Source organism: Eucalyptus grandis, chromosome 4, assembly GCF_016545825.1.
Source record: "Eucalyptus grandis isolate ANBG69807.140 chromosome 4, ASM1654582v1, whole genome shotgun sequence".
Taxonomy (NCBI): domain Eukaryota; kingdom Viridiplantae; phylum Streptophyta; class Magnoliopsida; order Myrtales; family Myrtaceae; genus Eucalyptus; species Eucalyptus grandis.
The window spans coordinates 28661348-28724079 of record NC_052615.1 but is presented as its reverse complement, the minus strand read 5'-3'; the positions used below and the strand labels follow the sequence as shown (position 1 = coordinate 28724079).

At 40.7% G+C, this 62732-nt stretch overlaps 7 protein-coding genes and 1 non-coding gene across 18 annotated transcripts; 3 read left to right on the top strand and 5 right to left on the bottom strand.

The window, feature by feature from the left end:
- Nucleotides 1-2734: 2734 nt before the first annotated feature.
- LOC104441666 (calcineurin B-like protein 4) lies at nt 2735-8310 on the top strand. Of its 7 annotated transcripts, none has more exons than XR_724988.3 (11): nt 2735-2948; nt 4466-4576; nt 4993-5075; nt 5208-5267; nt 5614-5722; nt 5876-5928; nt 6465-6545; nt 6636-6752; nt 6910-6971; nt 7446-7981; nt 8058-8310. XR_724988.3 is itself a non-coding variant. In XM_010054843.3 (10 exons), the coding sequence occupies exons 2-9, from the start codon at nt 4486-4488 to the stop codon at nt 6962-6964; spliced, it is 645 nt and encodes a 214-aa protein (XP_010053145.1). In that variant the 5' UTR covers nt 2737-2948; nt 4466-4485; the 3' UTR covers nt 6965-6971; nt 7446-8310. The 7 variants fall into 7 exon arrangements, 4 of the variants coding, with proteins under 4 accessions (XP_010053146.1, XP_010053145.1, XP_010053144.1 ...); XR_724987.3 differs by having other exon boundaries at nt 2737-2948; nt 6636-6748; XM_010054843.3 differs by having other exon boundaries at nt 2737-2948; nt 6636-6748; nt 7446-8310.
- A 291-nt stretch (nt 8311-8601) lies between these two features.
- On the bottom strand, nt 8602-10504 carry LOC104443103 (GDSL esterase/lipase 7). Its single transcript, XM_018872685.2, has 5 exons — nt 10156-10504; nt 9796-9923; nt 9450-9689; nt 8935-9190; nt 8602-8843 (listed from the first exon to the last, which is right to left on the bottom strand). Exons 1-5 carry the CDS (start codon nt 10502-10504, stop codon nt 8602-8604), a joined length of 1215 nt encoding a protein of 404 aa, XP_018728230.1.
- A 5758-nt stretch (nt 10505-16262) lies between these two features.
- Nucleotides 16263-20272, top strand: LOC104441665 (phosphatidylinositol 4-kinase gamma 4). The gene is made up of 2 exons (XM_010054840.3): nt 16263-18382; nt 19597-20272. Exons 1-2 carry the CDS (start codon nt 17006-17008, stop codon nt 19972-19974), a joined length of 1755 nt encoding a protein of 584 aa, XP_010053142.2. The 5' UTR covers nt 16263-17005; the 3' UTR covers nt 19975-20272.
- A 248-nt stretch (nt 20273-20520) lies between these two features.
- LOC104441664 lies at nt 20521-21727 on the top strand. The gene is made up of 2 exons (XM_039311148.1): nt 20521-21068; nt 21172-21727. Exons 1-2 carry the CDS (start codon nt 20635-20637, stop codon nt 21326-21328), a joined length of 591 nt encoding a protein of 196 aa, XP_039167082.1. The 5' UTR covers nt 20521-20634; the 3' UTR covers nt 21329-21727.
- Nucleotides 21728-24773: 3046 nt separating this feature from the next.
- LOC104441663 (UDP-glucose 4-epimerase GEPI48) lies at nt 24774-30038 on the bottom strand. The gene is made up of 9 exons (XM_010054838.3): nt 29555-30038; nt 28843-28892; nt 28141-28276; nt 27169-27270; nt 26742-26969; nt 26479-26557; nt 25868-25950; nt 25318-25409; nt 24774-25134 (listed from the first exon to the last, which is right to left on the bottom strand). Exons 1-9 carry the CDS (start codon nt 29741-29743, stop codon nt 25041-25043), a joined length of 1053 nt encoding a protein of 350 aa, XP_010053140.2. The 5' UTR covers nt 29744-30038; the 3' UTR covers nt 24774-25040.
- Nucleotides 30039-31872: 1834 nt separating this feature from the next.
- LOC104441662 lies at nt 31873-38942 on the bottom strand. 4 transcript variants are annotated; one of them, XR_005550218.1, is made up of 13 exons: nt 38286-38915; nt 37901-38064; nt 37670-37750; nt 36941-37020; nt 36604-36688; nt 35725-36144; nt 34997-35104; nt 34229-34296; nt 34002-34089; nt 33823-33894; nt 33689-33742; nt 32780-33091; nt 31873-32120 (listed from the first exon to the last, which is right to left on the bottom strand). XR_005550218.1 is itself a non-coding variant. In XM_039310588.1 (12 exons), the coding sequence occupies exons 1-12, from the start codon at nt 38770-38772 to the stop codon at nt 33011-33013; spliced, it is 1788 nt and encodes a 595-aa protein (XP_039166522.1). In that variant the 5' UTR covers nt 38773-38915; the 3' UTR covers nt 32353-33010. The 4 variants fall into 4 exon arrangements, 2 of the variants coding, with proteins under 2 accessions (XP_039166522.1, XP_010053139.2); XM_039310588.1 differs by lacking the exon at nt 31873-32120 and having other exon boundaries at nt 32353-33091; XM_010054837.3 differs by lacking the exon at nt 31873-32120 and having other exon boundaries at nt 32353-33091; nt 37670-37747; nt 38286-38913.
- A 5-nt stretch (nt 38943-38947) lies between these two features.
- Nucleotides 38948-39020, bottom strand: TRNAA-CGC. The gene has a single exon. It is a non-coding gene; the product is annotated as a tRNA-Ala (tRNA).
- Nucleotides 39021-40674: 1654 nt separating this feature from the next.
- On the bottom strand, nt 40675-44887 carry LOC104441661. 2 transcript variants are annotated; one of them, XM_010054836.3, is made up of 7 exons: nt 44699-44887; nt 44032-44100; nt 43887-43942; nt 43664-43753; nt 43394-43533; nt 41744-41798; nt 40675-41201 (listed from the first exon to the last, which is right to left on the bottom strand). In XM_010054836.3, the coding sequence occupies exons 2-7, from the start codon at nt 44096-44098 to the stop codon at nt 41004-41006; spliced, it is 606 nt and encodes a 201-aa protein (XP_010053138.2). In that variant the 5' UTR covers nt 44099-44100; nt 44699-44887; the 3' UTR covers nt 40675-41003. The 2 variants fall into 2 exon arrangements, with proteins under 2 accessions (XP_010053138.2, XP_010053136.2); XM_010054834.3 differs by having other exon boundaries at nt 40675-41204; nt 44699-44886.
- Nucleotides 44888-62732: the final 17845 nt, after the last annotated feature.

Below are 62732 nucleotides of genomic sequence, written 5' to 3'. Positions count from 1 at the left end.
GTACGAAATTTCTATTATTGTGTAATCTTAAATTTGCTAAATATGTATTTTTATTTATAGTTTAGTTGCACAATGCCGCATCGTCGATGGATGTGTAATTTGAATTTGTAGGTTTGCTTTTTTTATGAAGTATAAAAAATAAGACGAAAAAAAATTATCGATCGGTCCTAGATTGACCCTGGAACCGGACCGAACCCATTGGGTCGGTCCGGTCCTCGGTCCTAGGCTCAATAGGGTCGGTCCTTGATCCTAAAAATTGAGGACCGACATTGTACGGGTTGGTCCTAGAGTTAGGGGGTTGCCCGGACCAACCCGGACCATGCTCATCCCTAATAGAGACATGCAAGAAACACTTTCTAATTTAGGACTGTTCGAAAATTAATCTCTTCAGGAGCGGAAATGAATTTTAAAATAATTGTAAGAAAAACAATACATAATTGGGATGCGGCTGTTTAAATGAGAGGATTTTTCCCAAATTACTTCAATGGCTTTCACGCGTTCGGTTTACTGAAAAATGATCGGCCAAGGGGAAAATCATTCAATGAAAATATGCATGTTTAATGAATAAGGAAATAAATTTCCTAACTTAAAAATGGGAAAACATTTTTCTGAAAAATAATTTCTCAAGAACTATCTCCGTATATCACGAAATTTTCCCTCTAACGCGCCCACCCTTATATGGCGGAATTATTTGGCAACTGAAGTTAAAAAAAAAAAAAGTAATTAACGGATCCCTTCTGGCAGATTCCTGAAGGGGTGAAAACCAAAGTGGCATGATGAGGCCACTGTCACAGGATGGGGAGACCAATAAGATTGATTCAAGAGCTACTTCAAAAATCCTTAATCCTAAGTATAATAATATATGCTTTTGCCAGTAACGTGAGCATGCATTTCACCTAGACAATAATGGAGGTCGGATCATCAAAGTTAGGTCAACGGGACGAGAGACGGGACAATGTGGATTTGACCTCGATCCCCGTGGATGTAGACAATCTTACCAACCATATTCAACCATGTCAGTAGTCGATTTTATTTTTGTAATTTTTGACTTGGAACTTTGAATTGACAATATGTGACTATGAACTTTTCAAAAGTAGTAAAAAAAAAAATCGCGATGAACATAACTATGAGGAAATTAGATGATTCGAAGACTCCGGAAACCCACGAGAACCAAACATTCAACCCAAAAATAGCCGAACCAACTTAGCTATTCTATGTTTGGTTGTACGAGAAAAAGGAGCTAAAATGAGGAAGTTTTTGGCGGTAAACTAAGGTCTGAAATCTAGAGAATATACTAAGGAATCGGGGACTTTAGGAGAGTGCGATGCCATCATGTGCTGTTAAAGAATGGATGGCTCTTTCGGTGCTTTGCCAACTTAAAAAAGTTCATCCACTTACTCCGATAATTTGGCGTCCGTGCCTTATATAAAATGTTACAAAGCATTTCATATTAAAGTCTTTAACAAGTCTCGCTTGGATTCCAAACTTGCAAAGAGGTCGATCGTTCTCATTGCAAGACCAAGAGAAAAGGATTTGGGGGACCGATTTGCAGTCGTCCCCCCCCTTCCCCACAAATCCCCATTCTCTCTCGTCTTTATATATATATATTTTTATTTATTTTCCTTTCCTTTTCGATTGATTTGAAAAATGCCATTTTAGAGAATTAAATTGCACAAATAAGAGAAGTTGATGGACCAAAAGTTGTACTTGACCCTAAATTATGCACATACAAACACACAACTATATTGAGTCAAACATGGATAAAAAAAAGTTCACGCCCTAGTACTCAATATATAGAGCTTAGGTCGACTTACATTCTCATCACAACATTATTATTTTGTCTATTAAGATAGGGGTGATCGGATTCAAAATGGGTAAGTTTTATATTTGGAATCTAGAACTTATCCATGAGTATCGGTTTCTAATTTTTGGAAACAATAACCTATGTTGGTGACCTTGGAACTGAACTGGCTAGTTCTAAGCTAGTTCCAAGGTTTACTTAGAATCGAACAAGAGTTTCTTTTTTCCTTTTTTTTGTTTCATTGATACACATGTCAAACATAAATACAATTATTTTTGCTTGAGGATAATATGTCAGACATATTTAATTTCAATAATTTTTTTTTGTTTTAAATGAAAGAAAGTAAGAAAACTTTATAGAGTTAGGAGTATGTCGGTTAATTTTCAAGTTCTACCTTAGAACTGAATAGATTCGAAGTTTCCAGGTAGAATTGGCTAACTCTGGATATAATAGCAGGAACCGAATTGGGTGATATGAATTTTCAGTTATTTGGGAATCGTATCAATTCCCGAGTTGAACCGAATAGGTTGCTCACCTTGAGAAAAATGAGGGCGGTTCTCGTTAGGTTGGATATTTTGTCTTGTTTTCCTTCACTTGGTGGGGGATTCGACTGTGTAGGAAATGTCCATCGTTGTACTGTAATTTTCAATGCAATGTCGTCATTTCTACGGCGTGCGATGACTGTCTAAGAAACAGATGCGCTTAATAGTAATAATAAAAATGGGAAATTTTCTTCTTTTTTTCCCCCTTGACCACGTCAGAATCGGGTGGGCCCATGCATCGGCGACGACAGCGACTGACTCGACGACCATTTGCAGAGATCGAACCGAGCACGAGCAGATCGAACGTGTGATTGGACCTTCATCGTCCCCACGATGCATGTGACCTCGTCGTGTCCAGATCGAAGGAGCATGGCAACTTTTTAAAGAAATCACGCGACGGACTGGAAACGTTGAATTTCCGCGGCCTGCGTCGTTTATAAAGCCAAAATAAAAATAAAAATGCAGGACCCGGAAAGAGGTGCAGGCTAGCAGTACAACTGCCATTCAACTCCAGCAGCTCAGCTCAGCGCACGGCAGAGACGGAGAAGAAGAAGGAGAAGAAGGAGAAAGAGAGAGAGACGGAGCCGGGAGAGCATCGTGCGCAGGTGATCCCTACTGCTAACCCATGCTCGATTTTCTCATGCTACTGTCACGAAAACAGAGTCTTGGCGGTGTTTGTTTGATCTGCTCCAATCTGTTGCTTCTTCCCACTCTTTTTTCTTCTTTTTTTCCATCCTTGTTTTGGTTTTCTTTTTGGGTTTTCAGAGCGTGCCCTTTTTGGGTTATGCATGGAGAGAATCGAACAGTGAAAAGGCGTTGCCTATTCGTCTCGAATGGGATGGGGGTCCTACAGCGTTTTTGAGTTTGGTGAAAAGCCCATAATCTCTGTTTCCTCTGTTAGTGTGCAGTTTCTGCTTCGAATTTGACTTCTTTTCTTTGGTTTGTAATTTGATGGTTCCCTCTACTTCGGGCCCTTTTGCTACTGGAAGTGCTTTCGCAATTTGTAGGCTCAATCGACGGCACTATTGTACAGTGTCACACAAGAGCAAATAGAGGCACTGAGAGCCGGGAAGGCACCGTATGCGGAGACGGGGAGGGACTTATAGCCACCTAGGTTTGGCAGTTCAGCCAAAGTAGTAGTCAAGACTTAAAAATTGCCAGAGTTGATAAGGCTTTTGAAACTTTGCAGATTTGATTACTATAAGGTGCTTTTATGAATTTTTACCAGACGAGGGATTCAGAGAAACTGTTGCCTTTTCTTTTTGGGAAATTGCAGCATCATGTTAATGCATCCCTTATAGTGATTTCGTCTATATGATATTAACATCTCACCACGGTTTAGAAGTCCGAGTAACTTTTTAACATTAAATCACTAACGGTGACTTTTCAAGCACATCAAGTAACGATGATCTATAGAAAAACCTGTCTCTACCAGTCTTCTGTAGTTCACAGGCACATAGAGTTCTAGAATTATCAATAACTGAGAGAGAGAGAGAGAGTTATCTGATTCGTACTTACTCAATAGCAGCTAAATATGATCAAAAAAAGAAAAAATAGCAGCTAAATATGTTTCCAATTATCTCGTTCTGTCAAGCATGTCAATTTTTAGTACAACGAAGATCGTTAATTGTTTTGCTCACTTTTTTTGAACCATTAATGACCCATAATTACAACATCTTTGACTTCCCCAGCTACAACAGCTTAGGCAAGAGGTCCTATATACTGTTTCTAATTATATAATTTGAATCACTGGTTGCCAAGATCATGGTTTCACCCAAATTTCTCTGACCTTCCCTTGCGTATTTATGCACTTGCAATGCCAAAAGAATTCTCCTTCAAGTTATTCTGTCCTTTATCCTGACTTCGCACAAGCCCTACCCCTATAGTAAGCCTTGCTCATTTGAACTTTCTGAAACTTAATTTCTGAAAACCATTCTGTCAGGAATCATATGAACTTTGTCCCCTCGAACCGAGATTAGTTTAAGAGAGACGAACTGGGCACAAGCGTGAAACCTAGGAAGTACTGTCCGCGGGAGATGCTTGACCTCAAGACATGCATGTCTAAGCTCCGAGTCTATAAACCACCAAAGTTTTAAGTCCTCCTTTCTGCTGTTGTCAACAGGCACAACTCTACCTGAAGTTATGCAGTCACTCTTCGGCTGCTTTTGTGTGAGGAAGGGTCAACGAAAAGCTGGTTATGAGGATCCAATCATTCTTGCTTCGGAAACACCTTGTAAGTACGAATTCAAATAGGTAACAGTTTTAGTCACTCGTTCCCCCTTTTAGGTGACACGTAATATAAACAGGTTAGCAAGTCTAGACACCTTGCACTTTTGATGTAACATGGATGTCTTAAGTCTGATGGAATTAGTACACTGGTCTTATGGATGGATATTCAATTTGCAACTTTAATAGCTGCCTAATGCATCTGTATCATGTTCATCTTGTTAGCAATTCTATTTATGCCCTCATCACACAACTGCAGTTTAGATGTTTTATGTACTGTCACCGGCAGTGACATGATACTGTTGCTTCATTTAGCTCATATAACTTGATGGACTGATCAACATTTTCAACAGCTTTTCTCTGGAGATATTTTTTTCCTGTGAAAGACGTGTCATAATCTCCACATTATGATCAATTTGGCAGTTACTGTGAATGAAGTGGAGGCTTTGTATGACCTTTTCAAGAAACTAAGCAGTTCCATAATTGACGATGGTCTTATTCACAAGGTATCCTCTTGCTAATCTAGACTATATCAAGAATTCATGCTTTGCTCTATAAGATAGAAGCACTCCCCTTTAACTTGGTTCCTAGTTCCTATACATCACAAAGACTTACTACCCGTCGATTTGCTTGAACAGGAAGAGTTTCAGTTTGCACTATTCAGGAACAGTAACAAGCAGAATCTTTTTGCAGATAGGGTGAGTGCATATGCTTGTCTTCTTCGTAATCTTTTCCTTTAGGAACCTACTTTCCATCTGTAAGTTCACTCTTCAGTGGATATATTTGTTTCGCTTCTTCTAGGCACATGACATCTGAAATCAAAGTGGAATTCCTTTTGGAATTTGTCAATCAATTGAAATTTCAGACTTATCATGCATAGATCTGCAGATAAGAATCCTGCGGCCTCTGTCATAATTAGCAGTATTTGGGCTTGTCACTATTAATAGCCACTGTACTTATTTTTTCTAGTCGCACACTTGTCTAAAATTTCAGCAAGCATGCCCGTTTATTCTTTAATAACCTTGGCCCGAAACTGACCTGCAGATTTTTGATCTATTCGATGTGAAGCGTAACGGGGTGATAGAATTTGGAGAATTTGTCCGGTCATTAAGTGTCTTCCACCCAAATGCTCCTGAAGCAGACAAAATAGACTGTACGATCCGATTAAGAATCTCCCCTTCTTACTGATTTTTTTTTTTTTTTTAAATCTGAAGCAAACTAGAGCATACAAGAATGCAATTTCTGTGACTCTTGTACTTCAAGATTGATAAGGATTTTCTCTGACTTGGATGACCTTTTCTTGCAGTTGCTTTTAGAATATACGATTTAAGGCAGACTGGTTACATTGAGCGAGAGGAGGTAAATACATGAGCAGTAATCTAATGCCTCTGCCTCTACAGTATCGAGTAGTTATGACAAGCTTCTTACTGTAAAACATGTAAAAGAATTATTTCTTTCGCTTTACAAGGTCTGTGTAATTTGGCTGTTTGGATGCCTTTTCTCAGAAAAATCGGATTTTGCAATGTAGGAGTGGAAATCTTGTTTAAAAGGATATTACACTGTCTCGAAAAATAAAGGTAAAGAAAAAAGGAGAATTTGCTGTTATGACCTGGAATATGATCTTACTTTTTGTTTTTCAACTGGTGTAATCTTCGAATCATAGGTACGAGCAAGTAATAGTAGTTGTTTGACCCAACATGCCAGTCATCCAACCATCTTTCGGCCACCCAAGTTAATTCTGCAGTAGCTTCTCTTACATGTATTGCATGATTGCATCTTTGGTCAAGATCAACTGCAAACTGCTTCAGCTGGCCTGCTTTTCCTCTGACTGTCAAGTTCTGACATCTTGTTATTTAATTTTCCCAACACGCATTGGCTATATCCTAATGCAAAAGTTAAAGGAGATGGTACTGGCTCTTCTTGGTGAATCAGATCTGACACTTTCCGATGACGTTATAGACACGATTGTTTGTAAGGTATGGGACAGACCTGCTCGATTCTGTCCTCAAATTAAATGAAGCGGTCATGTTCTGTTGTTCATGCTCCTGTTTGCCTTGTCTTGACAGGCAATCACAGAGGCAGATACAAAAGATGACGGGAAGATCGATCGAGAAGAGTGGAGAGAGTTTGTGGCAAAGAATCCTTCCCTCATAAAAAACATGACTCTTCCATATCTGAAGTGGGTACTTACTTCATGTATAACTACAGATATTGCGTGCCGTGATCTCACTAAGTCCTTATTTGGTTATTATCTCCATGAACGATGTTGACTTGCATTGTTGAATAACGTGATCCGCAATCCCAAAGCTGCCATTTCTGATTACAGTTTCTACTTTTCAGGGAGGTAACCTTAGCATTTCCAAGTTTTGTGATGAGCAGTGAAGTTCAGGATTAAGCAGAAGGTATTGGTGCAAGACTCCATTTCTGATTAAGTCCAGTAAAACCAACAAAAAGTGATCTTGTGCCACGAGCCATTAAACTCCCTTGGTGCACTAGGTGCAGTACAGAGAAGATGGTTGAAAAAATGTACAGAACTCTGGCTCTGCCGAGCACTGAGTGTCGGACAAAATCATCGTGCAGCTAGAAATCTCACAGCTAATTTCTCCATCAGAATTTTTTATATATGACCAACTCAGATTGAATTAGATTGACATCCAAGTGAACTCAGTTGCTGAGAGAGAACCCAATTTGTTAATCTCTTTGTTGAGCTGGAAGACAAGTGCTGAGTGATTGATACCTTTACAATCATTATTTGTGTGCATCATATCAAAAAGAGATTGGTTGCACAATGCTCACTGAACTTGACGACATTTCTACATCAGTAATAACTTCCTTTTTCTTGATTGTTTGGATTGTTTGGAATGTTGGCGTGTCAGGCTTCGACTGGCAACTGGCTCATCCCACCCCAAGGGTGGCGCCCACCCTCATCCTAAACATGCCCTGTAATCGTTCCATGGCTTTTGGGAGTGGCTTCAAGGGATTGGCAACCCGGAGGTTCTGGTTCAGACACCTTACCAGTTACCACTGTGTCAATTCACTTGAAGTTCGGTAATTAGTTTCTTTCACTGACTCAATACATATTTCTATGATGTCTCTCTTCCACAATGACAATAAATGCCATGAAAAAACCATTTGCACCACTTGATGTTCAACAGACGAAACTATCATATGGACATAACAATAGCCTATTGAAAAGACACGCAGATGAATTTAAGGCAGTTATGTTTGCCTGGGAACATCTTCTACTGTAATTCTATTATAAGTACTCATCAAAAGGGGTGTGCTAATTGATGGAGATATCGATATCGACAAAGTCATGGCAATAAAAGCAGGAGGAGTTTCGAAATTTTAGCTCTTGAAGGAGTCGGACCTGATCCTCCCATGGGACACGGTCGATGCCATCATCAATAAGGTATGTGCAAAATGCTAGACAGCTGCGAATTTATCTGTCATGTAATGGTGAAGCGATGGTTTTACTTTGAGCTCAGACATTCCAAGAAGCAGATAGGAAGAGAGACGAAAAAATCCATCTCGAAGATTGGAGGGAATTTGCAGCTCAGAACCCATCTATACTCAAGAATATGAAAATTCCATATACATCTCTCTCTCTCTCTCTCTCTCGACATGGCATACATCTAAACTAATCAAGACTGTACTCAGGCATTAGACATACATCTGTAAAGAGAGCAGCGGGAGCACTTGTTAGTTGCTCATGGCATTTTATCTGAATTGCTATCGTAATCCTAGTGTCTTCCACTTGGAATTTTTCAATTCGCTTTTGCAGGGACATTACTACCACATTCCCTAGTTTAGAGGTAAGATCATATATCGAAGATGACATGCACCTTACCTAAGAAGAGTTGAATGAGCAAAACTGGAAGCCATCTTTGAGTTTTGTCAGGTAGTCCGATGCTGATCATGAAATACTTCACTCATTATTCGCTACAGACATCCCGATCATAGCAAATGAACAGTAAAAGAAAAAATAGGCAAGTTTGTAAATGAATCCGGCAGGTCCGGCCTATCAAACCTCTATACTAACCATTTGGCCCTATGAACCACCATCTCTTCCAAATTCATTGGATAGCACATCCTCGAGTGCAGGCCGTTCCACACGTTGTCCGCTAAAATTGCATTCACCGCTGCCGTTGGATGGAACTGGTCCCACCAAATATGCCTAGAAGCATTTTCACACGCCATCTCGGATGACAAACACATGATCCAGCCTCTGTACTTGCCTAGCCCGCAGCATGCATCAGTAGTAAAATTGAAACCTGAACCAGAGTTTTAAAACTTTAATTTAAACTTCAAACAGCAGGATAGTTCGTTCAAGTAGAGACAACAGCAACTGGACAATAACCACACCATAATGCTCGTGATTCTTCAGTATGTCCATGGAACCTTGAAACACATCGCAGAAGGTGATGCTCGCGCCTGGGAGTTCCAGACCTAGCCCTTCGACCACGAATCTCATGGCGAAATTGAACTCCATGATTGTGTCATTGATCACGTCCACACACTCCCCGTTTTTGCTCTTGTACTGCCACAGATAGTGAGGAGCGCAACCGATAGGCGGCAATCCCATCACCACAACCTTCCTAGCATACATGTTGTACAAGTTCTGCATCGAGGATCATATACATATTGGCAGTCTCAACAAAACAATCAGTACTAAAACACCCTGAAAATTCAATAAAACACCCTGCTCCTCATCACCTACCAATAGAAATTATAATTAAGCATTACCTTTTGTTGACAAAATTGGGTAGCTTGTGAAATTCAGCCTAAGTACTTAAACACACTGTAATTCTCCCCTCATAGATAAATGCCAGAAAAATTCAAAGGTTATGCATCTGAATGAATTGGGCCACAATATCAACCTTAATTTCCTGCCTTAGCGATGATGCCAAAAAATGGTTGAAACTCCACGGTAAGTACAGGCTCTGCACACCGGACACATTAGGCAAGTAGTAATGTATGTAGTCGTTGATTCCGATCGAGATATAAATCACTGAGCTTGAGATGAGATCAGCCGCAGCGTCCTCTCCCATATTCAAAATGAACTGCTGGCATGTGTCTGCGAATTGCTGGACTTGCTGAGTGAAGGAGACATGTTGACCCTTCATAGGATTGTCAGTCAAAGTCAGTACGCTAGTGATGAGTAAAAATTAGCAAAATTTCATAACATCCATTTTCGTTTCGTGAGAGATGTGATGAAAGTTGTACCATCTCCGATCCGCTCGAGAAGATTAATCCGGCACCAGCAGATGCATAGTTCACTCCATGAATCATATCTTCCACCCGTCCTTGCTGTCCAAGATAACTCGGAACAAATGGAAGACCGAGATACAGAGCTGATTAAAAGAAATCAAGAAGCAGACGAGTAATGAGAAATAAACCTCCACAGATATTTCGAAAGGACATATGATCATCGAAAATTGTTGGGGAAAATGAGATCTCCACAGAATGACTTAAAAAGCGGGACTCTCCATGTCTTTGAGTGCTTGATGAAATTTGAAATTTCTTCACGTCCAAGAAGGGTCATTCAAGAAATCAAAGAAAACCAAGAAAGCGAGGTGAATTTACCGAGGTAGTCGACCGGGATTCGTCCATTGCAGAACCTGCCAGTGGGCTGGTGGGTGTCGAAGTCTCTGCCGTAAGGAAGGCGGTCCGCCCTCGCCAGCGTCCCAAGGAAATTGTTGGTGCCGCAGTCGACGGAGGAGTCGCCAAGAACAAACAGGCCAGGGGCGAGGGGACGTGGGCTCGGGCTAGACGAGGCGTGGACGCCGGAGTTTTCCAGCTGTCCTTGACCAGAAGCTGAAGGAGAAGGCGATGGAGCAGGGCTCGATTGTGGCGAGGGGAAGGACGTGCACGGCGAGAAAGCGGTGGAGACGAGGGCGAGGGAGAAGAGAGAGAGTCGGAGATCCATCGACATTGTTCGTCACGTTCTACGCAGAGAGAGAGAGAGAGAGAGAGAGAGAGGAAGGCAGGTTAAATTGGCGGGAAGAAGCGGCAGTTAAAGTAGTTAAAGGGAAGAACGGCCGAAAGAAACGATATTTGGCTCGACTCATTTCAGTTTTATGCAATCTTGGATGATTTCATTATTACCAAATCAACCTTTGAGAGCTCGCTCATGTTTTTTTCTTTTTTTTTCAAAATAGTTCTCTTTTCATTTCAAGTAGTAACAGTAGAGGGACAACCCAAATGGGCTTCAAAACAAAGAACGTCCAAAAGGGATTGAGGGGGCCGGGATATCCAATTCCTAGGTAGAGATTGACATTCCTAGGTAGAGATTGACAGAGCTGAGTTTTTGCAACCCAATCCGCGGTTTTATTTAACTCTCTCAACTCATGGATAAGATTTAAACCTGGATCGGAGTTTATCACGGCCCGGCCCATCTGAACAATGTAGCTGATTTCCTAAGGGGGGGAATCTATTTCCAAGATCATCCGAACTGATGTGGAACAGTCACATGCTATAACTACCCCACGTGACCCTTCTTTCTTCCTCCACTTTGCTGCTAGATCCAGACCCTCACATACCGCTAGGGATTTTGCGTGCAAGGGAGATTGCGCTTTGACTGAGTGAGAGCTCGCTCATGTTACACGTGGGGAAGTCGAAGTACTATTATTTCAGGATATTGTCAACTTTAAATCAACAATCGCACTGGTCTAAGGATGCATATCCTTCTAATTTTCTCATATATTAGATCTTCTTTTCTTGAATTTTCTGTGAATTCTATTTCTTGCTAAGATCTGCAAATTCGAGTTGCGGGAGAAAGAAAGTTGCAACCCACGCAAGACGTCTTGCAACAAAAGTGAATTTTCACAATGCTCGGAATGCCATTCAAATTGAGTCCTCGAATTGTGATTGAGCGCTTAAACATCCAATTCTGACATGAAAAATCCCATATTCGAATTTCTATGTCACACTCATAGTAACGTTATAGGCACGTCCTTCATGGGTTATTTCCGCCTCTCACCCGATCGTCATATTGCACAATATGTTTTTAATAAAATCAGCGTTGAGAGTTATTTTTCAGCCCGACATCAAAACGACTTTCGAATAAAATATACAACCGCGCACTTTGCCGGTGAGAAAAGACTTAAAAAAAAATAAAACAAAAACAAAAAAACTTAAATTTGATGCTGCAGAATGAAGTGCCATGAGCTAGAGGTGATCAGCGAGCGACGCTGGGCCGGGCCAAGCCCTTATGTCGGGCCTAAAATGTTGTCCAAGTCCGCCCATAATAAAAAATTTATGCGTAAAACCATCAGAACAGGCCGTGCTGCCACGTGCCCAATTGGGCCGGCCTTTTGTAATTAAAATCCTTATCCTGCCCTTCGGTGCCCTTTTAGCTAACGTGGCCTAAGCTGATCCGTGGACTGTCATGTAACTCATTTAGACTACTTGGAATTTAATAACTCGTTTTTGATCTGGGCTCCATATTCCCACTTCAGGACGGCATCAACTGAAGGCGCTGCTGAACCGGACCAGAAAAAACCTTAAAAATAACGAGAAAGCGCCAAACGAGGGACAGCTTTCGTCTCTCGCCCAGTCACCGTCCGACACGTCTGCATCTCCGCCGACCGCATCGCCAGATTCCCCCGACGGCCGTTGGAGGAGCGTCGTCTGGAACTTTTTGTTTGGCGGTGCCTTCTTTTTTCTCTCATATTTACTTTTTGTCCGTTGAGTGGCGACAAATGGTATTTTCAGTTTTTGCCGTTGAACAGTCGGCTGATTTGGCCAAATGGGAAAATTGATAATTTTGAAGAGAGTTTGAGAAGTGAGAGCCAAACACAGCATTTCAAAACCATATATTAAGCCCAAAAAAAAAAAAAAACTATATAAAGCAGTAAAATGAAACTCTTCGTGAGCCAAAGCATTAATATTCTTTTATTACTAGAAAAGCAAACAACTCGTTCTTCATTGACCTAAAACCGCGTCAACTTTGCAATTGAAATAAATATATAGCAAAAGCTTCAGGAGTACACTTCTCAATTCTCTTTGTTGCGTGCGCGTCTCGTCTAGGTTAGGCCTTAATCACTCTTCGAGGTAAGGACTAAGAAGGCAAATTTTGGGGATGCATTAATCTCATCATTAAGCTTTAATTTCGATTTGAAGTTTGGTACAACAAACTTGGTAGGATCCTAGGACTAGGGACATGAAATCGGGATTGTCAAGCTACCAAAACCATGGTAATTAGATAAGGGATTCATCCATTTACTCATTAGTTATCCTCAAAATGCCACTTATGGAACTTTGTAATGGTTGAGCAATTGGCTTATCATCAAAATGGTAGGAGTCAGATTGACCCTCTTCCTTACTCTGCTTCAATTCGTATTCGATGTGCATGGATAGGACACGCCTCTTATTATTATTATTAATATTATTATTAGTATTATTATTATATATGCCAGGTAATCTTGGACTCAAAAGAGCTCGAGTTTCCACCCAAAAAAAAAACATTATATACCTACATCCATCGCAACTACGCAATCTATCACAATCACTAGATTTTGGTTTTGGCTACTACCGGGTAAACAGGTATAGTAGCCTCCCGTACCTGAAGTGAGTGAGGATGGGTTAAATGCCCACAGCTGAGTTGACGCGTCTTATGGCACTATCCTCAACAACAGGTTGATCTAATTCCCCTGGTTGAGAATAGTACCGTAAGAATAGGGTTTGAATCTTCCTTTCAGTATTTGGTCAAAACTCGAGACATACTCAATAATGTCTGTGTCCCCGCGTGTACGACCCGTTCAAAAATCCGTTCCCCTACTTCTAGGAAATTGACTTTGCTCTTCATTGTCCTAGAGTCTCATGATGTCACCACTTGACGGTAGTAAAAAGACCGTTAGGCAAGGACTGATTAAAGAAGACAATGATAGATAGGGCCCCATACGCCACATGAAGGGCCATGATAGTGCTCAACGTCCATGTTCAAAGCAGTCCCCACTTGTTGCTTCTGCCATCGCAGGTCTTGCGCCTCTTTTCTTTCCCCTTACTTTAAAATTGAATTTGAAGCTTAGACCATCTAAGTTCAATTTAACTTCCCCAAAAACAATCATGCCGAAAGGGCCTTGTGCGCACGCATCTCTAACTCCTTTTCATTGAATGACTGATGACTGGGGCAAATGAACTTGCGATGCAATTCTCAATGTTTTCATCCATCCCTAAACTCACCTTTTTTTCCTCCCTTTTTGGCCCACCAAAGCGGATTCGTTCATTATTACGAAAACCCATTTTGTCCATTGCGATTGCTTTTGCGCCTGTCAATTCTTTCGAGGAAACCTCTTGGAGGAGGTTTGGGCAAAACATCAGCTTTGCATCGATGGCATATCATTCATCAGTCGGGCTTAGTTAATCCCACCCTGGAAAGTGTTGATGATCATGCCATCCTCTTTTATTCTTTTAAAGATGAAGAAGCTTGATAAGAGGTGAGTGAATTTTACGACCGGATCGAAATTATTGTGAAAGATCCAAACATGAAATTATTTGCAATTAGTGATGAGGAGAGCTGCGCCCGTGCTGCATGTCTAATAACCACACATAATCCATTTCTTAATCACCAAATCAATCTTATAGATTTTTAAATAAACGAGTCTCTATGCTCGAGCTCTGGATTATTAAGGGAAAAAAAATCAATCTCATGAGATCAGTGTGCATACCATGCTTAAATCTGTTGAACCAATATCCAAAGTTGTGAAGAAAGCAGAGGAGATGGTTGTTATCAATTAAAGTATCAACAATTCATGCGCAAAAGTATGATGCTCTTCCTCTTAAACATAATCCTATATTTGTAATCTCGGTACATAAAAAGAAAAAGTAAACAGGTTAATTTGCAAGCTCTTTACAGAAGATAGAATTCTATAATTTCCGCGCACTTCATTTGTTGACTTAGCCGATGCTCCATAAGGATTAAAAGAATAAGTTCTTGATCACATCAAAATAGAGATATCAAAGAGAGTCTTAAAGCAACTTTGTCAGAAAAACATTAAAGTTGATTTTAAAAATGTAAATGTGTTATTTAATGTGGACATGCGTGTTATAGGTCCGTGCGGACCGGTTGCTAACAAGATCCGATATAAATGCAAGTAATAATCCTAAAGCATCTGCTTCCTATCTATATTAAACTCAACTTATCTAATGCACTTTTAATAAAAGTTTTTGGAATGATTTTATAGTAATTGCTAGATGCTTTGTGCCGCTCGTGGTAGAGAGCACTATGCATAGGGGATTTTCAGATCAAGAATTGAAGATCACATATTCAAATCTCATTAATTGCGTAGAGATTGCTTTTTAGAGGCTAAAACGGAACCTATAGAGCGTTTCATGAGCCTCCACACAAGAAGACCTCCTAACTCGTGCCCTTACAAAATAAAAGGGTAACTATCCATGCATCCAACCAGCAATGAGGGCCAGTATGCGATGGGTACACTTGTCAAAATTCACATTCACAACACTCGTTGAAAATTTGCAAAACACTTATATTTTCCATCCTAATTACGAAATCTGCTTAGCAGTTAAGGAACATATTTGTTCATAAAATTAGGCACATGGTACAAGTTCAATAACCCGAAGCACCGAGAAGCATTTTTTTTTTTTTTGTCGGGAACATATGTTCGAGTCTCGATTCACATCTCTAACTCGAGCCTTGCCTACGGAAGATGGGTAACAAAAAGAAAGAAAAATTTCATCCTCGATGCATAGCTAATTAGCAAGTCCTAATAGATAAGCACTTGGTGTAATTATTATAATTATTACATTAGAATGCCGGAGGAAGTGGATTCTAGCTGTTGCCCAAGAGAAGCCATTTCGAAGAGAACATCAATGCACGAGGCGATTCTTGCAAGACAGAAAGGACAGATGTATACATAAGGATGCGCATGATTAGGGGGACAAAAGCGGTATCTACTTTTAAAGATTTGTAATGTGGACGTTGGACCCTTTCCTGTAGCTAAGGCACAAAACGAGGTCCAATGAACCTAAACCTTGCGGAATCATTTTTTTTTTTATAATCTCCTTGAATGATTCTAATGGTACTTTTATTATAATTGATTCCGAGAGATATAAAAGAAAAGAATATGGTTCTCACGTTCGAGCCATTTGGCCCAAGATAGCGATAGGAATTTTTAATAATGATATACACGCGTTGTTTTCTCCCGATACCCAAAAGACTTAATAACACACGTACCAATCTAATTCTTTTGTCGGCATGGCCCTTTTATCTGGTAGAAATTATCGAGTCTTCCTACTGGAAATGAATAATAATCTGAGCCAAAAAAAAAAAGGAAGACGTCCTTCCTTTTTTTCCGGAAGATAATGCAACTGCCCGTAAATAGCTAATTCCGTGGGCTTTGCGTGTTAATTAAAAATAGCATCACCTCCCAAGCAAGAAAATCTTTTAAAAAAAAAAAAAAAAAGTAAGAAAGAAGGGAAAAAAGAAAGCGATAATTCCACGGGGGCATTTCGGTAACTTTCAACCCAACAAACTCCCACCCTCCCCCTTCCTTCCTCCTTCCGTGAAGCTGCAGTTGCAGCCTCTTCGATGAAAACGTCCGTTAACACACGGTTAAAAAAGAAATAAAAACACAGTAAAAAAAAAAAAAAACAAACAGAGCACTCCAAACGCGCTGTCGTTTAAAATGGGGACACGATTCCGTCAGAGTCGTCGGGTCAAAGCTTCCGTGTCCGTGAAGGGGGCCAACGGCTACATTACCGCTCTCTCTTTTCTCTCTCATCTTTCTCTCTCTCTCTCTCTCTCTCTCTTGCGCATCGGCGACATTCCTATCGGAACAGGAAATCTCGGCGAAATGATCGCGCCGTTGGGATCGACGACCCTCTAATCTTGGCAACCGCTGTATCTCACCAGCGATCGATCGCGATCGGGCCCATTTCCGAATCATCGCCTTTCCCCCTCTCTCTCTCGATATAAGACCCTCGCCATCCGCCCTCTTCTCCTTCGGTTCTTTCCCTCATGGTTAGAATCCCGCTCTCGCTCTGAACGCAAGAAGATCAAAGGAAAGGGCTTTTTGCTTCCTCTTGGTCCCGGAATCGCTCGGTTCACCGTTGGTGAATTGAGGGAAAAGGGGTTTGGTTTGTGGGTTTCCTTTTTTTTTTTTTTTTTTTTAATTTCTGGGGATTTGTAGTGGAAGCATTGGAGGAAGGGGGTTTGGTTTTGGATTTCTTTGGGGGCGATTAGCTGTTCTTTTTTCTTTTTTCTTTTTTCTTTTTCGTTTCTTTCGTGTAGAGAGCGCTTCTGGGTTACTGGTCTTTCAATCGATTCGATTGAAGGGCCCTCATGGAGGTGAGAGGGTGAAAGGGTGCTTGTATAGTTGTACATCAAATGTGTAGAGGCGTTTAGGTGGAGAAGAAAGAGGGGATTTTGCGGGTTTCTTGAGGCGGCGGCACCCGAAAGAATTTGCATCGAAAGATGTCTGCAGCCGACGTCGCCTTGAGCCCGGCTCGGGATGGGTCGATCGGGTTCCCCGGGTATTGTCGCACGAGCCGGAATTGCCGCAACTCTTGCGACTCGATCCTGGTGTACCTCACTGCCGTGGGTTCTGTCACTTCTGTGATCATAATGCGCATCCTGGAGTTGGACTCGATCGCTTCGGTGAAGCTGAGGATCCAGACGTGCAAAGGGTTTGTGGTGAAGAAGCAGAAGCTCGTGTACGGAGGCAGAGAACTGGCGCGGCAGGATTCTCTTGTTAAGGACTATGGCGTCACCAGTGGGAATGTTCTGCATTTGGTTGTCAAGCCTTCGGATATTTTAGTCATCAGCGTTAGGACCGTTAGTGGGAAGGAGTTTGAGTTCCATGTGCGTCGTCATCGGAACGTGGCTTATCTCAAGCATCGGATAGCCAAGAAAGGGAAAGGCTTTGTTGATCTCGAGAGCCAAGAACTCTTCTGCAATGGCGAGAAGCTTGAGGACGAGAAACTTATCAATGACATCAGTAATAATAAGGATGCTGTGATCCACTTGCTGGTCCAGGAATCAGCAAAGGTCAAACCTAAGCCCATTGAGAAAGATTTTGAACTTTCTGTCGAGGCAGCAAAACCAAACGTGACTACCACAGATGGAGACAAATCCTCAGTGGAGGTTGCGGTTGTTGCTGGGGAGCCACCGCGATTGGGTAGAAATTTTTCACTTGATCCAATCATCGGCAATCCTAGGGTCACACTGTCCTTGGTCATAGGGAATATGATCGAGGCAACTTCTGATGGCTTGAAGAGTGGCAATTCACCTATTAGGTCAAGCGAGGGCACAGGAGGAGCTTACTTTATGCCGGACTCGTCTGGCGACAAACTTGTTTCTGTTTTCAAGCCTATTGATGAAGAGCCAAATGCTGTGAATAACCCTCAGGGACTGCCTGTTTCATCTGATGGCGAAGGTCTGAAAAGAGGGACAAGGGTCGGTGAAGGAGCACTGAGGGAAGTTGCCGCCTACATATTAGATCATCCAAGAAGTGGGCCCCGCATCTTAACCGGTGAAGTAATGGGCTTTGCTGGTGTGCCTCCAACCGTGATGGTTCAGTGTTTGCATGAAGGGTTTAACCATCCTGATGGTTATGAAGGCACAGCGAAGAACATAAAGACTGGGTCTCTGCAAATGTTTATGGATAACAACGGAAGTTGTGAAGACATGGGTCCTAGGGCTTTTCCTGTGGAGGAGGTCCACAAAATTAGTGTGCTGGATATCAGGATGGCAAATGCTGATAGGCATTCTGGCAACATCTTGATTAGCAAGGATGAAGAGGGTCAGACTGTTCTCATACCAATTGACCATGGATATTGCCTGCCTGAGAGTGTGAGTACTTCCATCTGCTTCTATATACTTAACTGTTTCACCTTATAGTTATTCATTGGTAATTCATGGCGTGGTTGTTTCAATTTAGTCCATGGAGTCGTTAATTGTATTATAATATTTTCAAGGGATCTCATGGATTCTTACGCTACGGTAATTTCAATTCATTGGTAATTCATGGCGTGGTTGTTTCAATTTAGTCCATGGAGTCGTTAATTGTATTATATGATAATTTTTTTGTATATTTTCAAGGGATCTCATGGATTCTTACGCTACGGTAATTTCAATTTGAGGAGAAATGAAGTTGTAGTTTCCTTAGCTTATGTGGATGCATGTGAAACGGAGTTGTTTCCCTGTGGTTTCCATCTATTTTCCATTTCACCAGATAAATGAAGAAAGTATTTCCCAATGATGCCATTTTTTGGGTTTTCTTCTCTTCTGTTTATCGAAACCAAGTATTAAGACTTTTAATTCTCATCAGGGCTCAGTGTAGGTATGACCTTGAGTCCTATTTTTTATTGCTAGTAACTACTTCACCTATGTGAATGGTGTTCGTTATGAAACCCCGTATGTTATTTTAGGGCAATAATATATTTGCAGCACATTTCAATAGAATTTCCTCTGCCCAATTATTTAGTATGTGCTGCAATAAGCAGAAAGGTTCCGTGTTGATGGATGTGAGTGGTTATGGAATCCCAGTGGTATTTTGAGGACAGGGCTTATTTGTGGAATATCTAGATAAGATTTGCTTCGCTTGATTACCATTTGAAAGATCAATCATATGTAGGTTCCATGTCGATGTTTAACCCGAGAACTGGCATAGCTAATTTGATATTCTCATTTCATAGAGATTGTCTGTCACATTTTTTTTACTCCAAGACTAAGACTGACTGAATCAGATTATGATGATCGTTTCTCTGTAAACAATGTTCTAGGCTGCGAGCTTTTTCATTTTAAATGTTCTCTGTTAAATGCAGCATTGCCTGAAACTGCCTTTAGTATATGTGAAACACAATTTCTGCGTACTTGTGTAGTTTTTTTTTTTTTTTTTTTGGGGGGTTACATAAGTGTTTAGATTTTGTGTGAAGGTACAGTTTTGGCACACACAATTTGACAAGTTTGCTGAATGAGCCCCTTGTGCATTCTTTTCTCATTTTGTCTGCTGCCAAACCCGTGTTCCTCCATGCCTAACATGCATCCGTTCCCCTGTTCTACAGTTTGAGGATTGCACTTTCGACTGGCTGTACTGGCCCCAAGCTCATCAACCCTACTCTGCCGACACCGTCAACTACATAAAATCCCTCAATGCCGAGGAAGACATAAAACTCCTCAAGTTCTACGGCTGGGACATCTCGCCCAAGTGCGCTCGCACCCTCCGCATATCCACCATGCTCCTGAAGAAAGGGGTCAAGAGAGGCCTCACCCCGTTCGCCATCGGGAACATCATGTGCAGGGAGACGGTGAACAAGGTGTCTGTGATAGAGGAGATGGTCCACGAGGCTGAGGACTGCCTGCTCCCCGGGATGAGCGAAGCCGCCTTCCTTGAGGCCCTCTCTCTGATCATGGACCGCCGGCTCGACGGGCTGGTCAAGTAACTTAATGTCCGGGTCCGGGTCTTGCTTTCATATATAGGTACATATTTTGTATGTATGACTAAAAAGACCGAGCCGAGTCCTATTTTCGGGTGTGCTTAGCTCGTGTTCGTGCAGCTTGGGATGGCTTATAGAGTTCTTCACGGGCCTGACGCTTTTCGGCTTGTTGCTATGGCTTCTGTCAGCGTCTGCTTGGGAATTCATGTTTGGAAACGTTGAACGGAACAAGTTCGATAGAATATGAATAAAAAGAATCATGTATTTCTCTTATATTCGATCGAATGGAAAGATGGTATTTGCACGAGAGTTGTGTATAGTTTAAGGAATGTGCTATTTGCGCATCTTTGCTAGGCTTCGTTTGTCATTTTTTTTTTTTAAATATTCAAAAGGTCGTATGAATTTCCTCCTTATTAAGGGGGGAAAAAGTATGACCCAAAAATAAAAAAGCAAAAGTGAGAATTTCAACAGAAATTATAAAAAGAAAAATTCGAAAAAATAAAGAAAGAGAAAAAAAAAAAAAAAAAAAAGGTCTCACTTTCACACATACACACACTTTACTTTCAGTCTCACTCCCAACCGTTCCTTCCCAAGTAATATCAGAAAAACTCCCACATCCAAACACCACCACCACCAGCCCTCTCCCTCTCTCTCTCGCTCTAGACAATGGCGAAGCCGCACCGCCGACCGCCGCCGCCGCACGCCTCAGGCGGCCGCACGAACCTGGCGTCGTGCGTGGTGGCGACGATCTTCCTGGTCTTCTTGGTCATCGTGGTCCTCATCGTGTTCTTCACGGTGTTCCGGCCGCGGGACCCCAAGATCTCCGTCAATGGGGTGCAGCTCCCGTCCTTCTCCATGGCCAACAACACCGTCAACTTCACCTTCTCGCAGTACGTGTCCGTGGAGAACCCCAACAAGGCCGTCTTCTCCCACTTCGACAGCTCGATCCAGCTCCTCTACGCCGGCAACCAGGTCGGCTTCATGTTCGTCCCCGCCGGCAAGATCGCCGCGGGCCGCATGCAGTACATGGCCGCCACCTTCGCCGTCCAGTCCTTCCCGCTCTCGGCGAACCCGAACCCGAACCCGAACCCGTCCGCGGCGTTCGCGGATGAGGCGGCCTCCCTGGTGGGGCCGGTGCCGCCGCCGCCGCCGCTGCCGACGGTGACGGACGGGTCCGGGTTCGGGTTCGGGGGCGTGGGGGAGGGCCGAGGGTGGGGCCGACGCTGGAGATACAGTCGAGGATGAAGATGGGGGGAGGGTTAGGGTTTTGCACTTCTTCACGCACCATGTGGAGGCGAGGGCCGATTGCCGGGTGGCCATTGCGGTGAGCGACGGATCTGTGCTGGGTTTCCACTGCTGAACATATCTTCACCCCCCCACGGCGGGGTTCTTGTCTCTCTCTTCTGTCATTTTGAGTTTAAATTTGTTGGGTTAGATCTTAGGTTCTTGTCTTTTTCTCTCTCTCTCTTTCCCCCCTTCTTTTTGAGTTAGAATTTCCCTAGGGAGGGCTTGGAATGAGGCCTTTCTTGCATCTTGGGGTTTGTTCAAGTTTGCGTTGCCCTCTAACCCAAAATTAGCGGAGACAAAGTGTAAGATATTCCAGCTTTTTTTTCTTGGAAACTGTCCTCTGCTGCTCTGCTAGAAATGCAGATTAGCTCTTAGATTTGGACTAAGTTGCGGTTATTTTTATCTACCCTTTTTGTAATTAATACGATGAAGTTGTTCTGAATGTGGAAACTGTGGAGTTGATTGCCATTGAGTAGATCTCAATTTGAGGGTCGATTCCTTTTGGCTGTACGAGTGGTTGTTGGAGGGCGGTGGGGTGGGATATAAAGCGGAGGAGAAAGCTAGGAATTAAGGGATGAGCAATGATGGGGTTTTTGGCTTTTGCTTTTTCGAGTGGGGATTAATTCTGTCGTAAGCGAGCGATGATGCCCATTTCCCTAAAGCAAAGAAAGAAATTGTAATGGGGGTATATGCCTAAATCATGGCTTTCGATTCAACGACAAGAGCACCTCGATTTACTGGAAACTCGGCGACGACTTCGGAGGCTTTGCCATCTGACGTTGGAGGCTGCACGCATAAGGAAGCTATCGATTGGCTTGAGGAAAACCAAATTCCTGATAATAAAAAATAAAAGAGAGTCAAATTTCTTATGGACCCGAATGATTTTTTCCCATGTGAGATTTGTTGGGTTTTTTGTCGCTTTGTGTCCGAAATTCTCCTGTGCGTCCAATCCGGTGGTAATTGAAGGAGGAGGGAAAAGTGGGTGGAAAACAGCGGGAACTGTCTCTCCTCAAAGTACGTGCCCTTTTTTTTTTTTTTTTTTAAATTTAAGTACGTGCCCTTTGAGTAGACTACTTCCTCTCCCTCCATTTTCCAACCTCGTAGTCTTAAATTTATTCCCAATTTATTATCTCTTGTAAAGCAAAGTGATCGCACAGCCCATGATAAATGCGGACCGTGAAAGCATCGGCCCACATGACCCAATTTGCTATTGCCAAGTTAAATTATATACATCGATTAGGGCCGGCCCCGATTGCCTTTCCTGAAATTTTAGTATAGTCGAGCTAAATCATGCGCATGATATTGTCAAGTTGGGTCTGGTTCGGTTCAAGTATTCAGGGTGGTTTGGAATGGCTTTTTGTTTTTTGGAGGAATTGAGATTGAGATTTCGAAACGGAAATCATATGTCGAATGTGGTCGTGGTTTGGGATGCTCTGGTGTTGGTATAACTGGGGTTGAGCTATGTTGTCCGGACACACCCATTTCCTGATTTGAAAAAAATTAAAATAAAAAAAAATGGTGAGATGAGAAAAGAATTAATGATTTCACAAAATAAGGGAAATGACACAAATGGTCATTAAATTTTGACTAAATATGTAATATAGTTCATGAACTTTTTATTTGTTTCATGTGATCTATGAACTTTTGATATATGTTCAATTTAGCCCATAAACTATTGAAAATGTTTAATATTGTCCATAAACTTGAATTAATGAAAGGATAATATTGAAAATTTTCAAATATTTTAGAGATTAAATTTAACATATATCTAAAGTTCATGGATCATATTGAATAAATTAAAGTTTATGGCAACACTACACATTGAGTGAAAGTTTAAGAAATATTCGTGTCATTATCCTATAAAATAATGAAAGCTCATATTGTGCCTTTTATGGCTTCATTTGTTTCGCCAAAAATGAATAATTTAAAAATATTTTCCTAAAAATTACGTTTATATTATTAATAAATTAGGAAAGTACCAAAAGATCGTAAACCTATCACATTGATAAAACCTTTCAATTGGACTAATCTAATGTTAAACCTCATGTAATCATACCAATCGAGTCCATTTGGCTGATGAAGACACTGGTTGTCTTATGTGACACGGCCAATATTGATAAAAATAAATTTTTATTTCTTAATATTTCTTTTGACTTTTTTACTATTTTTTCCTCCTCTTTTTTTTTTATTTTTTATTTTTATTGTGACCGATGAGGGTTGTGGTCCTTGCCTAAGTCATCATCAATCGCAAGCAAGGGCTTGACCCTTGTGGCTAGATAGTGAAAAAAATGACAATAAAAAAATCATAAAAATATTAAAGATTTGTAAAATGTTGTCTATGTTATCACTAATCATCCTACATTGGTTGCACCATGTAAGACAACTGCGTCAACATTAGTAATTTCTGAACAAAATTAGTCGGATGAACTTAATTAACAGAAATGCAAAAGATTTATGCTATCAATCGATCCGATTAAAAAGCTTAGAACTAAATAGGTATTAATGCAATAGACCTAAAACTTTTTGGACAATTTTCCCTATTTTTTTAATGGAAGATGCATCCCTTCATCAGTAATTTTGTGGGTGTTGGCATGAATGAAGATGCTAGGAAGCTGAGAAACGAGTATGGACTTCCAAGTGTCAGCCACGGTTGACCTGATCTCCGTTAGTCATGTGGGGCTCAGAAGATTGGCCATGGCGGTGCTTAATAAAGAAACTTAAAAGGCCAGTGAAGATCATGTGGAGTCGGTGGGATAAGGAGTAGACTATTCGTCACGTAGAGTATTACGCATGTCTAGATGCATTTGTTTCATGCGAAATGGGGAGGATTTTGCGGGCATCAATTAGCTGCAAATGTATCGTGTTGAGAATGCCGGCCCTAAACACAGTTCGGATCGGACACTAACGCGCTCCATTGCGTGTCTTGTAAGCAAATCGTGACGGAAACCAGAAGCCCGCTAAGCCCGCTACAGAAATCCGCAACGCCTATGAAACGAAGGGAATTTGTCTTAGGATCACCTGATGTTTTCCATAAGAAGCTTTTCCTAAGCCCTTCCTTCCAGAGTCATTTTGGACTCACCTGATCTATAGAATAGTAAGTGAACCGGTCCCCATATATCCCACGAAAGAATCAAATTCAAATTCACACATGAAATCAGATTGGTCACTTGAGCTTTGCGAGAGAAAGAAAAGCAGTAGAGGACAAGCTGAAGAACTGTGGCTTTGTTACTTTGCAAAGGAACTCCATTTTTCTCCACGAGAAGTCTTGCTATTGTACCAACAGTTGCATACCATTCTTCCATGGCAATGTTCACTTTAAAAGATTGACATCAGTCATTCCTCATACAAAGAAGAACCAAGAAAAAGAGAAATCTGATGAGGAAACTCTGTTTCCATCAGGTGGAACGTTAAAAACAGCGTACAGGACCAGGTTCGAACCTTCATTTGAAAAACTCATGCGTGAGCTACACCAATTTGCTCCTGCTAGAACATGACAATGGTCAAGAGAGCGAAAGCCAGCCACGAGAATGCATGATGCCATAAGATAGCATTAGAAGTACGTACTGCGCTTTTCCCCCCATAAATATCAAAGTACATCAATTTTGTCAAGTTTGTTCAATAGACTATACAGCCAACTGAACTTGAGATGTAGGTGAAAAGGAACAATGCATCCTTCGTTGGTTAATGATTCTGCAGATACAATGGGAAGAATCTACCTCCAAAGGTCTCTAGGGTAAACGTCCAAAGTAAATCTAAAAAGCAGGTCATATGAGTAATTTCGGCTTTCAATCTGACGTCTCAGGAGATCCATAGCCATAAGGGTTTTGGCTGGCCCAGTTCCATTGATCCCTACACATCTCTTCAATCCCATACTTTGCCCTGCATAGACAATTAACATACAAAAATCAGAATCAATACTGATTTTTAACATTAGATGACACAGGGTTAATGAGAAGCGCAATTCTTATGAAAGTGAGGCTAGTAGCATAAACAATGCAATGTGTTTCAGTCATGTAGTGCAGAACGTTAAATTATATACTGGTCAGATGAATCGGCCCTTACTTCCAATTCAATTCGCGCTCAGCTTTCTCTGTCGAAGCATACACAATTTCCGCATCGCCAGGTCTTCTTCCAGCCATTACAAGAGGAATTTCCTGGAAAAAAAAGTAATCCACACGCTATTACACAAGAGATGATCGAGTAAGTGCCACATGCACTCTGGTAACATTTTCACATGTCGCCAGTCATCTCCCTCCAGTCTCAAATGGTAATTTTTAGTGGCTTTGAGTCATCTTTCCCAAACTAAAAAATCTCCCAGAACGAATTTGTTATGAGGAATAATCAGAAACTTTACAGTGAAAGTCAACCACTTGATCAAGGCTAAAGATAAAAACTTCAGAACCTTCCACAGGACAGATACACCAAAAAAAAGTAGTTGACTTCGTTGTCGAGTCAGTCGAATGCTAAGTAGGTGAATTTGGTCAATAAGCGCGGAAAGTAAATTTTTCTGGCATATGCAATCTGTCTTCTTTCGGCATGCTTTAGCGCAAGGCAGCAAGTGCAAGAAATTCAGTTAAGGAGTACTACACCAGAGCTTAGATGAAAAAAGTACCTTTCCAGATGCCTTCTCAAATGCAGCAACCATCTCCAAAACTGACGTTCCTTTACCTGTTCCTAAGTTGTACACTTCACAACCTGTGAATAGATGCCGATCATAAACACATTATCAAGCTGTGCTTCCAAAAGTTCCTCATTAACTATCGAAAGATAATATAGAAGAGCTATGCTCTCTTTCATCACTGGTCGGAGGAAACTCCCTCCAACCAGGTTCTGAGCGGTGGGTTACAAACTAGCACACTAAATTATTTTGCCAATAAGTACACTTGAAACAATTAATATAGTACATAGACAACAATATTTAGCGCAATGTCTAAAAAGATCACTGCAGATGAAAACAGACATGACTTCACTGTCTGACTATTGTCAAAACACACATGAGCAGACAAATGCTTCTCCAGCACGGATGATCAAGTCGTCAAATGCACATTCATTGTTTCCATAGATCAATTTGTGATGAATATCAGGAGAAAATATCCACAATTCATAATACATCAGAAATTGAAATAACACAGGCAGATTTATCCCTTCCCGTGATCTAAGAAGAACCAAGGATGGGTAGTTTTGCAATTAACCAACATAGAGTGAAAGCATCAGATGACATACCGACATTAGATTCATCGAGTTTGCGTAATGCTGCTATATGTCCATCTGCTAAGTCAACCACATGGATGTAATCGCGGACCTAAAATTGGAAACAACAAGCCATGGCAAGACTATAAAATAAGAATATGCATCACAGCAAGCCCAAAATCACAATCTTTTAACTCCACAATCAGTAAGACATGCAAAGTGCCAGTCCATCACAGAAAGTATAATGCAATTATTCACCATCTCTGTAACTGGACTTTCCAGAGTAAAAGACATACCCCTGTACCATCTACTGTTGCATAGTCATTTCCAAAAACCGTCAGGGCAGGTCGCCTGCCAACAGCAACTTGCTGCACATATGGCATGAGATTGTTTGGAATACCACGAGGATCCTCACCAATGTAGCCACTGGGATATGCACCCACGGGATTGAAGTATCTCAGCAATATGATTTTCCACTCAGAATCCGCTCGGTAGACATCACGACAAATATCTTCGATAATTAGCTAAAAACAGAATACAACAACGAAGGAAAAGGTTTCTGTCAGTCAAATGGCAGAGTGACTGAGCATCACTTTATATAAATAATATGTAGTAGAGCTTACAAGTCAGGATTTAAAATGTCATTTTTGCTTAAAGAAAATTGGCCAGGCGCTGATCAATATAAAGCACCAGATATTGAATGAGGAAAAAAGCAATACAAACCTTGGTTCGTCCATATGGATTCGTAGCACAAAGGGGAAACTCCTCCGTGCATGGGACCTCCTTAGGCCAGCCATAAACTGTAGCAGATGACGAGAAAACAAGCTGGTACAAAGAAAACATATGACATAAACATCAGTTGGGTCCTTCTCTCTGTACTAAGTAACACCAGTTGCAGAAGAACCTTCACAGAACACTGGCAGAAGAAGGATTGACATTTAGGACAGTGCTATGGAGGAAGATAAAAATCCATAAGAAACATCAAATGGTCGATTTTCTTACGGCTGGGGAGATTACTCTCCTTTTCTTTACTGGTTCATGGCAAACCTTAGTAATAACCAACAAACCAAAAAAAAAAGAAAAAAAGAGTAAAGCAATGTCACAATTATAAGTTTACTGCACAAATTCCCTATATAAAACTCCAAATGGACGAGTCATTGAAAACCTATCACTTGTCCTCAGAACTTTCCAGAGGCTAATGTTTCAGTTTTAAGAAAGAGGACAGAGACACTGTAATGAAGGAATTAGCAAGGCTTTGCCACTTGTTAGCACATGGTTAGAAAGGAAGTAGATAAGTGATTACAGTGTAAATTACACTTAAAATGAACAAACAGCTGAGAATCTGGAGAAACTCAACAAACAAGAAACTGCTATGGAGCATGCATGCATGTGGGGCCCACCTCATGTTATGCTATTTTTGACATGGCAGTCCAATAAACCTGGCCAATGACATGGGTTACGGATAACAAATAGCAACTTTTTAATACATGTATATACTAAGATCTACAAGATCACTTGTCGAGATTAAAGGTCTATTATATGTCAGCCTCAATAAGTTAACTCGTTCTCTAGTAAAATAGCCAACAGATCCCCTACAGCAGTTGGTAATAATCTTAGCAAGTTGGAATCTTGTAAGTAAATTCCTCCATGGCTATAGGAATTGACCCCTATCTTTCTCATTTGTATTGCATATACCTTTTTACATTCATGGGAAGCCATCACTTCTAGTAAAGTAATTGTCCCAATAAGATTGTTATCATAATAAAGCAGCGGTTTCTGTACACTTTCGCCGACTGCTTTCAATCCAGCAAAGTGTATGACAGCATCAAACCTGCAAGATTTAAAGGACAAGACAGTTAAGGAATGTTCGCAAGATTAAAATAAGGAGTAAAAGGAAGAACAATGCATTAAAGCACATGAGTTGAACACACTTATGACTAAATTTTCAGAATGATCTTCATTCTTGACATGAATCATCAGATTCTCAGAAATGAAATCGTCCAACAACAATGTCATGGTAAGAAGTTAAAACTACTGTATCAAAATGATCCAATTGGTTAGTAGACAATGAAAAGAAAAAGTCTTTCCAAGGTAAAATATTAGTTTTGCACGAAAGTAGTGGACATCACTTGTCTGCTTATATGTTCTGTGCTAACTTCGGTGTCAAAATGATCCACTCTGTTAGTAGACAATGCAAAGAAAAAGTCTTTCCAAAGTAAAATATTAGTTTTGCACGAAAATAGTGGACATCACTTGTCTGCTGATATGTTCTGTGCTAAGAGGAGCTTTCTATTGGGAAAGAGAACTGAATCCAGTCACGGGCCGACAGAAGCAGAACATTTGTCCCTAAGAGTTGAAAATTACTGTCAAACGAGCAATAGAAACGACAGGCTTTACTTTGTCGAGGCGAATAGTTCCTCGAGGGCTGGTCTGTCACGAAGGTCCATCTGCAAGTGAAGGCATATACACTAATGTCAAGGCCATAGCAGAAATATGTCAATCCCAACATGACAAGGCCAGTGCAAACGGGCTCCGTTAAGACAAATCATCTCAGTCCTAGAACGGAAACCAAACGAACTCACAAAGGGACTTGACCAGAATAGCCATCACAGGTGTTCAACATTAATCCGAATCTTTCATGACTCAAAACAATATGAAACAATTTTTAATCCCGGGCTCCAGCACCATAAAACTGCAGCTTTCAAGCAAGAGTGAAAAAAGTGTACAAGTCGACTGGCAGTAATCAGCACTTAAACAATCACATAACAATTACCCTTTTTTTTCTCCTATCTTTTTCAGAAATTCCGGTGGGGCAATAAGTTTCAATAACATATTTATATGCTGTCAAAGGCCGATAATCAGAGGCCACCAACGTACGTATCCAACGACGAATTTACAATCACACCACACGACGAAAGTATAACTTCAAAAAGAGCCTATAAAAAGCATTAAACTCCAAATTCAAGTAATCATCACTCCGTCCGACAAGAACAAAAGCAAGCGAAAATTTTGCCACCACCAGCCTCCGAAAACCGCACGCGAGAACTTCACCAAATAAAAAAAAAAAACCGTTTTTTTATCTCCAACCAGGGCAGGGCTTTATGCGAACCTTGTGGAAGTCGAGGTTAGGGCCGTACTCGCCGGCGAGCTCCCTGACTCTCCGGACGGCGATTTCCGAGGAGTTGTCCAGGTTGTCGACGACGGTGGCCCGGAAGCCGCCGAGCAGGAGCTGGAGCACGGTGTGGCTCCCAATGTACCCGCAGCCGCCGGTGACGAGGACGCTGGGCTGCGCCGCCATGCCGCCGCCGCCGACGACCCCCGAACGGGAAGGCGGCTAGGAGGAAGCCCGGGCACCGGAGGAAAAAGAAAAAAATTCAAACTTGGTACGAGGGCGAGGGACGAGGAAGGGGTTTGCGCCCGATCAGACAAGGGGATGGAGGGAAACCCGGAAAGAGGCGGCCATTTATAGGGGGCGGAGAGAGAGAGAGAGAGGCGCTCTCAATAGATGAGAGAATAATTGCAGATTGCGCGACGGAGCGTTGAAAGAGATGGAGAGAGAGAGAAGCAGAGAGAAGCAGAGAGGATTTGATTTGAAAGAGGATTTCGAACAAAAAAAAAAGGCAGAAATGCTCTCTTGCCCTTTTTTTAAGTTGTGCTTTTTGATTGGCGACGATGACGGAGCACGCCTCCACGTGACCATGAGATTCCTGTTCATCTAGCGAAAAGTGATACCAGGTACGCGATTAGGTTTTACGTGACTTGGATCGTGCGGCCCCCGATGTAATAATCTCCTAGATTAGTCTCGATGAAACCTAAGCGCACCCGGGTTCGGGTCCATAAACAATGACAATTACCCCGTCCAATGTGAATTCAGTTTTCGAGTCATTTGGATAGTGATATTTCTTCTTTAGAATGTTCTCGCGATATATATAATCACGACCCTTTGACTTATGCGCATATCAAAACCAAACATACTAATAATAATTCAATAGAAATGATGTTTAGTTTATATCTTTATAGAAAGAACATAGATGATATTTGATGAGATATGCTTTCAGTGAAATGGCAAATACTCAAGACTCAAAATCTTATACTAAAAAACGTTTTAATATTGAAAATAGTATTGAATTGGAGTAAATTCGGCAATGAATCACTAAATATTGATCACCTTCTTTACTAAAGAGATGGAAAATCGGTTTTGAAATTGGTGGTCCCTAAAAATGGAATGCGATCCCATAGATGCTTCAAATTATTTGGATTCACGTGATATATGATCATCCAATTTAACTTTTTCCGAAGAGTAGCAGCAGGATATCATTTATTTTCAGAAAGTCCAGTAACTTTTATTCCCGAATCACGCAGCACAGGTGTTTGTTCTTCCCGAGGACAACACTAAAAAGAGAAAAAAAATATATATTCCGACTTATAATTTATTTGTCCTCTTATTTGGCAATGACGTGGCGTTACTAAACAAAGCAGAAATGGGTCGAGACGATGGATATCCATCCACGTAATGCATATGTTCTGAGTAATTTCCATTTTTATTTAATTGTTCGATTTTAATTTTTATTATTTTATTTTCTGGTGCTCTGCATATGATTACAAGGATTTGAAAGCGACTGATTAAAGTACAAAGAAAGGTGGGAAATCAAATGATGGGTTTTATAGTTTTATGAGACTCGCTACTGGCGAATCATATGCACTTTTAAGTGACGACAAATGTTAATGTCGTGGACCCATTACTACTCACGAGAGACATCACATGAACTTTAACTTCGTTTTCTTGTGGACAGAAAGTAATTCATCACCCGGGGTCTTCTTGCCCATGGGTATTTAATCTCTCTGTCGAGAATGAGATCAAAACTGTTTCGGGTTCGAGTCCTATTCGCTTTCTTCCTCGTAATGATTGCCTTAAATAGAAAGGTAAAAATAAGTTGGGAATCTTGCGACTCCGCTCAATTAAAATGTTTCAAAATCAATGAGGAAATAGATCGTGAGGATGGTCGAACACGACTCAACATACCCTTTGGATAGAATGGGGTGAAAGTCACATAATCTTTTTTGGGATACCCTCTAGGAACCTTTCTAAAAGAGAGACTTTACCTAAAAGGTTAGTCACGTATTATGAATATCAAATTACAGTGAAATGCCAAACAAAGAGTAAAATTGACAATTTAATATCAACTATATAAATTTTATTGGATTTCAAAAGTCCCTAAGTTCATATACAATCATTTTCATTCTATAACTACCTAAATTCTTTTCCTAAGAGAATCAAGTCACAACTTTATTCTTTATTAGCTTTTTTTTTTCCCTTGCACACATAATATGTGCCTCTTTTGTTAGTGATTTAGGAAAAATATGGCTATATCTTTTCTTATGTTTGGAAGATTTTGAAATAGAAAAGAATCACATTGAAATGGTAAGTAGCGTGAGGGAATTGTTATTCCGGATACTTTCACGCATCCAGACCAAAGAAACAGAATCAGATTAGATCCATTACAACGAACTGTTATATAATGTGAAACTTTCCAGTTAACACCGTACGAAAGTAATACGTTCAAACGACTTAAGCTTCATCCTTTGGCGAAAGAGAGCCTCAGTCAATCTTTCTAGTAGTCGTACAAACACAAGATAAGGCCACCAGCTAAAAAGGCTTTCCTTGCGTGAACAGACTGCAGAAAAAAGCATGACGCACGTTACTTCGAGATTCACAAGAAAAAGCAAGAGCAGAGAAACAAAATTAAGACGCTCCTTTGACGTTTCCTACTTGTCTCTACATACCACGTGAAAAGGAGGTGGAAAGGTATTAAAAAAACTTAAGATTCGCCATCTTTTTCAAAACTAACAATGGAATATAATATTAAGAAAAAAAAAAAAAACCACAGTTTCAGATATAAACTGGAATGATTGTTCCACATCAACTAACTTCAGAGTGTGATGATACTTAGCAGTCAACATAACCACAATTAGTTCGGTGGAGATGGACAGACTATGCTAGCTTGGCGCAATAGGACTGTTTTGGAAAAAAAAATTCGGGCCTTCTATTCTGGTATGTAACTAAATGAGAGGCACCTATAAACATCATACATGTACTGATACAGTATTTATCTTGCAACAGTGTCACGGTCACGGAGGCAATTCCATGATTTTCAACATTGAAAGCATTAAGCAAGAGCTCTCTTTCTTAGAGAGAAGCTTTTTGTTCTTTGTGGAACAGCATTGATGAGGAGAAAAGAGATTCAAATTGACTGTAACAACAGAAGAACTATCCAAGAACACAGCCTCCTTAGCCTGGACTGGGTTACAAAGGAGCCGAATCTTGTGAAATTACCGTGCATAAGAAGTGCCAACTTCGGGTCATTTTTTCCCCCAAAACTGGTAAAGGATTCCGATTTTGCGACCAGTGTTGTCATTTTATGGAAAGACTGACCGTTCAGCACGCCGTGTACCACCCTACAACATCAAAGAAGATCGCCTGCTGACGGTTGAATGATCTGGCAAAAGATCATGAAGCAGGTAGACGAAATTCCATGCCAAAATTGCGTAAGCAGTTATTTATAATTTAATCCTGTTCTGTAACTACGGGTTGGGAACTGAGGAGTCTTTCAGCTTCATCATTTGCTTCAGCTTGTAGCCTCCATTTCTGCAAGAAAAGAGGAGAGAATTACTCGTTGACATTTTTCGGTATACATGCTGTTCATAATTGAAATGTCAGCTAGCAGCCATTGATTAATGACTAATTGAATGTTATCATAAGGCAGTGGTGATTTATATATCATTATTTTGTTAGGCATGCAATGTCTCCACCAGTCACATAACATATTTGTAAAATTATGAGTGTGAACTTAGCATATAATTAATACTATCGCTCAGCTAAACAGATTTTGCAAAATAAGTAGTATTTACATGTGACAATGAGATGATATAGTATTGCACAACACGGAATGTTATTTTAAGAGGTTCTATTGAATGATAAAAACTATCTGAAGGAAAGACTAATGTATGTCAATTTTGTGATTGCCATGTGGTGGAGTCGCTTCCTTTCTGGCCCCCTTCATTTTTCAGATTTGGAACAAGACAAATGCCATTTAAGTGTCAATCCAAGAAATAGTCTCTGATGTAAGTGAAGTCTTCAATCTCAACAATCAATCTATACCTCTACCCTGTACCAGATTATTTGTCAATTTCCCCATCTCAGTTTGTTATGAGAAAGAATAAATTCAGAGTAACGAGAACATGCCTCTTCAAGTTTTTCTATCTCCATTATCTGCTGTATTTGTTCAGCAACACTTTCCTGTGAACAGAGATAAGTGAGCTAGTTTATCTTATGCATCAAAGATGGTCAGGAAAGATCACAAAATCCGAAAAACAAACCACGTTGCTTGCTGCTTCAGCTGCCAGAACATCAGAGTCCAGTTCTACCTCAATTTCAATCATTGAAGATATCTGACAACCACACACAGTAAACACGATACTCTAGTTAATTTAAAGCATGTATGTAGGCTCAAATTAGGGGGCAAGAGACTGTTGAGATAAGGTTTTCCAAGTCATACTCTAGCATAACTTTCAATTAATTCAATCCGTCCCCTCAATGAGTTTTCCAGGCCTTCTCGCACCCTTTTTACTCTACTTTTCCGTGCCCTAAAAAGACAGCAGTTTCATATAAATTCGTGTCCAGGAAAGAAGCATACAACGCCTCCACATATCAACAGAGAAACAATACTATGAAACATGCAAATGAGAATGAGCTAAGCAGAGGATGCATTCTAAAGAGTTTTACCGGTAAGATGGTTCTCCAACAGCATAAATCTTGTTCTCAAGTTGACAAATGCGAGCTAACATCCATACCTACATAGATGCACGCTGTTCTGAAACTTCTCACCATCTTGCCATTTCATTATAAAAAAAAATGCAAAGTAAATAGTCTAAAGTTTCTAAGTGAACTGTCACAAATCACTGCAAAGTGAAAAAAATGATGATTAGAGTTCCAGGTGAAGCATTTAACTGCTAATCAGTTTGAAGTAACTGGCAGCAAATTCAGGTATGAGATTCTCTTCATTCAAGATTTCAAAAGATCGTGTTGCTGAGTGATCCTTTCTTTAATTGCCAAAGAACTACATATCTACTATCCATAAAAATGAATCCACACTTCCCAATGCTGGTTAAGAGGCTACCTCATAGTAATCAGGACTTTTTAGTTTCCCACGTGAATATTAATAAACATGGAATTAATCAAAACTGGGGAATGTCTCTAGGTATATTCAGAATAGAGGGTGAAGAGGCAGGCCTTTCTGTGAAAAATCTTTAATTGACTTTGCGGAGTAAAAGAATGCCACAACCGGATGGTTTAGAGCTAAAATGTTACTTTTGACAGTCAAATACCAGGTAACGGTGGAATGGACGCAATCTGAAACAGGGGTTTCCAACAAAGGGGAGAGTTGACATTATATTTCGGGTTTAACCCACCCCCATCTCCAGTGCCGGGCTCAGAAGGGAGGAGGTTACATTTTATCTGCGCAAAATGGTCACCGCATCTGAAGGATCATACCTCTTTTTCAGCAGCTTCTTTCAGATCTTTGATGCGAGACTGGAGAACGGCATATTGAGACAGAAGCTGCTGTTTGATTGCAGTTGCATCGACTGATCGCTGGGGTAGCTGAAAAATGAAATAATGGATAACTATATATGCGTAGAATAAGCTAATGTTAAAGGCAGATTCAAAGCTAAAAAGTGATACATATGGCTTCTACTTCTTGGTAATTAGTGCCTAAAAGAAAGTCTGAGCTTGTCTAACAGATCCAGAAAGGGAGGTTGATTGGCTTTGATAAATAAATTCATGCTGCATATGGGCTTCGGATTGTGAGTATAGATATCAAAGTAAACATGTGAAGTAATTCAGATTATGATGACATCACACAAGAATATCCTGCATTCTCCAAAATGTTTCATGGGAATAATGAGAAGTAACCATTTTCACGATTCAATTTGACAAAACATGGACTCCATATTACCTTGTTTTATAGAATATGAAAATTTCTGATATCAAGCATAGAAAGAAAAAAAAAATTACAAGTTTCTGTGAGATCAACTAATAAGAACCGAAGATATGTTTAGAATTTGTTGAGTTAAATTTCAATTAGAATAGGAATTATTGATGTCAAGAAAAGAGCAAAATAGGAAAATGTCGCTGAAAAAGTAATTCATAAATATAACTGCACGGAATATGCGAAGTCCACTTGCATTTATTACATCCAACAATATGAGAAACATGCTTACTCTGCTTAATTGGGGAAAAACCAGCAAATTTAAAGTAGCCCCAACTGTGAGAAATGCAACAGCACCGACTGAAAGGAGCTGAGGCAAGCTGGGATCAATCAATCCAGATGCAGCATCTCCAGTGGCCAGCACAGCCAGAAGTGGAAAAAGAACAGATGGATTGAACAATGATGAATTTCTGTCTTTGGCAGGTGCTCTTAAAAGTAGTGATTCCCTTCCATCTTTGTGGTTTGTGAGGCACATAGGCTCACCAGGGTAGAAGTTGGGAGCCTTTGGGCTAAACTTTAATGGACCCACCTCCCGGTAAACATTTAATGGAGCTGCTAAAGCCATTGTTACTCTCTCTCCTGCCTGAGCAGGAAGAGTTGCTGTTTCAGTGGCAAACCGGTGAGTGCGTGCCACGCCAGAAGGGGTCTGTACCTAAAAATTGAATGTGCACAGAAGTCCCTATCAGGTAATTAAAAAAAAGAAAGAAAGTTGCAATTTCAGCTTCAAATGAGGTTATTCATGTCTGCAAAGCATTTTAATATGCTATTGTATCAATGGGAAGATGGAACTTCTTCCAGCTTGTTAGAGCAGAAAGGAAAAAAGAATTACCCCAAGTGCTTCTGGAGAAACATAAAAATCGAGTGAATAGCAATTTTTGCTAATTGATTAAGGTCCCAATTTAATTGTATTTATCAGGATAACCAGATAGCTTTCAGTGCTGATGCAAAACTTCTTTTGGGCCCAGCAGGAGCGCTTACTATACCAAACTACACAATCTGACCGCAAAGTAGTGCCAGTGTTTTAGAATATCTCTGTTATTCAAAAAGTTCTCATCATAGTGTGAGATCGTACAAACCGCATACCTCCTAGGTCATAGTAAAGTGAACATACCACAACAGAGTGAACTGCAGCAGGAATAGTTTGCTTTGTTAAATTCAGAAATCTTAGCCCCCGTTTCCATGCTGGAACATCCATGCTGCGTTCGGCAGGAGGAGAACCTTAGAAGAAGTGAATATCCAGGGATCAACACCACACAGAATAATATAAGTGATCAACTAGGAATTTATTGGCTGCTAATGACAACAGGTCTAGCTTATGATTAGAAGCTATCATATGGCCAATCAAATGAGAAAATATTAAATGACAGAAGATATGTGTATACCCTAGAGATGCAGGATTTGCTTGAGTTATATTACATTAATTTTACAAGAACAATAGATATACCGACCTGATCTCTTCAGACTCAATGCTAATAATGTCACCCGAAACTAGCTCGTACTTGTAACGGCAGGCGGCACAGGAAACAATCTGCAGAAGCAGGTTCCAAATAAGATATTATCATAGTAGAATGTTTTATGATCACTTGACATTAAAAGTGAATAAGTTATCTTAAAGCTGACAAGCAAATAGAACTAGACTCTCAAGGTCAAGATGCTCATCACCAGAGTCAGTTATTAGACTCCATCAGGGTACAACATTCTATAAACCCATCAACAAGTCTCTTATTAGTAAAATTGCATCCACCTCTTGGTCATTCATCAACACTACAAGAAAGAAAACGAGAGTGGATGATCGAAATGACCCCACTAACAAAAGAGCAACACAAGAACTCAACAGGAAAATTGGACAAGCATTCGTACATAGACCGATATTTTGAACTTTTGAAAGGATATCACAGCTTACCTTAAGCTGAGCAGTGACTCTGCATTATCTAGGTAGCAGTACAGACAGTAGTAAAAGAACACCATGTGACAAATGGCAAGTATATTATTTTACAGCCTAAATCACCATGATCATCTGATTCTAAATTTCCATAGCACATTGACAGTGGAGTAAGCCTACCTTAACATCTAGGCATGCTTAGTAAGTAATACTTGGAACAAGCTATAGAACTCGAGGTTATCTTTGATAACAAAATGGCATAATCAACACTAAGAATTCAACTTTGTTAGCATACTTGAATACCATCTTGGGGTTGCGCGACGGCGACAGCTATCATACAACTTGGACATCTCACAACCTTCCCGAAAGGGACCTGCTAAAAGCAAAAAAAAAGGTTGCAGGAAGTGCAGGGTCAGTAGGAAAACTACCGCCCACTATCCAAGCAAAAGTTTTTTAAGGCAAATGCTGCACAATTCGTAACCAAAACATATTTTAAATTTTAAAGCAAGAGAAATCAGGATTGTACCTCCACGCCAGGAGAAACCCCTACTTGGCATATGATATCAATCACACTTAGAGCATCAGAAACCCTTAGGGATGCCGCAAGACCATGAACTAACAGCGAATATACGCGCATGTCGGGCCTGGACCATCTCCACCTGCCGACATAAGCACCGTCTTCACCTAGACCTGGCCATCGTCATCAAGATATTAACAATAGTTTCACAGTCACACGTTCAAATGACCTCCACCTCACTCCAGTTAAGACACTAGCATCAACCAGCAAAAAGAATCGTTCACATTCAACTGCAACAAAGCATTGAGAACTTCACACGTTGCGATTATCGAAGAACACTTAGTTCAGAGATTATAACCGTGAAACGCCATGTCTATGGAATAACAAGACGGACCTTGATCGAAAGTCGAGCGCATGGCGTAGAACACGGACAGAGCCAGCTCGGCATTCCCGCGCTCGAGCGCCGCGTTCATGATCGAGCAGCAATCAGACACGCCGACCACGCCGCCGCTCCCGCCGGCCTTCTCCGCGATGATCCGCAGCGCCTCGTCAGCGTCTCCAGCGCCGGACGCTTCGCCGACCACCTCGTCGCTCAAAATCGCCGAGGTGGAGGCCGAGGACGACGACGACGACTCCTCGCCGGCGACGCCGCTCTCGCTCTCGCTCAGCGAAGCTCTGCTCTCGAAGGGGCGCCGGGAGACGGCGGAGGAGGGAGAAGGCGAGTCCCGGAGGTGGCGGGGAGCTGCCGAGTGGCCGCCGCCGCAGAGGAGGATGGAGAGCAGGGCGGTGTTGGTGGGGGAGCATCGGGAGAGGTGGAGGGCGGAGGAAGAGAGAGGGAAGCGAGAGAGGCACGGGGAGCACGAGCACAAGCTCAAGGTCATTTCCGGAACTTCGACGGCAGCGACGAGAAGAAGGAGGAGAAGACGGCGGCGACGGCGAGAATGGAGGGGAGGGCGATGCGCCGATGGCAGGTGTAATGACGGTTTGCGGATAACGAACGAGAGGCTCCCGTGGATTTGGAAAGAGGGGGAAAAGAGGTCCAAAAGTGGGAGATGATGGAGGTGCGGGGAATCGAACCCCGTGCCTCTCGCATGCGAAGCGAGCGCTCTACCATATGAGCTACACCCCCAGGTTGTTGATTACGTCGCCTTAAATTTTTAATAAAGCAATTATCGTGGTAATGGAATGAGTTATCTCGGCTTTTGGATTTATTACGGCCTACTACGGTCGTATTGAAAAAAAAACATCAAAATCTGACGGTATGTTTTGCCAAAAATGTTTCAAAGTCCACCGAACATCGCAGGGAGTGAGGATTATGATGCTTTTGACCCCAAAAGAAAAAAAAAAAAAATGATTGTGACGTCTTCTTGAAGAAGCACCAACTTGTTTAGATTGAAGTTTGGGTTTGATCCGACCTCCTTTTTTATTAAAAAAATAAGGGGTAAGTATAATAGAAGTTCTAAAACTTGTAAGGAAAATACAATTGAGTTCTAAAACTTGTAAAAAGTGCAATCAAGCCATAAAACTCGTCAAATTAGTTCAATTGAGTCCTACAGTTAACATGTCAAACTTTTTAACATTAAATGCGACGTGGCATTTTAAATGAATTTTTATTTAAACTATTTTTTATTCAAATTAGATTAAAAAATAAAAAAAGATAAGATAAAATTTATTTAAAAAACAAAACAATTAAAAAAAAGGATAAAAAAGGCAGGCACTTCCGCCGCCGCCGCTAACGCCGGAAGGGCCGGAACGGTCGTCGAGCACCTTTGCCCAAGGCAAGCAACCATTGACGGCCCCTCCGATGTTGGGTGGCGGCAGAGAAGGAGCTGCAATTTCTCTATTTTTTTAATATTTTTTTAAAATAAATTTTAGTTTTTTTTTTTTTTAGTTTTTAAATCTAATATTGAATAAAAATAATTTAAAAAGCCACATGGAAAATGAAAATTCATTTTAAATGCCATATCTCGTGTCATGTCAGCATTTTCCGTTAATAAGTTTGACGGTGTTAATTTTACGATTTAATTAAATCAATTTGACAAGTTTTAAGACTTAATTGACATTTTTACAAGTTTTAGGACTCAATTGCATTTTTCTAACAAGTTTTAGGACTTCTATTACACTTATCTAAAAAAATAACTATGCATGCATGATGTACTACTTCTCATACCGAACGCTTCTAAAGAAAGGGACATCAAAGTCACGCTCTTGGATTTCCTTTTGTTTACGAGTAAAACAGATGGAAAGGGTCAATCAACGTTGATGATAATGACATCTTCCAAGAACTTATAGAACAAGAAGAAGATTTCTCACCAAAAAGAGGAACATTCGATTCGAACCATAGCGTCCTACACTTTAGATGGGTCCACTGCTCTGGCAACCACCGGAGATGGAACCGTAAGATAAATATTGAAACTACCCGACGATCCAACCAAGCCAACGCCACGAGCAAGCCACAAATCGTGCGACTGTCTGTGTTCATAAATCGTATAACGACGTGACGTCAAACGCGTGACAAAAGAGATTAGAATATTTCTCATAATTTTTTTACCACTCTAATTAGATCACACATAATATATCCCCATCAAAGGAGCTTTCTTCATTGAAATTGAAGGGACCATCGAGAATTGTCGCCACAAATCAACACTCAAGCTCACTCCACGAATCCTCAATCCCTTTCTCCTCCCTTTGAAAAGTAGAAATCGCCTATTGTCGGCATGAAGAGACCGTCTAGAGCGACACCTCCACCAAAAGTGATACGTGCAACATACATTTTCAGCAGATTATCTCACCCAACACGAGATATTATAATATTGAAAGAGTTCAGCTTCTGCAAAAAGGAAACATCACAAGCTTTTGCCTAATCAATGTTGATAATGACATGTCAATCGGCAAAACCAAAATGAGTAAAGACTTTTTACAGACATGGCCACTACTATGGCCACACCAAATCATCTCGATGAAAACTACACTTCCGCTGGGGCACTGCTAGGTTCCGAAAGGTAGCAACAAATAGATGTGTAGGGAGACACCGGCACCAAGAACATGTCTTCACTATTGAGCTCTGGGAAAACGGCACTTTGTTCCAGCTGCAACTTGACTGGGGCACGGATTAGTTTCTGAATCGAGCTCTGTGCCACGGGGGAATTGGGCGGCCACCCTGATTACGTGGCACTGTATTGGTCTGGCGAGGCACTGTATTGATCTGACGTGGCACGGCCTTCATCCTCTGCTCCTTCAGATCAGCAAACAGAGAATCCAGTGTCTTAGGTCTCTGCTTGGCGCCTGCATTGCTTTCATTCTCTTTCTGCTGCTGCAAATAAACCAAAGGCATATGTCAATCAATAGCTGATGGATGTGAAGACGCATGTAACATCGCAGTCATAATTTGTCCAAGAAACTTTAATAAGCTAAAAAAATGTGCAAGACAGACTTACAAAAAAAGCCAACAAATCCTGAGTTCTAATCAGCATAATGCATTCCTTGCAAACAACCCAAAATTTTTTTTTTCCATGCAAGTGGGAAGGAAGTCTCCATGGTTCACTTTCACTCGTATTACACACTACAATTTTTCCGAAAAGCACAAGAACAAAGGAGAGCCCATAAAGTAGCATCAATTAGCCCATGTTGGAAAACAAAAAGCTCATGTTACCACTATCACTACACATTATAATTGATCAAGCAAAGGCCTGACTACAAAATATTTCCTGTATACTAATAATCACACATCTACATCTATAGCTTTATCTAAGACTGCTGCAGTTCAACTACACATCATCTATCTAACCACTTATAACCATTAATACATTCAAAAAAAAAAAAAAATCCTATTAGAATTAGAAGGTTCCATACCTTTGCAGCTACAGCTCCATTTACAATCCTCTTCTGACTGACCACAGCTCCAGCCCTGCAGAATAGAGAAAAATCGGATTGAAGAGAAAAACTAGAAGGTTACTTGCTTCCTCTTAAGCAGCGACCATCACTTCTCCAGACAAATTAGAGCATTAAAGTACTTACCATCAGGGACATTAAAAAAACCAACCAAAGTTAAGAAAGGACAAACCAGACCGGGACATGACAATCACCCTAAATAGAGTATCATCCGCAGCTGATGGATTGTTTGTTTTCTCAAATTTCCTCAAAAGCACACCAAATTACATGGATTCCAATAGAAGCACATATCTTCAAAGGCACACCAAATTTCTTGACTTGCTTTAAACTGTAGACCGTAGAGTATAGCCTTAAGATTGCAAAATGGGCAAACGTCTCCCCTTATTCTCCATAACTCCAATGCCAGAATCTCTATATGAAGTTTTCCAATGAGCCCCATTTTCAGACTAAAGTCTCAAAACTAGATATCAAGCACTTTCCATAAAATGCCAAAAAAAGAGCATCTACTTCGGTTATTTTCCGCAAGCTAAAACTAAAACGTGTCTCCTCATCCTTCATTCAACAAATGAACTTTCCGAAATCACTTCAGATGCGTCACAGCTTATTCATGAGGAAACTCCCACATAAACCATATGAAACCAGTAATATCCCTTCCACCCTTTTAGGATCCAGATGCCTCTCATCCCTTGCGTGAAAGTGATACTGTTTGATACAGAAGATAAGTTTAATGCCTTCAGACATACTTGAAGCTCAAATTCTTAATCGCAGATCTCTAGCAAGTATAATCCCATAGATTAGCCGAATTCAACACCGAGATCATGGAGCATCAAGTAAACAATTTCAATCCACACTTAAGCACTAGTTCAAATTACAGGTCTCTGCAGTCATTAAAGATGAGCGCTGATCCAAAGGAAGACCATAAAAAATACATGAGAATGCTGAATCCCTTTACCAGCATGGAGTATCTACTGATGTCTCCAGTCTTCATATCTGAATACACTGTATGTAAAGCTGAATGCTTTTGTAAACAAACACATGCCAAATATGAGCCCTTTGACAAAATCACAGAAAATGAGAGTTCCTCAGTTTTACTTAGAAGTCATGCAGTCCCTTAACTTTGACTAAGATGCTGCAACCATTGGAGGCCAAGAATATAGTAAAACACAGTCAATCAGCCATATGAATTGTCCCACATTCCAAATTGGAAGGCTCCATGGTTAAAAGGGATACCCTTCACTAAGGAAGGTAGAGCTTCGAGCTGCAAAGCAGAACATTGCAGCTACAACTAGACCTACGCCGATATTGCATGCATTATTCTGGAAGGAAACAAAGAATAAACAGCCGAAACACCAAAATGCCCCAAGCTAATCATTTCCAAGACAATCCCATCATCCATCTTATAAGGAAGGTGGTGTCCATTCAGACAAACTCATACATAATATAACTTCCACGCACATGGAACTTGAGCTATTATTCAGAGAAACCATGCTTTACCTACAGCAGAAGGAAATAAACAATGGTGTTAGTTCAAAATAAGAAGGATCACAGCAAGTTTACTTCAATCACCAACACCATCACTTTAATAGTCTATTCATAGGCATGAAAATATACCTTGGCCTATTTGCATTAGCTATTCTATTGCGGTTAAAAGCTCTTCCACCAAAAGGATTGACCCCAGCCTTTCTTGCAGCTTCAGTTGCCAAAGGAAAATGGTTTGGTTGAAAATTTGATCTTTTCCAAGCAAGAGCTCCCTGCATTCACAATGTGACAAAATCCAATCAGGAGACATACAGATTTCGAGAAGTATTAAAGAGAATTAGAAGATTAGAATAAAAGGCAGAAGAAACAAGTCAACAAAGTAATGAAGGAAAGTCTACCAACCTGTCTAACAGATGATCTTGTGTCCATGAAGTGTCGAAACTTCAGGGATTTTTCATTGGCAGCATTTCTAAAATTTCTCTGGTTTTTATTCTATTGCGACAAGAACAGTGACATAATTAACCAGAACTCTAATTTTGGAATAAGAACTTCATGAGCAGCAAACTAGCCAGCATTGGTTTTTCTAGAGTAAGAACTTATAACCGGAGACAAAAAAGTAACTTACAGAAGGTCTAAAGTTCTTGGCTTTATTTGCAGGCTTGGACATTTTGATGATTTCATCTGCAAAACCACAACGCCCATTATAAGTACCATATATCATTGAAGTCAAAATCAATTACCATTAAGTTTGGAATCGTTGTTGGCCACACCTAGAGTCATGTCCATTTTCTTCTCCGTAAGAGCAATAGCATCGGTCGTCAAAGGTTTAGGCGCCATCTCTGAGAAAAATGTCAAACCGTTCTGTAAATGATCATCTCAAGACACGAGAGTTGGACCCGAACATAAACATCATCTCGGGGAAAAGCACACAAAAACACAACAATCTTAGCCCAAGCGAAGCACACACAAGATACCACAGCAGACCCAAAAAAAAAAGAGCAATCGAGTCAAACCAATAAAGCATTAAACTTTCCGACAAGGACAGTGAATTCGCGTTCCCGTGTGAGGCATCGAGCGTCAAATTCGAGCCGAAATCTAAAAACTTCGAAAGCAATGTCGCTTCCGATCGAGTTCAAACCACAAAGCAGGCCCGGCCAGAAGAAAGACCCACTCAACTAAAACCGAACACCGCCCACAACGCTCTAGTCCAGGCAACCGACACTCCTCACCCCTATACCCAAAAACACGAAACGCAGCAAAAGTTCCGCCATTACGCACCACCGAGCAGGATCGTAGCAACGAGGAGCTCCTCAAAACAAGAAGGGGATCCTAACCACAACCTCGAAAACCAACAACCTCGAGAACCGACACGGAATCTGCCCGCCCACGACCATCGAGCTTAGGGCAAGTCAATTCGGACAAAGAGAGAAGGCTTACCAGTTCGGACAATCGCAGGAGAGAGACTCCGCGTTGAGAGAGAGAGAGAGAGGATGGAGAAGCGGATCGAAGACAAGGCTTCCTCGTAGGTGCAGAAAATCGACGTTAGGTTTTCGACAGAGTTGCGAACCGACCTCAGGCTTCTTTCTTTGCTTCCCAGAGAAGCAAACGACGATAACGACAGCGGAAGGCGAGAAGAATATCATGCGATGGTAATAACCACTGCGGGCCGTCGCCGGTATATCGGGCCTCCCATGCTGGACCCGAATCGCCTTCGCCGGCCCGAACAAATGGAATGGGCCCTATAGCCCGCCCCGTCAGATCCAGGCCCAAAAGAGCCTCGGCAGGAAGGGCCGGGATTTTTGGGGCTTTTTTTTTGGGTGGGGGGGCGTCTATGCTTCTGATCGTTTCACTCTCGCCAATTGGAAATCCTCAACAGTCTCCCAAATTATGTCTGGCCAGCTACATCTCGTATTCAAGCCACATTTTAAATTCCATTGCGACAACAACTCTGACGAACCTAGTCATAGGAAGGAAAAATAAAGAAGTTGAAGAACCAATTCAGACAATTCAAAAAAGTCAAGTGATGCACACTAAAGAGAAAAATTTGAATGGTAATGGGTTTGCTTTCGTTTTCCTGAATTGTATCATAGTCCAATTTTCTAGATGGTCATTTTGAAAAACATAACAAAGCATTTGACAAAATATGTGTAAATCCATCTAATGTCAACCATTAGATCGCTTGGAATTAGCGGTGATTGGTTTTCAGACCAGTCTAGTCCCACCTAGGAACCAATAATCGACCTAAGAGGATTGAATTCCTAGTTTTTGGGAGGGGGGACTAGACCAAATGGTCCAGTCTGATCCAGTCAAATGAAATCAATTACTTAGTAAAAAATTTAAAAAAAAAAAAACTAGTTTTGTTAATATTTTTATGATTTATTGCTATTTTAAAGAAATTTAAAAATATATATATATATATATTTGAAAAAAGAGTTAGTCCGATCTGGTTCCTCCTAAGAACTAAGAATCGAACCCAAAATCACCAATATCATAATATGGAATCGTAAACCAAACTAAACTAGCTGGTCCGATCCTATCAGGGAGTTCCTAGTTCAGTCGGTCCTATATACTCATCCCTACTTGGGACCCGATGTGATATCTACGTGGTTTAATGACTTGTGCTGATTGGGTTCGTATGCTTTGAGAGTATACAAGAACGGCTCTCGAGCACGGAAGGAAGAGCGATGCCAAGTGAGGTAAGCGAAAAGCTAGAGAGTATTTCTCAGGTACAAGAGAGATATTTGGGCTGGTATCTCTCTGAATACTATTTGCCGTTGGTTAAAAACGGATAAATCTAATTAAGTAATGGTATCTTTGGAAATTTTTTATACGTCGCGACCCTTGGTGCATGACTTGTGACAAAATGCGTGCGATTCCACTTGCGTGAATAAAACTTCTAACTTGACCAGTCAAATGATTCGGATGCATCATGGAAACTAAGTCCTCTTAAAGCAAGGTTCAAGACCAACGTGGAACGCGATTCAACCATGGCCCATGAAAGGAACAAGCTTTTTCCAAGTGAACTTTGACCGTCCCCGTCAAGTACGTCATGGCGGAAACTTCTCCTCAAACAATAAATCACTTCCTGGCAACTATGCTAATCATCTCCCCTCATTTCTATATTTTAGATTTTTACTTGTTTAAAAATTCATCAGAACTCGATAATAACCAATTTGGGATAGATGATAATACTTTTAATTATGTCAATCGTCTCTTCTCATTTTTATATTTTATTTATTAGAAAATGTATTAGAATTCATGCATGATAAAATTAAGGATAAATGATGATATTTCGTGTCGTGATTAATTCTATCTTTCAAAACTTTAACTTTAACAAGCATCAAATAGAATATTATTTTGGGGTAGAGAGAGAGAGAGAGAGAGAGAGAGAGAGACGGGTGTAGGATTGACCATTTCAAAATTTATCTTGATGACTTGGTCTTTGCTATAGTTCTCTTTAGCTCCCGTCACCATCTCCATCTTCTGTCACTCATTTCTTTTAACTATTATATATTACTTTGTAGCTATTGTGTATAAATGTCAAGCTTCGACTTGAGTAAGTTCTTAAAAGGCTTAAGGGGAAGAAATAGACGGGAGAACCACTTAGGGATGGAAGACCCCATAATGTCACCCCTGTATTCCTTATGTAAAATGAACAGGAAATTTGGGCACCTCACGGTGATGTAAGTAAATATCATGTTAGGATTTCGATTCTAGCTATCGCAGGGTAAGCAAGTATAATAGCTTCCTGCGCCTGGAGTAAGTGAAGATGTGTGAAAAGTCCACTGCAGAGTTAATACGCCTTATGGTACTGTACTCAATCACAGGCTAACTTTGTACTTCCGGTTAAGTATAGTGCCGTATTGACCATTTCAAATTTTCTCTTGACGACTTGGTCTTTGCCACAGTTCGCTTTAGCTCCCGTCACCATCTCCATCTTCCGTCACTCATTTCTTTAAGCTATTATCTGTTACTTTGGAACTATTGTGTATAAATGTCAAGCTTCGGGCCTGTTTCTCGTACAGTCCACCAAAGTGAATCCTCTGCTTTGGCCTCTGCTTTTCCCATGGCTCTGTTTCGAAACAAAAACTGCCCGGTCCTCCCTTTCTTCACTTCTTGCCTCGACGCTAGATCACTGGGCGAGCACGGCCACAAAGCAGCCGAGGAACGGGCCAAGTCGGCGAGTCCCGTGTACAGGGACGAGCTGAGCAAAGTCAAGCGGAAGACGGGTCGCCGCGAGATGGCTCCGGATGCGGAAAAGGACAGATTTTGTGGGGAACCGATCGCTGGGGAGAAGAAGGTGGCGGTGAGAGTGAAGGTGAAGATGACGAAGCGGGAAGCGGCTCGGCTGCTCGGCAAGTGCGGAGATGGAGGGGTTCTTGAGTTCAGGGACGTGGCCCGCGTGCTCGTGCAGATTCCGATGAGCCATGTGAGCGTGGTGAGGGGGACGAGACCCAATGATGGAGTTGTCGGAGAGCTTAAGAGCATCCCTGAAGAAGATGAAGAGCGAATGTAAAATGGATACATTCATGAGAAATCGGTAGATCAAGTATTCATTTTCATTCTTTTTGGGTGAGAATAGACCAGCCAAATAGGTGGTTTGGGTTGGATCATAAATCGTTACTCTCATCTCGCTGGGGTGTCGAATTTGATTTTAATGAACTAAATTAGATGAGTTCGATAGCCTGGCCCCATCAAATCCAGGCCCAAAAGAGTCTCAATAGAAAGAGTTGGGATTTCGGGGCTTTTTTGGGAGTTTTGTTTTGAACCTCCCTACTTTGTAAAATGATGCTTTTGATCATTTTGCATACGCCGATTAAAATCCTCAATAGTTTTCAAAATTGTGTTTGGCCATTTGCATATTCAAGCCACGTTCAAATTCGATTGTGACAAGCATCAGGAATGTGCGAGAATGGTCATTTAAAAAAAAACAACAAAGCATTCGACAAAACACACGTAGGTATATTTGATTTCCACCATTTGATTGCTCGAAACCCAAGTGATTCACTCGTTTAATGACTTGAGCTGATTGGTTTCAAATGTTCCAAGAGTATACAAATGTGGCTTTTTAGCATGAAGAAAGAGCAACACCCAATCATGGAAATTTCAGCAGATAAAGATTTCATAAAACTTCTTTCGAGGAATAGGTCAAACTAGGTTAAGAGCCCCAATACTACCACTTGGATCTAGAACCTACATGCTCACGATTTCAATAGCCACACCAATGATTCGGAGGAGTTCTCTTGAAAAATATATGTTGCTCATTGCGGCCAACTTTTTATTATCTCCTTTTGGTAGAGTAGCATGTATACCATGGTACTCGTTTTTCCAATTTGGAAGCATGACTAAGTGACCCTACTCACATCAAACCTAGTGCTCAGGTAGTTTCGCCAACAATGAATTAAGAAATACCAAATGGCAATGTGGGTAGGGGTTTTCGAGGAATATATATAACCTTTCATTTTTTTAGATTTGGTTAGCATATGAAATAATTAGGGAATTACAATTCTATTGTATCGAAATTCATACATTAGTTTTTGCAGCCTTATTACTTTTTGCTGGTTGATTCCACTATCACAAAGTTGCTCCAACATCGGCCCAGTTCCAAGATGTTGAATCTAGGATGAATCACCATTTAGCAGGGCTACTAGGACTTAGGTCTCTTTCTCAAACAGGGCATCAAGCACACATAATTTACCAATTAACTAATTTCTAAATGCTAGAGTATATCCTAAAAAGATCCCACTTCATCATGAATTTATTTTGAATCGAGATCTTTTGGCTCAACTTTATTCTTGTTTTGTCAAGAGAGCAACCCCATTTGTCACGTTGAATTGGTCAAAATATGCAAAATTTCTTATTTTTCGTGGAGGATTAGATCTAATAACTGGGGTCTATGGCTGACTAATATTACTTATCATCATTTCGCAATTGCAATTCTTTTCTCGATAGAAGGTTACTATATAGGACCAACTAGGGCATTGGTCATGATGTAAGGTCCATGGAGACTATTTGTCAAGCACGAGAGAGATAACTAGGAAAGTATCTCTCCAATTACTAAGCGATAGTATTTTTTTGAACTTTTTATATGTTGCAACACTTGGTACAAGACTTTTGACAAAACGCGTGCGATTCCGGTTGTGTGAAGAAAACTTCTAACTCAACTGGTCAAATGGTTTGGATGCATCTTTGAAGTTAAGTTCTCCTGAAGCAAGGTTCAAGACCAACGAAAAACTTGATTCAACCATGGCCCATGCTAGGAGCAAGCTTTTTCAAAGTAGACTTTGGCCACGCCCGTCAAGTAAGTTATAGCGGAAAGTTATACTAAAACGACAAATCACTTCCAGCCAGCTATCTTAATCATCTCCCCTCATTTCTATATTTTAGACTTGTTTAAAAATGCATTAGAACTCTAACGTAATTAATTTCGGATGAATAATAATTCCCTTGATTATACCCATCATCTCTTCTTTTCTTTGTCCTCATTAAAAAATGCATAAGAATTCGCATATGATCAAATTAAGAATACATGATAATATCCCGCCTCGTGATTGGTTGTATCCGTCAAAACTTTAAGGAACATCGAATGGAATATTTTCTTGGGAATGACGGGGAGAGAGAGAGAGAGAGGGTCTTGGCTTGACCATTTCAAATTCTCTCTCGACGACTTGCATGTCCACCCCCAAAACACGGCTCCTCCACTTTTCTGCAACCCAAAGTTTGGTCTTTGCTACAGGTCGCTTTAGCTCCGTCACCATCTCCATCTTCTCTCACTCATTTCTTTGAAACGACTCTCCGATTACGTTGTAGCTATTGTGTATAAATGTCAAGCTCCAGGCCTGTTTCTCGTACAGCCCACCAGAGTGAATCCCTGCTCTGGCCTCTGTTTTCTCAACGGCTCTGTTTCGAAACAAAAACTGGCCGGTCCTTCCTTTCTTCACTTCTTGCCTCGACACTAGATCACTAGGCAAACACGGCCACGGAGCAGCTGAGGACCAGGCCAGGTCGACGAGCCTTGTGTCCAGGGACGAGCTGAGCAAAGTCAAGTCGAAGATGGGTCGCCGCGAGATCGCTCCGGATGCGGAAAAGAGCAGATTTTGCGGGAATCCGATCGACCGAAAGAAGGGGGTGGTGATGAGAGTGAAGGTGAAGATGACGAAGCAGGAAGCAGCTCGGCTGCTCAGCAAGTGCGGAGATGGAGGGGTTCTCGAGTTCAGGGATGTGGCCCGCGAGCTCGTGGAGATTCCGATTAGCCGCGTGAGCGTGGTGAGCAGGATGAGGCCCGAGGATGCAGCCGTCGGAAAGCTTAAGAGCATCCCTGAAGAAGATGAAGCGCGAGTGTGAATTGGATACGTTCATGAGAAATTGGTCGATGAAGAATTCTTTTTCATTCTTCTTAGGCGAGAGTGGGCTGATCAAATAGGTGGTTTGGATCGGGTAAAAAATTGTAACTCTTGTAGTGAGAGTCGAAGTTCGAGCATTGAAGTTGTGAGTTCTGTTGACACCTAAATTTTTGCATAAAAAATAGATTAATTTTTACCCCAAAAAAATAATTGCATAACATATAGTTTAGAAACATTTATTTTTATTTTACATTATTCTATTTTATTCGACCGACGGTTAGCGTTGATAAGTTGTGAGATTTTTCACATATTCAGGTGAGATTTTTCAGGTAATATACGTCGAGGGACATATTTTTGAGTAGAAATGAAGATTTCGGATGGAATATTTGAAAAAATACAAAAGGAAATATTGTGTGGGGTGCATATATTTCAATGATATATAACTCTCATCGTGAGAGTCACGTTCAAGCGTTGAAGCTGGTTTTAGTGAACTAAATTAGATGGGCTCGATAGCCCGGCCCCATCAGATCCGAGCCCAAATGAGTCTTAGCAAAACGAGTTGGGATTTCAAAGCTTTGTCTGGGGTTTTGTTTTGAATACCCTTCGTATGATAATGCTCTTGATCGTTTTGCATTTGCCAATTGAAATCCTCAATAGTTACCCAAATAGTGTTTGGCCATTTGCATCTCATATTCAAGCCACATTTCAAATTCGATTGCAACATACATCAGGAGCATGTGAGAATGGTCATTTCAAAAAAATAATAAGGCATTCAACAAAATAACAAAATACATGTTAGTCTATTTGATCTCCACCATTAGATTGCTTGGAACCCCAAGTAATATTCACTTCATTTAATGACTTACGTTGATTGGTTTCACATGTTCTGAGAGGATACAAATGTGGCTCAAGTATGAAGAAAAAACGACGCCCAATGAAGTAAATTTTAGTAGATAGAAATCCTAGAAAACTTCTTTCGAGGAATGGGCCAAACCAGGTCATTTCTCCATAATAATAACTAAGAGCCCTGATACTAACACTTGGATCTGGAACTTACATGTTGATGCTCACAATTTCGATTGCCATACCAATGATTTGGAGGAGATCTCTCAAAAAGTATATGGTGCTCATTGACCAACTTTCCACTATCTTTCTTTGAATGAGTGGCTTGTATTTCCATGATTGCTCATTTTTCCAAATATAAAGTATGGCGAAGAAACCCTACTCATATTGGACCTAGTGTCTAGGTGGTTTGGCCAATGATGGGCCAAGAAATATTAAATGGCAATGTGGGCAAGGGTTTCCAAGGAGTATAAATAACCTTTTTTTTATTATATATTTATAGATTTGGCGAGTACATGGACTAACTTATAAATTACAATTCTGTTGTACCACGATCGGTGCGTTAGTGTTTGCAACCTTAATGATTTTTCCTGGTTAGTTCCATTATCACCAAACTGCTCCAAAATTGGCTGAATTTCAGCACGTAGAATCTATGTTGAATCACCATGTAACAGGACTACTAGGACTCGGGTCTCTTTCTTGGGCAAGGCATCAAGTACATGTATTTTTACTAATTAACCTATTTCTAAACGCTAGAGTAGATCCTAAAGAGATCCCACTTCGTCATGAATTTATCTTGAATCAACTTCTTATAGCTCAACTACATCCTAGTTTTGCCAAGGGTGCGACCCCATTTTTTACCTTGAATTGGTCAAAATATTTGCAATTTCTTACTTTTCGACAAGGATTAGATAACTAGGGTCTATGGCTAACGCTCATCATCATCATTTAGATATTGCAATTCTTTTATAACAAGTCACGTGAATAGGAACGACTCGGGCATTAATATGGTAAACAAATATTTTGGAGGTTCATAAAGTCCATAAAGAATATCCTTAGGTTCGAGAAAAATAACTAGGGTAGCATCTCTCACGATACTATTAGAGTTGAGTAAACCTTGCTAAGTAATAGTATTTTTTTGAATTTTTTATACACCGTAACACTTGGTGCAGGACTTGTGACAAAACGCGTAATAAAAGTTCTAATTCGACCCGTCAAATGGTTTGGATGCATCGTTCAAACCAAGTCCTCTTGAAGCAAGATCCAAGACCAACGTGAAACTTGATTCAACCATGGCCCGCGAAAGGAACAAGCTTTTCCCAGTAGACTTTGACCGTCCACGTCAAGTACGTCATTAGCGGAAAGTTTTACTAAAACAACAGATCATTTCCAGGCAACTATCCTAGTCATCTCCGCACATTCCTATCTTTCGGACTTGTTCAAAAATGCATTAGAACTCTCACATAATATATTTCGGATAAATAATAATACCATTAATTACACCAATCAGTCTCTTCTTGTTTTTATCTTTTACTTATCATTAATTATACCAATCAGTCTTTTCTCGTTTTTATCTTTTATATTTATTATAAAGTACATGAGCATAATCAATTAAGGATAAATGATAATATCTCGTATCATGATCGGTTCTATCCGTGAAGACTCTAAGGATGCAAATGATAACTATTTTGGCCAAAAATTGATTTTTGGAAGAAAAATAAATTTTACCATTTCTATTTCTAGATGAGTTTCTAAGCAAAAATAACCGTTTGATAACGATATAAAATTTCTACTTTAAAAATAGAAATTTGTTTGATAATGACACAAAATTTCTTCCTTTTAAATGGTGGCAGACCGGCGAACAGCGGCGGACTAGCGATCGGCCGGCGACCGGCAACCGACGGTGGCGGCCATCATGTGGCGGCCGGCGACCGACAAACAGTGGTAAATGAAGAACCGGTTGACGAACGGTAAGAAGAATTTTTACTTATTTATAGAAATAGAGAAGTAGAAAATATTTACTTGATCTCTATTCTAAACTTATTTCTAGAATAAAAATCTATTTCAAAAATAGAATAATAGAATAATTTTATCAAACGAATTTTTATTCTATAAACAAGTCTGGAATAAAAAAATTTATTTTTAGAATAAAAACAAGCGGTTGTTACGCAACCTAAGGAGGATCCAATAGAATATTGTTTTGGGTTCACGTAGAGAGAGAGGTTTTTTTTTTGGGGGGTTCCTGGTTTGACCATTTCATATTCTTTTGCGACGACTCGCACATTGACCCCCAACACACGGCCACTTCACTTTTCAGCAACACAAAGTCTAGTCTTTGCTACAATTCGCTTTTGCTCCCGTCACCATCTCCATCTTCTCTCACTCATTTCTTTCAACAAATTGTCCGTTACTTTGTAGCTATTGCGTATAAATGTCAAGCTTCGGGCGCGTTTCTCGTACAGTCCACCAACGTGAATCCCCTGCTTGGCCTCTGTTTTTCTCATGGCTCTGTTTCTAAACAAAAACGGGCCCGTCCTTCCTTTCTTCACTTCTTGCCTCGACACGAGATCACCAGGCGAGCACGGCTACGGAGCAGCTGAGAAACGGGCCAAGTCGGCGAGTCCTGTGTACAGGGACGAGCTGAGCAAAGTCAAGCGGAAGACGGGTCGCCGCGAGATCGCTCTGGATGCAGAAAAGAGCAGATTTTGCGGGGATCCAATCGACGGAGAGAAGGGGTTGGTGATGAGAGTAAAGGTGAAGATGACGAAGCAGGAAGCAGCTCGGCTGCTCAGCAAGTGCGGAGATGGAGGGGTCCTTGAGTTTAGGGACGTGGCCCGCGAGCTCGTGCGGCTTCCGATGAGCCGCGTGAGCGTGGTGAGCAGGACGAGGCCCGAGGATGGAGCTGTCGCAGAGCTTAAGAGCATCCCTGAATAAGATGAAGAGCGAATGTAAAATGGATACGTTCATGAGAAATTGTTAGATTCTTTTTCGTTCTAGGCGAGAGTAGGCCAGTTAAATAGTGGTTTGGGTCGGGTTATAAATGATGACTCTGAATCAACAATTTTGGGGTGTCGAATTTGGTTTTAGTGAACTAAATTAATGGGCCCGATAGCCCGAACCGATCAGATCCAGGCCCAAAAAACTCTTGGCAAAAAGAGTTGGGATTTCGGGGCTCTTTTTTTTTTTTGGGGGGTGCGGGCGGGGGCGGTGGGGGTTTTGTTTTCAGACACCCCACTTCGTACGATGATGTTTTAATCATTTAACATTCACCAATTGAAATCCTCAACAGTTTCCCGAATTATGTTTGGCCATCTGCATCTCGTGTTCAAGCCATTTTCAAATTTGATCGTGACATGCATCAGAAGCATGCATGAATGTACGTTTCGAAAAAAATAACAAGTGCATTCAGCAAAGCACCCATAAGTCCGTTTGATCTCAACCGTTAAATCGCTTGGAACCCCCACGTGATATCCACGCGGTTTAATGAGTTGCGCTGATTGGGTTCGCATATTCCGAGAGTATACAAGAGTGAAACTTGAAAATGATGCCATGTGAGGCTAATTTTGGTAGATGGGGATCTCGTAATATTTCTTTCTAGGAATGAGCCAAATCGAGTCATTTCTCTTGAACTATAGCCATGGGCCCTGACACTACTACTTGGATCTCAAACCTACATGTCAATGCCCACGATTTCAATAGTCATACTAATGATTTAAGGGAGATCTCTCAAAAGGTATATAGCGCTCATTTTGACCAAGTTTCCATTATCTTTCTTTGGCTGTGTGTATTTCCATGGCGCTTGTTTCTCCAATTATAAAGTAGGGCTAAGTGACCATATTCACATTGGACCTAGTGCCTAGGAGGTTTAGCTAATAGCGAGCCAAGAAATATTGAGTGGCAGTGTGAGTAAGGGTTTTCAAGGAATACAAATAACCTCTAGTGCATTTGTTTTACCACAACTAGTGCATTTGTCTTTGCAGCCTTAATACTTTTTGCTTGTTGGTTCCATCATCACAAAGCTGCTCCAAAATTCACTTGGTTCTAAGATGTAAAATCTATGTTGAATCACCATTTAGCAGGGCTACTAGGACTTGGGTCTTTTTCTTTGGCAGGGCATCAAATACATGTATTTTTACAACTAATCAATTTCTAAACCTGGAGTAGATCCTCAAGAGATCCCACTTCCTCATAAATTTATCTTCAATTAAGATTTTTTTGCTCAACTTTATCCTTGTTTTGTCAAGGAGAAACCCCATTTTTTTTTACCTAAAATGATCAAAATATGCAGAATTTATTACTTTTTATTAACGAGTGGATCCAATAATTGGGGGTCTAAGGCCAACCAATATTGTTTATTAACATTCAGATGTTGCAATTCTTTTCTTGATAGCATGTCACATGAGTAGGACCAGCTGGGGCATTGGTCATGATATATAAGATATTTTAGAGGTTCATAAAGGTCCACAGAGAGTATCTCTTAGGTACGAGAGAGATAATTTAAATGGTATCTCTTTGAGTACTATTAACAGTTGGTTATAAATAGATAAATCTCACCAGGCGATAGTATCTTTATGAACTTTTTATACGCCGTAATACTTGGTGCAGGGTTTATGACAAAACGCGTGCAATTTTGACTACATGAATAAATCTTCTAACTCAACCGGTCAAATGGTTTGGATGCAACATTGAAGCTAAGTCCTCTTGAAGCAAGCTTCAAGAGCAAGCTTCAAGACCAACGCAAAACTTGATTCAAGTTATTCAACCATGGGCCATGATGGGGACAAGCCTTTTCAAAGAAGACTTTGACCGTCCACGTCCAGTATGTCATAGCCGAAAGTTCTACCAAAACAACAAATGACTTCCAGTCACAGCTATGCTAATCATCTCCCCTCATTTCTATCTTTTAGACTTGTTCAAAAATGCGTTAGAACTCTAACATAATTAATTTCGGAAAAATGATAATACCCTTAATTATTTCAAATCGTCTCCTCTTTTTTCTTTTACTTTTTTCACACATAATCAAATTAAGAATAAATGATGATATACCTTGTTGTGATTGGTCCTATCAGTCAAAATTCTAGGGAGCATCTAATGGAATATTGTTTTGGGATTGATGGGGAGAGAGAGAGAGAGAGAGAGAGAGAGAGAGAGAGACGGGTCTTGGCTTGAACATTTCAAATTCTCTCTGGACGACTTGCAATTCAAGTTGTTAACCTTAAAAAACACGACCATTTCACTTTTCTGCAACTCAAAGTCTGGTCTTTGCTACGGTTCGCTTTAGCTCCCGTCACCATCTCCATCTTCTGTCACACATTTCTTTATACAATTCTCTGTTACTTTGTGGCCGTTGTGTATAAATGTCAAGCTTCGGGCCTGTTTCTCGTACAGCCACCAGAGTGAATCCCCTGCTTTAGCCTCTGTTTTTTCCCATGGCTCTGTTTCTTAACAAAAACTCGCCAGTCCTTCCTTTCTTCACTTCTTGCCTCGACACGAGATCACTAGGCGAGAACAGCTACGGAGCAGCCAAGGACCAGGCCAGGTCGACAAGCCTCGTGTACAGGGACGGCCTGAGCAAAGTCAAGCGGAAGACGGGTCGCAGCAAGGTTGCTCCAGACGCGGAAAAGGGCAGATTTTGCGGGGATCCGATCGACAGGGAGAAGGGGGTGGTGATGAGAGTGAAGGTGAAGATGACGAAGCAGGAAGCGGCTCGGCTGCTTGGCAAGTGCAGAAATGGAGGGGTCCTTGAGTTTAAGGACGTGGCCCGCGAGCTCGTGCGGCTTCCGATGAGCCGGATGAGCGTGGTGAGCAGGATGAGGCCCGAGGATGGAGCTGTCGGAGAGCTTAAGAGCATCACTGAAGAAGATGAAGGAATGTGAAATGGATAGTTCATGAGAAATTGGTCGATGAAGTATTCCTTTTCATTCTTTTTAGGTGAAAGTAGGCCAGTCGATCAACTGGTCTGGGTCGGGTCAAAAATTGCAACTCTCATCGTGAGAATCGCCTTGGAGCATCAAATTTGGTTTTAGTGAACTAAATTAGGTGGACTCGATAGGCCGGCCTGATTAAATCCAAGCCCAAATGAGTCTTAGCAAAAAGAGTTGGGATTTTGGGGCTCTTTTTGGGGTTTTGTTTTGAAGACTCTCGCTTTGTACAATAATACTCTTAATCGTTTTACATTCGCCGATTGAAATCCTCAACAGTTACCCAAATTGTGTTTGGCCATCTGCATCTTGTATTCAAACCACATTTCAAATTCAATTGCAACATGCATCGGGAACGTGCGAGAGTGGTCATTTCAAAAAATTAATAAGGCATTCAATAAAACATGTGTAAGTCTATTCGATCATTATTAGATTGCTTGGAACCCTAAGTGATATTCACTTCATTTAATGACTTACACTGATTTGTTTCGCATGTTTCAAGAGGACACAAATGTGGCTCTTGAGCATGAAGAAAGAGTGACGCCAGTGAGGTAAATTTTGATAGATAGGGATCCCATAAAACTTCTTTCAATGAATGGGTCTAAATAGGTCATTTTTCCAGAATAATAATTAAGGGTACTAATACTACCACTTGGATCTAGAACCCACATGTTGATGCTCACAATTTCGATAGCCATATTGATGATTTGGAGATCTCTAAAAGTATATAGTGCTCATTTTGGCCAACTTTCTATTATCATTCTTTAGATGAGTGACATGTATTCTCATTAAACTCGTTTTTCCAATTATGAAGCATGGCTAGGTAACCCTCCTCACATTGGACCTACTGCCTAGGTGGTTTGGCCAACGGTGGGCCAAGAAATATTGAATGGCAATGTGGGTGGGGTTTCGAACAAATACAAATACCCTTTGGTTTTATTTTAGATTTGGTGAGCATATGGACTAACTAGTGAATTACAACTCTATTGTACTGTAATTGGTGCATTAGTCTTTGTAGCCTTATTGCTTTTTGCTAGTTCATTCCATTATCACAAAACTACTCCAAAATTGGCTTGGTTCCAAGATGTAGAGTCTATATTGAATCACCATTTAACATGGCTAATAAGAGTTGGGTCTATTTCTTGCACAAGGCATCAAGTATATATATTTTTACCAATTAAGCAATTTCTAAACACTAGAGCATATTCTAAAGAGATCCCACTTTCTTATGAATTGATCTTGAATCAAGATACTTTGGTTCAACTTTATCCTAGCTTTGCTGAGGGAGCAACCTCATTTTTTTACCTTGAATTGCTCAATATATGCGGAATTTCTTACTTTTCATAGAGGATTAAATCTAATGATTGGGGGTCTATGGCTAATTGATATTGCTCATTTTCATTTAAATATTGCAATTCTTATCTTGATAGCAAGTCACATGAATAGGACCAATTGGGGCATTGGTCTTGGTACATAAGATACCTAGAAAGGTTCATAAAGGTCCACTAAAAATATTTCTCAGGTACGAGAGAGATAATTGGGATAGTATCTCTCCGAGTATTATTAGTAGTTGGTTATAAACAGATAAATCTCGCTAAATTATAGCATCTTTTTGAACTTTTTAAATGTTGTATTACTTGGTGTAGGACTTATGGCAAAACGCGTGTAATTCTGATAGTGACTCAACCAGTCAAAAGGTTTGGATGCATCATTGAAATTAGAGTCCTCTCGAAGCAAGGTTCAAGACCAACGTGAAACTTGATTCAACCATGGCCCATGAAAGGAACGAGCTTTTTCCGAGTAGACTTTGACCGTCCACATCAAGTATGTCATAGCGGCAAGTTCTCCGAAAACAAGAAGTCATTTCCAAGCTCAGCTATGCTACTTGCTAGTTTTCTCCCAAGTCTCTATCTTTTAGACTTTTACTTGTTCAAAAATTCATTAGAACTCGAACATAATCAATTTTGGATAAAAAATAACTAATCGACTCTTCTCATTTTTATCTTTTACTTATTCAAAAAATACATCAAACTCATGCATAATCAATTAAGGATGAATGATAATATTCAGTGTCGTGATTGGTTCTATCCGTTCAAAACTCTAACAAGCATCTAACGGAATATTGTGTTGGGTTGACGTAGAAAGAGAGAGAGAACACGAGTCTGGGCTTGACCATTTCATATTATTTCTCGACAACTTGCAGATCCACCCCCAAAACACGGCCACTTCGCTTTTCTGCAACGCAAAGTATGGTCTTAGCTACGGTTCGCTTTTGCTTCCGTCACCATCTCCATTTTCCGTCGCTCATTTCTTTAAACTATTGTCTATTACTTTGTGGCTATTGTGTATAAATGTCAAGCTTCAGGCCTGTTTCTCGTACAGTCCACCAAATTGAATCCCCTGCTTGGCCTCTGTTTTTCTCATGGCTCTGTTTCTAAACAAAAACTGGCCGGTCCTTCCTTTCTTCACTTCTTGCCTCGACACGAGTTCACTAGGCGAGCACGGCTATGGAGCAAATAAGGAACAGTCCAGGTCGGCGAGTCCTGTGTACAGGGACGAGCTGAGCAAAGTCAAGCAGAAGACGGGCCGCCCCAAGATCACTACGGGCGCGGAAAAGGGCGGATTTTGCCGGGATCCGATCGACGGGGAGAAGGGGGTGGTGATGAGAGTGAAGGTGAAGATGACCAAGCAGGAAGCCGCTCGGCTTCTCGGCAAGTGCGGAGATGGAGGGGTCCTCGAGTTCAGGGACGTGGCCCGCGAGCTCGTGCAGCTTCCGATGAGCCGCGTGACCGTGGTGAGCGGGACGAGGCCTGAGGATGGAGCCGTCGGAGAGCTCAAGAGCATCCCTGAAGAAGATGAAGCGCGAGTGTGAAGTGCGAGCCGCGATTTTGGGGGGGTCGAATTTGGTTTTTATGAACTGAATTTAGATTCGCCTTCCCATCTTGTCGGAGACGATTCGCAAGGATTTGATAGCGAAAACAAGCATTTATCCATGGAAGCAATATGTCGGGATTTTTTACTGATTACGTGGGTGATATCGATGTATATAATTACCAATCAGAGTACTGTTTATAAAAAAGTTTTGCTTAATTAGAAATTTAGAGAAATATAAGCCGATCGTAAATAACACCTATTTAACAATAAGCGTTTAAAATTTTCTTATCTCCCCACTAATATTGAGACAGATGCATATATGTGATCCCACACTAATTAATTACTCATGTCTCAATCATAAGGACCCTGATGTTTCAGCCTTCCATACACCAGGTAAAGTAATCAAAATGAGAACGCTAATTAAGCTAGACATTAACCCCATAATCCTATGCCCAGATTAACCCGTAGAAGGGCCTGCCATCATGGGCTTAATCGAGGGTAAAATAGTTGGGCTGGGCCTAGTACAGGCGATGCATGGACCTTATGGACCTTACTTAAAGCCTCCCACTTTCATTATCTTTATCAGGATTCTCATTTTCATTTTTTCGTCATGTTGTTTCATTGGAAACTTCTTGTCGCTGAAAAATGTTTTAGGAAATTTAATTTCAGAGAGAGTAAATCATTTTCTGATGTCTGTTTGCACTGAAAACAAGTTCAAAAAATGGGTTTTATGGTATTTGATAATAAGAGAATTCACTAAAGGTAGCTTACATCCTTGAAAAAGACATGTAATGACTATCAAAGTGGAATAAATATTTGTCTTTATTTACTCTGAAATTGATCAAAATAACAAGGATCACAAAGAAATTAGCATCATAAATTATGAATTCACTAAATGGTGTTTTTTGAGAAGAACGTAAAAGAATGTGAGCATTCACGATATATCATGAGATAATAGACAAGATTTATGAAAAAAAAAAAAAGGATGAAACTTATCGTGAAAAAATTATATATATATAATTGATGAGAGATAGGAAATAGACATAGAGAGACATATTCTTTCACTTGGACGTGCAACAAGAAATTAGGGAAAATTATTTCCTTCTTACCATAAAGTAAGTCGTCTTCCCTAATCTGAATTTATTATTTTCAGTCAGTGGAAAAAATCTTCAGTTGATAGACTAGCTTATCATCCAAATGCTAGAAAGCCTGAAAACAATTTACCGAAAATAGTTTTTCTTCAAACAAATCGATCCTTAATTTATAACAAAATCGGAGCCAAAATTTGTTTGGGAAGGACTTGGAACCTTTTGAAAAAAAAAAAAAAAAATCCCATCGTTTGTTGTTCGTTTCAAAACATGGGGTTGAACCCTATTAAAGTCACAGATTACAAGCCGAACCAACCTATCACTTTTAAGGACTTCTTGAACAAATCTCAACAGGTGTTCATCCATGAGGCTGGCTCAGGTGTCTTCTACTTAGATCTCGCGTAATCTGGCCATGGAGGATACGACCCACTGATTCTTTAGTTGTCCAAGCAATATCCTGTCGTGCTGAAGCGTCATCCGATTGCTTGCATATCAGGTTTTTTTTGCAAGTGTGAGGCTACCTGGGCTATAAATGCCTTTAATGCCAATACTTTTCCATAATTATCGTTGAGACTTTGGAATGAATTTCTTTATTGTGTTTGGACTACAGGATATTCTTGCTTATCTAGTTCTTTTGTTATTTAATTTGCACGAGATTGTGTCGAGGATTCAAAAGGCCATTAAAGATAGACTAGTCAATTAACTTGATATTAGAAGAAGAATCTTCGATTCTGACATTACAGTTTTATTTTCATTAATTGGAGCGCCCCCGGGGCGGAGGGGGTGTTGGGTGGGGGAACGCGTATCTACGGTTTGCATATATTTATTGGGAAAATGAATTAAAAAATCTTAAGTCTATTGTAATTTAATCAATTTAACCATAAATCTTTCAATTTTATTAATTAAGTCCCAAATATTTTAAAGTTTTGCTAATTGAGTTAATTCGGCCAATTTTGATTAGAAATTACTAAAGTAAACGTCGGTCGTCCTACGTGACATGATCAACATTGAGGGGGACAAATTTTAATAATATTTATAATATTTTTTCAAATGTCTTTTCTTTTTTCTTTTTTTTACCCTAAGCTGGCGTGGTCGTTCTCCGACCATCGCCTGGTCTGGACAAAATTTTTGCAAGGAAACTCTGCGAAAACCAAAAATTCGCCCCAGTATTGGGGACCTCCAGATCAAGGCGTCCTCAAGATTAACTTCGATGGGTCTTTCTACATCGAAACTAGCGAAGGCGCAGAAGTGCCACGACAGCTCCGGTAGACTGGTGGACAGCTTTGCTCACTTTGTACGGGCCGCATCAGCAGTCCAAGGAGAGGCGTTAGCCATCGTTGAAATCCTAAGCTCACTTCAAAGTAGATATGGAGCTCGCTTGGGGTTGGAGTCAGACCTTTTT

Excerpts from the sequence above, each read along its gene's own strand:
- LOC104441666 (XM_010054843.3), top strand. The coding sequence starts at position 4,486 with ATGCAGTCACTCTTCGGCTGCTTTTGTGTGAGGAAGGGTCAACGAAAA. Across the intron at positions 6,546-6,635 it reads TAGACACGATTGTTTGTAAG|GCAATCACAGAGGCAGATAC; the intron begins GTATGGGACAGA and ends TTGTCTTGACAG. Across the intron at positions 6,749-6,909 it reads ATGACTCTTCCATATCTGAA|GGAGGTAACCTTAGCATTTC; the intron begins GTGGGTACTTAC and ends TCTACTTTTCAG.
- LOC104443103 (XM_018872685.2), bottom strand. The coding sequence starts at position 10,504 with ATGTCGATGGATCTCCGACTCTCTCTCTTCTCCCTCGCCCTCGTCTCC. Across the intron at positions 9,924-10,155 it reads AATCCCGGTCGACTACCTCG|CTCTGTATCTCGGTCTTCCA; the intron begins GTAAATTCACCT and ends TCTTTTAATCAG. Across the intron at positions 9,191-9,449 it reads CGCTAAGGCAGGAAATTAAG|AACTTGTACAACATGTATGC; the intron begins GTTGATATTGTG and ends TCCTCGATGCAG.
- LOC104441665 (XM_010054840.3), top strand. The coding sequence starts at position 17,006 with ATGTCTGCAGCCGACGTCGCCTTGAGCCCGGCTCGGGATGGGTCGATC. Across the intron at positions 18,383-19,596 it reads GATATTGCCTGCCTGAGAGT|TTTGAGGATTGCACTTTCGA; the intron begins GTGAGTACTTCC and ends CCTGTTCTACAG.
- LOC104441664 (XM_039311148.1), top strand. The coding sequence starts at position 20,635 with ATGGCGAAGCCGCACCGCCGACCGCCGCCGCCGCACGCCTCAGGCGGC. Across the intron at positions 21,069-21,171 it reads AACCCGAACCCGTCCGCGGC|GGCCGAGGGTGGGGCCGACG; the intron begins GTTCGCGGATGA and ends GGCGTGGGGGAG.
- LOC104441663 (XM_010054838.3), bottom strand. The coding sequence starts at position 29,743 with ATGGCGGCGCAGCCCAGCGTCCTCGTCACCGGCGGCTGCGGGTACATT. Across the intron at positions 27,271-28,140 it reads CTTCCCATGAATGTAAAAAG|CTTGTTTTCTCGTCATCTGC; the intron begins GTATATGCAATA and ends TCTTTGTACCAG. Across the intron at positions 25,135-25,317 it reads GAGCGCGAATTGAATTGGAA|GGCAAAGTATGGGATTGAAG; the intron begins GTAAGGGCCGAT and ends TTGTCTATGCAG.
- LOC104441662 (XM_039310588.1), bottom strand. The coding sequence starts at position 38,772 with ATGACCTTGAGCTTGTGCTCGTGCTCCCCGTGCCTCTCTCGCTTCCCT. Across the intron at positions 38,065-38,285 it reads GCGCTCGACTTTCGATCAAG|GTCTAGGTGAAGACGGTGCT; the intron begins GTCCGTCTTGTT and ends GACGATGGCCAG. Across the intron at positions 36,689-36,940 it reads ATTGAGTCTGAAGAGATCAG|CATGGATGTTCCAGCATGGA; the intron begins GTCGGTATATCT and ends TGCCGAACGCAG.
- LOC104441661 (XM_010054834.3), bottom strand. The coding sequence starts at position 44,098 with ATGGCGCCTAAACCTTTGACGACCGATGCTATTGCTCTTACGGAGAAG. Across the intron at positions 43,754-43,886 it reads CCAAGAACTTTAGACCTTCT|AATAAAAACCAGAGAAATTT; the intron begins GTAAGTTACTTT and ends TTGTCGCAATAG. Across the intron at positions 41,205-41,743 it reads ATGGAGCTGTAGCTGCAAAG|CAGCAGAAAGAGAATGAAAG; the intron begins GTATGGAACCTT and ends GTTTATTTGCAG.